The sequence below is a fragment of the Rutidosis leptorrhynchoides genome, chromosome 1, assembly GCF_046630445.1.
Source record: "Rutidosis leptorrhynchoides isolate AG116_Rl617_1_P2 chromosome 1, CSIRO_AGI_Rlap_v1, whole genome shotgun sequence".
Taxonomy (NCBI): Eukaryota; Viridiplantae; Streptophyta; class Magnoliopsida; order Asterales; family Asteraceae; genus Rutidosis; species Rutidosis leptorrhynchoides.
The window spans coordinates 234,011,244-234,083,332 of record NC_092333.1 but is presented as its reverse complement, the minus strand read 5'-3'; positions in this window follow the sequence as shown (position 1 = coordinate 234,083,332).

The window sequence follows — 72,089 nt, the reverse complement described above, 5'->3', positions numbered from 1 at the left end:
TTTAAACCTTCGAATAAGATAGTTTTATATATATGAAGCAAATGATGTTATGAACATCATTACTACCTCAAGTTTAGTAGGTAAACCTACTGGAAGTGACAAGAAATGATCTAGCTTCAAAGGATCTTGGATGGCTTGAAAGTTCTTGAAGTAGGATCATGACACAAAAACAAGTTCAAGTAAGATTTTTACTCGAATTAAGATAGTTTATAGTTATAGAAATTGAATCAAAGTTTGAATATGAATATTACCTTGAATAAGAAAGATAACCTACTATATATAACAAAGTTTTCTTGATCTTAGATGATTACTTGGAATGGATTAGAAAGCTTGGAAGTAAATTAGTAAACTTGAAGTGATTTTTGAAGTGTTCTTGAAGTGTTCTTCCTTTGATGATTATAGCTTGATTCTTGAAGTGAGTTTTGATGAAGATGATGATTAACTACTGGAAAAATACATTCATAATAGTGTGTGTGTGTGTTGAGAGAGAATTAGAAAGAGAATTGGAAGTGAAATGGAGTGAATGATGAGTGGTAATTGGTGAGTGGTGAGTGGGGTTAAAAGGAGTTCTAGTTAGTTGACTAGCTCATGGTAGAAGTTAAAATTGATTAGTCATACATGACATAATCAAGATTGGAATCCCATGCTAGTTCCTATTGGTATATACTCATAGTAAGTACGTTTTGAAGCTGTGTATAATACGGGTAAGAATACGACTAGAATTCTTGATGAAAGAAAAGAATGGAAAAGTAACTGTAACCATTTTCGTTAAGTATGAGTGTTTTGATATATGTCTTGAAGTCTTCCAAAAGTATTTTAATACATCTAAATACACTACATGTATATGCATTTTAACTGAGTCGTTAAGTCATCGTTAGTCGTTACATGTAAGTGTTGTTTTGAAACCTTTAAGTTAACGATCTCAATTAATGTTGTTAACCCATTGTTTATTATATCTAATGAGATGTTAAATTATTATATTATCATGATATTATGATATATTAATATATCTTAATATGATATATATACATTTAAATGTCGTTACAACGATAATCGTTACATATATGTCTCGTATCGAAATCCTTAAGTTAGTAGTCTTGTTTATATGTATATAACTCATTGTTAATATACTTATGGAGATACTTACTTATCATAATATTATGTTAACCATATGTATATCCATATATATATCGTCATGTCGTTTTTACAAGTTTTAACGTTCGTGAATCGCCGGTCAACTTGGGTGGTCAATTGTCTATATGAAACATATTTCAATTAATCAAGTCTTAACAAGTTTGATTGCTTAACATGTTGGAAACATTTAATCATGTAAATATCAATCTCAATTAATATATATAAACATGGAAAAGTTCGGGTCACTACACCAAGGGGAATTGAAACGGGGTAAAGAAAAAGTGAAGTGGAAAGATGTATGTTTGCCAAAGGATGAGGGGGGTCTTGGTTTGAAAAGGCTGGGTGACTGGAACATTGCTTTAATGATTACCGATATATGGCGGTTGCTTACTAATAAACACTCGTTATGGGTGTAATGGATTCATGCCTATAGGCTTCGTGGGAGGAACTTTTGGGATGCTCCGAATATTGCTGGTGTTAGTGTTAGTTGGCGAAAAATTATGGCCATTCGTGATGTTATTTGCTGCTACTTCTTTAAGAAAATTGGGGATGGTAGGACGACCTCTGCATGGTTTGAACCTTGGACTGATTTTGGCCCTCTTATTGATTTGTTGTCTAGAAGGGATATTCTTCATGCAGGGTTTGAGATGACTTACTCGGTTAATGACTTATTGTCTAAGTCTAGATGGAAATGGCCTACTTACTGGACTGATAAGTATCCTATGTTACTCGACATTCCTCTCCCTGCTAATTCTCATCCGGATAAATGGGTGTGGAGGGACAGTTTTGGGGAACACCACCAGTTTTATGTGCAAGTCGCTTGGAACACTATTCGCCCAAGGAACTCTCAGGTAGCTTGGTATTCTCTGGTATGGTATACGCACTGCATTCCCCGCCAATCTTTTTTGGTTTGGTTGTTGATTAAAGAATGAAATGTCCCATTCATATTAATTATAAACGTTCCATATTAATTGATTTCGTTGCGAGGTTTTGACCTCTATATGAGACGTTTTTCAAAGACTGCATTCATTTTTAAAACAACCATAACCTTTATTTTATCAATAAAGGTTTTAAAAACCTTACGTAGATTATCAAATAATGATAATCTAAAATATACTAATTACACACGACCATTACATAATGGTTTACAATAGAAATATATTACATCGACATATGTTTCTTGAATGCAGTTTTTACACAATATCATACAAACATGGATTTCAAATCTTGTCCTTATTTTAGTATGCAACAACGGAAGCTCTTAGTATTCACCTGAGAATAAACATGCTTTAAACGTCAACAAAAATGTTGGTGAGTTATAGGTTTAACCTATATATATCAAATCGTAACAATAGACCACAAGATTTCATATTTCAATACACATCCCATACATAGAGATAAAAATCATTCATATGGTGAACACCTGGTAACCGACATTAACAAGATGCATATATAAGAATATCCCCATCATTCCGGGACACCCTTCGGATATGATATAAATTTCGAAGTACTAAAGCATCCAGTACATTGGATGGGGTTTGTTAGGCCCAATAGATCTATCTTTAGGATTCGCGTCAATTAGGGTGTCTGTTCTCTAATTCTTAGATTACCAGACTTAATAAAAATGGGCATATTCGATTTCGATAATTCAACCATAGAATGTAGTTTCACGTACTTGTGTCTATTTTGTAAATCATTTATAAAACCTGCATGTATTCTCATCCCAAAAATATTAAATTTTAAAAGTGGACTATAACTCACTTTCACAGATATTTCCTTCCTCGAAAATAAGACTTGGCCATGGATCGATTCACGAACCTATACAAATATGTACATATATATCAAAGTATGATCAAAATATAATTACAACCATTCTTATTATGTTTTAAAGATTTGAGTGTATTAAGTCAGCTGTCCTCGTTAGTAACCTACAACTAGTTGTCCACAGTCAGATGTACAGAAATAAATAGATATACATTATCTTGAATCAATCTACGACCCAGTGTATACTCGTCTCAGGCTAGATCACAACTCAAAGTATATATATTTTTGGAATCAACCTCAACCCTGTATAGCTAAGTCCAACATTACTGCATATAGAGTGTCTATGGTTGTTCCAAATAATATATATACATGGGTCGATATGATATGTCAAAACATTTGCATACGTGTCTATGGTATCCCAAGATTACATAATATATTAGAATACATGTATAAAACAATATAAGTTAGCTAGGATATGATTTGTATAGATTTGTTAAACATTTCCCGTAGCTAAAAAGATCAAAAATATCCAATCTTGTTTTACCCATAACTTCTTCATTTTAAATCCGTTTTGAGTGAATCCAATTACTATGGTTTCATATTGAACTTAAGTTTATGAATCTATACATAAAAATTATAATTTTATAGTCTGAATTATAGGTTACAAGTCTTTTTTGTAAAGGTAGTCATTTCAGTCGAAAGAACGACGTCTAGATGACCATTTTGGAAAACATACTTCCACTTTGAGTTTAACCATGATTTTTGGATATAGTTTCATGTTCATAAGAAAAATCATTTTCCCAGAAGAACAACTTTTAAATCAAAGTTTATCATAGTTTTTAATTAACTAACCCAAAACAGCCCGCGGTGTTACTACAACGGCGTATATCCGGTTTTACGGTGTTTTTCGTGTTTCCAGATTTTAAATCCTTAAGTTAGCATATCATATAGATATAGAACATGTGTTTAGTTGATTTTAAAAGTCAAGTTAGAAGGATTAACTTTTGTTTGCGAACAAGTTTAGAATTAACTAAACTATGTTCTAGTGATTACAAGTTTAAACCTTCGAATAAGATAGCTTTATATGTATGAATCGAATGATGTTATGAACATCATTACTACCTCAAGTTCTCTGGATAAAGCTACTGGAAATAAGAAAAATGGATCTAGCTTTAAAGGATCCTTGGATGGCTTGAAAGTTCTTGAAACAGAATCATGACACGAAAACAGTTCAAGTAAGATTTTCACTCGAAATAAGATTGTTATAGTTATAGAAATTGAATCAAAGTTTGAATATGAATATTACCTTGAATTAGAAAGATAACCTACTATAAATAACAAAGGTTCCTTGATCTTAGATGATTACTTGGAATGGATTAGAAAGCTTGGAAGTAGACTTGCAAACTTGGAAGTATTCTTGATTTTTATGAAACTATACTTATGAAATTTATGAAGAACACTTAGAACTTGAAGATGGAACTTGAGAGAGATCAATTAGATGAAGAAAATTGAAGAATGAAAGTGTTGTAGGTGTTTTTGGTCGTTGGTATATGGATTAGATATAAAGGATATGTAATTTTGTTTTCATGTAAATAAGTCATGAATGATTACTAATATTTTTGTAATTTTATGAGATATTTCATGCTAGTTGCCAAATGATGGTTCCCACATGTGTTAGGTGACTCACATGGGCTGCTAAGAGCTGATCATTGGAGTGTATATACCAATAGTACATACATCTAAAAGCTGTGTATTGTACGAGTACGAATACGGGTGCATACGAGTAGAATTGTTGATGAAACTGAACGAGGATGTAATTGTAAGCATTTTTGTTAAGTAGAAGTATTTTGATAATTGTCTTGAAGTCTTTCAAAAGTGTATGAATACATATTAAAACACTACATGTATATACATTTTAACTGAGTCGTTAAGTCATCGTTAGTCGTTACATGTAAATGTTGTTTTGAAACCTTTAGGTTAACGATCTTGTTAAATGTTGTTAACCCATTGTTTATTATATCAAATGAGATGTTAAATTGTTACATTATCATGATATTATGATATATAATATATCTTAGTATGATATATATACAGTTAAATGTCGTTACAACGATAATTGTTACATATATGTCTCGTTTCGAAATCATTAAGTTAGTAGTCTTATTTTTACATATGTAGTTCATTGTTAATACACTTAATGATATATTTACTTATCATTTAATATAATTAACCAAGTGTATCAATATCTTAATATGACTCATATGTACCTAGTAAGACGTTGTTATAACGATAATCGTTATATATATCGTTTTCGAGTTTCTTAATTTAATAGTCTCATTTTTATGTATATAACTCATTGTTAAAATACCTAATGAGATACTTTCTTATAATAAAATCATGTTAACTATATATATAACCATATATATGTTACCGTATAGTTTTTACAAGTTTTAACGTTCGTTAATCACCGGTCAACTTGGGTGGTCAATTTTCTATATGAAACCTATTTCAATTAATCAAGTCTTAATAAGTTTGATTGCTTAACACGTTGGAAACATTTAGTCATGTAAATATCAATCTCAATTAATATATATAAACATGAAAAAGTTCGGGTCACTACAGTACCTACCCGTTAAATAAATTTCGTCCCGAAATTTTAAGCTGTTGAAGGTGTTGACGAATCTTCTAGAAATAGATGCGGGTATTTCTTTTTCATCTGATCTTCACACTCCCAGGTGAACTCGAGTCCTCTACGAGCATTCCATCGAACCTTAATAATCGGTATCTTGTTTTGCTTAAGTCTCTTAACCTCACGATCCATTATTTCGACGGGTTCTTCAATGAATTGAAGTTTTTCATTGATTTGGATTTCGTCCAACGGAATAGTGAGATCTTCTTTAGCAAAACATTTCTTCAAATTCGAGACGTGGAAAGTGTTATGTACAGCTGCGAGTTGTTGAGGTAGCTCCAGTTGGTAAGCTACTGGTCCGACACGATCTATAATCTTGAATGGTCCAATGTACCTTGGATTTAGTTTCCCCCGTTTACCAAATCGAACAACGCCTTTCCAAGGTGAAACCTTAAGCATGACCATTTCTCCAATTTCAAACTCTATATCTTTTCTTTTACTGTCCGCGTAGCTCTTTTGTCGACTCTGGGCGGTTTTCTATCGTTGTTGAATTTGGATGATTTTCTCGGTAGTTTCTTGTATTATCTCCGGACCCGTAATCTGTCTATCCCCCACTTCATTCCCACAAATCGGAGACCTGCACTTTCTACCATAAAGTGCCTCAAACGGCGCCATCTTAATACTAGAATGATAACTGTTGTTGTAGGAAAATTCTGCTAACGGTAGGTGTCGATCACAACTGTTTCTGAAATCAATAACACATGCTCATAGCATGTCTTCAAGCATTTGTATCGTCCTTTCACTCTGCCTATTAGTTTGTGGATGATAGGCAGTACTCATGTTTAGACGAGTCCCTAATGCTTGTTGCAATGTCTACCAGAACCTTGAAACAAATCTACCATCCCTATCAGAGATAATAGAGACGGGTATTCCATGTCTGGAGACAACCTCCTTCAAATACAATCGCGCCAACTTCTCCATTTTGTCATTTTCTCTCATTGGCAGGAAGTGTACTGACTTGGTGAGACGATCAACTATTACCCAAATAGTATCATAACCACTTGCAGTCCTTGACAATTTAGTAATGAAATCCATGGTAATGTTTTCCCATTTCCATTCCGGGATTTCAGGTTGTTGTAGTAGACCTGATGGTTTCTGATGTTCAGCTTTGACCTTAGAACACGTCAAACATTCTCCTATATATTTAGCAATATCGGCTTTCATACCCGGCCACCAAAAGTGTTTCTTGAGATCTTTATACATCTTCCCCGCTCCGGGATGTATTGAATATATGGTTTTATGTGCTTCTTTAAGTACCATTTCTCTCACATCTCCAAACCTTGGTACCCAAATTCTATCAGCCCTATATCGGGTTCCGTCTTCCCGAATATTAAGATGTTTCTCTGATCCTTTGGGTATCTCATTCTTCAACTTTCCTTCTTTTACAACCCCCTGTTGCGCCTCCTTTATTTGAGTAGTAAGGTTAGTACGAATAATTATATTCATAGCTTTTACCCGTATAGGCTCTCTGTCCTTTCTACTCAAAGCGTCGGCTACCACATTCGCCTTCCCCGGGTGGTATCGAATCTCAAAATCATAATCATTCAACACTTCAATCCACCTGCGTTGTCTCATATTCAGTTGCTTCTGATTAAATATATGTTGGAGACTTTTGTGGTCGGTATATATAATACTTTTGACCTCATATAAATAATGCCTCCAAGTCTTTAATGCAAAAACAACAGCACTCAATTCCAAATCGTGAGTCGTATAATTTTGCTCGTGAATCTTCAATTGTCTAGACACATAAGCAATCACCTTTGTTCGTTGCATTAATACACAACCGAGACCTTGCTTTGATGCGTCACAATAAATCACAAAATCATCATTCCCTTCAGGCAATGACAATATAGGTGCCGTAGTTAGCTTTTTCTTCAATAACTGAAACGCCTTCTCTTGTTCATCCTTCCATTCAAATTTCTTCCCTTTATGCGTTAATGCAGTCAAGGGTTTTGCTATTTTGGAGAAATCTTGGATGAATCTTCTGTAGTAACCAGCCAATCCTAAAAATTGACGTATACGCTTCGGATTTTTTGGGGTTTCCCACTTTTCAACGGTTTCGATCATTGCCGGGTCCACCTAGATACCTTCTTTGTTCACTATGTGACCGAGGAATTGAACTTCTTTCAACCAAAATGCACACTTTGAAAACTTAGCACACAGTTTTTCTTTCCTCAATACTTCTAGCACTTTTCTCAAATGTTCTTCGTGCTCTTGATCATTCTTTGAGTAAATAAATATGTCATCGATGAAACAATGAAAAACTTGTCAATATATGGCCCACACACTCGGTTCATAAGGTCCATGAACATAGCTGGCGTGTTAGTCAATCCAAACGGCATAACCATAAACTCGTAATGACCATAACGCGTCCTAAAAGTAGTTTTTGGAATATCATCCTCCTTTACTCGCATTTGATGATATCCAGAACATAAATCAATTTTCGAATAAACCGACGAGCCTTGTAGTTGATCAAATAAGTCGTCAATTCTCGGCAGTGGATAACGGTTTTTGATGGTAAGTTTATTCAAGTCTCTGTAGTCAATACACAACCTAAATGTACCATCCTTCTTCTTGACAAACAAAACAGGAGCTCCCCATGGTGATGTGCTTGGTCGAATGAAACCACGTTCTAATAGTTCTTGCAGTTGGCTTTGCAGTTCTTTCATCTCACTGGGTGCGAGTCTGTAAGGAGCACGAGCTATTGGTGCAGCTCCTGGTACAAGATCTATTTGAAATTCAACAGATCGATGTGGAGGTAGTCCCGGTAATTCTTTCGGAAATACATCGGGAAATTCTTTTGCGACGGGAACATCATTGATGCTCTTTTCTTCAGTTTGTACTTTCTCGACGTATGCTAGAACAGCATAGCAACCTTTTCTTATTAGTTTTTGTGCCTTCAAATTACTAATAAGATGTAGCTTCGTGTTGCCCTTTTCTCCATACACTATTAAGGGTTCTCCTTCTTCTCGTACAATGCGAATTGCATTTTTGTAACATACGATCTCTGCTTTCATCTCCTTCAGCCAGTCCATGCCAACTATTACATCAAAACTCCCTAAATCTACTGGTATCAAATCAATCTTAAATATTTCGCTACCCAGTTTAATTTCTCGATTTCGGCATATATAATATGCTGAAATTAATTTACCGTTTGCTAATTCGAGTAAAAATTTACTATCCAACGGCATCAATGGACAACTTAATTTAGCACAAAAATCTCTACTCATATAGCTTCTATCCGTACCCGAATCAAATAAAATGTAAGCAGATTTATTGTCAATAAGAAACGTACCCGTAACAAGCTCCGGGTCTTCCTGTGCCTCTGCCGCATTAATATTGAAAACTCTTTCGCGGCCTTGTCCATTCGTGTTCTCCTGGTTCGGGCAATTTCTAATAATGTGGCCCGGTTTTCCACATTTATAACAAACTACATTGGCATAACTTGCTCCGACACTACTTGCTCCCCATTACTCGTTCCGACACCATTTGTTCCTTTCGTTCTGTTAACCCCTGGTCCGTAGACCTCACACTTCGCCGCGCTATGACCATTTCTTTTACACTTGTTGCAAAATTTGGTGCAGAACCCTGAGTGATACTTTTCACACCTTTGGCATAGCTGCTTCTGATTGTTGTTGTTGTTGCGGTTGTTATTGTTGTTGGGATGATTGTTGTAGTTGTTGTTGTTGTTGTTGTTGTTGTTGTTGTTGTTATGCCGTTTGTTGTAGTTTCGATTGATGTTGCGATTGTTGGGATAGTTTTTGTTGTTTTGGTGACTCTTATCACCGTTTTCCTCCCACTTTCTTTTGACTAACTTCATGTTGGCCTCTTCAGCCGCCTGTTCTTTAATTCTTACCTCAATCCGGTTCATTAGTTTGTGAGCCATTCTACATGCCTTTTGTATGGAGGTAGTCTCGTGTGAAATTATATCTTCTTAGATTCTCTCCGGTAACCCTTTCACAAACGCGTCGATCTTCTCTTCCTCATCTTCGAACGCTCTCGGACACAATAGGCATAATTCTGTGAATCATCTTTCGTACGAAGTAATATCGAATCCCTGTGTTCGTAACCCTCTAAGTTCTGACTTGAGCTTATTGACCTCGGTTCTGGGACGGTACTTCTCGTTCATCAAGTGCTAGAATGCTGACCACGGTAGCGCGTAAGCAGCATCTTGTCCCAATTGCTCTAGATAGGTATTCCACCATGTTAACGCAATACCTATGAAGGTATGCGTAGCGTACTTCACTTTTTATCCTTCAGCACACTTACTTATGGCAAACATCGATTCAACTTTATCGGTCCACCGTTTTAATCTGATTGGTCCTTCGGTTCCATCAAATTCTGAAGGTTTGCAGGCAGTGAATTCCTTGTAGAAGCATCCTACACGATTTCTTGCGTCGTTAGCTGTATTGCTAGATTCAGAGTTATTATTGGTATGTAGCGCGGCCTGTACTGCGGCTATGTTTGAAGCAAGAAAGGCACGAAATTCCTCTTCGCTCATATTCAAGGTGTGTCGAGTAGTCGGTGCCATTTCCTTCAAAATAGTCAAATGAAACAATTTAATCATACAGAATATTAAGAGTAGTCAATAGTATCTCGTAGCATAATATGAACTCATTTATAAAAGCTTTTTCTTCATATTAGCGTTTTATAAGTTTAAATTCGGGTACTACCTACTCGTTAAGTTCATACTTAGTAGCTAATATACAATTCAACTACTACAATTCCATATGAAAAACTGATTATAATAATATATCACATACAAATATTCTTCAAACTTACAACTTCGCTATATTACATATAACATGAAATATAGTACACTATGATACATGACTGTTTTGAAGATAAATCTAGTTAATACGCAAGTTGTTCAGCAAAGGAAATAAAGACACGTAATTCATAAGTCCAGAAACAAGTCATGCATTCTGGTTTTACTAAGACGACTTCCCATCCTTGGTCTTGTGGAAAATAACCGTTATGACCATTAGCTAGGCAGCATGTTGTAATGTCGTCAAAAGGACGAGGGTTTCGTAATGTCCAACATCCCCGTAATAATCTAAAAACCTTGTTTCTCACCCCAACTACTGAATCCGTCACTTGTGGAGAAGTTTTATTTAAAAGCTGCAATCCGATGTTCTTTTTCTCACTTTGGTAAGAAGCGAACATCACTAACCCGTAAGAATAACATGCTTCTTTATGTTGCATGTTAGAAGCTCTTTCTAATTCATGAAATCCTATGTTGGGATATGTTGAGTCAAAATAGGTTCTTAACCCGTAGCGTAAAATTGCATTTGGGTTCCCCGCATTTAAAGTCTCCCCAATGTGATATACACCACCTATCAAAGGAAAGCCTTTTATAAACTAAGGCATTTCTGGAAAGTCTTTCAAATGTTTGACAAGTTAATTTCGCCATAACTAAATGTGCTGATGAATTCTGACCGACTCTAGACAAGATTTCCTCAATCATATCCTCTGGTAGGTCTTCTAAAATATTCGGTTGTCTACCCTTAACGTCTATTTTGTTTTTATACTATAAAATAGACAAGGATTAGATTCGTAAAAACAAACAATACAAGCAATTTTTACATAGAACATAAAAGTACAAGCACACTACAATACATTTATTACATAACATGCTCACACCCCTCTAATCTGAATCACTGATTTCTTCTTCTTCGGACTTGGTTCTTTTTCCTAATCTTCTATGGATATATGATGTTCCTCTAATACGAGTCGTCATTTTCCACATTGGTTTAGAAAAACCTGGTGGTTTAGAGGTTCTCGGGTTATTGTCACGATATTGAAAATATGGGTGTTGACGGTACATATAAAGTTCATCGGGGTCGGAATCAGATTTCTCAATTTTTATACCTTTTCCCTTATTATTTTCTTTCGCTTTATTAAATTGGGTCGAGGTAATTTCTATAACATCATCGAAATCCTCACCGGGATCCGATTCATCGGAAAATTAATAATCTTCCCAATATTTTGCTTCCTCGGCGGAAATACCATTGACCATTATTAACTTTGGTCCATTGGTTGAGGATTTTCTTTTATTTGACCGTTTTCTGTGGTTCCTAATATTTCCCCCTCTGGAACCTCTTCTTCTTCCGGTTCCTCTTCTTCTGGTTCCTCTTCTTCTGGTTCTTCTTCTCCCGGTTCTTGTTCTTCTTCTTCCGGTTCTTCGGGAATTTGTGAATCTTCCCAATATATATTCGACTCTTCATTATTATTAGGTGAGTCAATGGGATTCGTACTAGAGGTAGATATCTATCACACAATATCAAACATGTTAAGAGATTAATATATCACATAATATTTACATGTTAATAATATATAGTTTCCAACAAAAATGTTAAGCAATCATTTTTAAAGAAAACACGGTCGAAGTCCAGACTCACTAATGCATCCAAACAAACTCGATAAGACACACTAATGTAAATTTTCTAGTGCTCTAAGACCAACGCTCGGATACCAACTGAAATGTCCCGTTCATATTGATTATAAACGTTCCATATTAATTGATTTTGTTGCGAGGTTTTGACCTCTAAATGAGACGTTTTTCAAAGACTGCATTCATTTTTAAAACAACCATAACCTTTATTTTATCAATAAAGGTTTTAAAAATGTTACATAGATTATCAAATAATGATAATCTAAAATATACTGTTTACACACGACCATTACATAATGGTTTACAATAGAAATATATTACATCCACATATGTTTCTTGAATGCAGTTTTTACACAATATCATACAAACATGGACTCCAAATCTTGTCCTTATTTTAGTATGCAACAGCGGAAGCTCTTAGTATTCACCTGAGAATAAACATTCTTTAAACGTCAACAAAAATGTTGGTGAGTTATAGGTTTAACCTATATATATCAAATCGTAACAATAGACCACAAGATTTCATATTTCAATACACATCCCATACATAGAGATAAAAATCATTTATATGTTGAACACCTGGTAACCGACATTAACAAGATGCATATATAAGAATATCCCCATCATTCCGGCACACCCTTCGGATATGATATAAATTTCAAAGTACTAAAGCATCCGGTACTTTGGATGGGGTTTGTTCGGCCCAATAGATCTATCTTTAAGATTCGCGTCAATTAGGGTGTCTGTTCCCTAATTCTTAGATTACCAGACTTAATAAAAAGGGGCATATTCGATTTCGATAATTCAACCATAGAATGTAGTTTCACGTACTTGTTTCTATTTTATAAATCATTTATAAAACCTGCATGTATTCGCATCCCAAAAATATTAAATTTTAAAAGTGGACTATAACTCAATTTCACAGATATTTCCTTCCTCGAAAATAAGACTTGGCCACGGATCGATTCACGAACCTATACAAATATGTACATATATATCAAAGTATGATCAAAATATAATTACAACCATTCTTATTATGTTTTAAAGATTTGAGTGTATTAAGTCAGCTGTCCTCGTTAGTAACCTACAACTAGTTGTCCACAGTCAGATGTACAGAAATAAATAGATATACATTATCTTGAATCAATCTACGACCCAGTGTATACACGTCTCAGGCTAGATCACAACTCAAAGTATATATATTTTTGGAATCAACCTCAACCCTGTATAGCTAAGTCCAACATTACTGCATATAGAGTGTCTATGGTTGTTCCAAATAATATATATACATGGGTCGATATGATATGTCAAAACATTTGCCTACGTGTCTATGGTATCCCAAGATTACATAATATATTAGAATACATGTATAATACAATATAAGTTAGCTAGGATATGATTTGTATAGATTTGTTAAACATTTCCCGTAGCTAAAAAGATCAAAAATATCCAATCTTGTTTTACCCATAACTTCTTCATTTTAAATCCGATTTGAGTGAATCCAATTGCTATGGTTTCATATTGAACTTAAGTTTATGAATATATACAGAAAAATTATAAGTTTATAGTCAGAATTACAGGTTACAAGTCTTTTTTGTAAAGGTAGTCATTTCAGTCGAAAGAACGACGTCTAGATGACCATTTTGGAAAACATACTTCCACTTTGAGTTTAATCATGATTTTTGGATATAGTTTCATGTTCATAAGAAAAATCATTTTCCCAGAAGAACAACTTTTAAATCAAATTTTATCATAGTTTTTAATTAACTAACCCAAAATAGCCCGCGGTGTTACTACAACGGCGTATATTCGGTTTTACGGTGTTTTTCGTGTTTCCAGGTTTTAAATCCTTAAGTTAGCATATCATATAGATATAGAACATGTTTTTAGTTGATTTTAAAAGTCAAGTTAGAAGGATTAACTTTTGTTTGCGAACAAGTTTAGAATTAACTAAACTATGTGCTAGTGATTACAAGTTTAAACCTTCGAATAAGATAGCTTTATATGTATGAATCGAATGATGTTATGAACATCATTACTACCTCAAGTTTTCTGGATAAAGCTACTGGAAATAAAAAAAATGGATCTAGCTTCAAAGGATCCTTGGATGGCTTGAAAGTTCTTGAAACAGAATCATGACACGAAAACAGTTTAAGTAAGATTTTCACTCGAAATAAGATTGTTAGTAGAAATTGAATCAAAGTTTGAATATGAATATTACCTTGAATTAGAAAGATAACCTACTGTAAATAACAAAGGTTCCTTGATCTTAGATGATTACTTGGAATGGATTAGAAAGCTTGGAAGTAGACTTGCAAACTTGGAAGTATTCTTGATTTTTATGAAACTATACTTATGGAATTTATGAAGAACACTTAGAACTTGAAGATGGAACTTGAGAGAGATCAATTAGATGAATAAAATTGAAGAATGAAAGTGTTTGTAGGTGTTTTTGGTCGTTGGTATATGGATTAGATATAAAGGATATGTAATTTTGTTTTCATGTAAATAAGTCATGAATGATTACTAATATTTTTGTAATTTTATGAGATATTTCATGCTAGTTGCCAAATGATGGTTCCCACATGTGTTAGGTGACTCACATGGGCTGCTAAGAGCTGATCATTGGAGTGTATATATCAATAGTACATACATCTAAAAGCTGTGTATTGTACGAGTACGAATACGGGTGCATACGAGTAGAATTGTTGATGAAACTGAATAAGGATGTAATTGTAAGCATTTTTGTTAAGTAGAAGTATTTTGATAAGTGTCTTGAAGTCTTTCAAAAGTGTATGAATACATATTAAAACACTACATGTATATACATTTTAACTGAGTCGTTAAGTCATCGTTAGTCGTTACATGTAAATGTTGTTTTGAAACCTTTAGGTTAACGATCTTGTTAAATGTTGTTAACCCATTGTTTATTATATCAAATGAGATGTTAAATTGTTAGATTATCATTATATTATGATATATAATATATCTTAGTATGATATATATATAGTTAAATGTCGTTACAATGATAATCGTTACATATATGTCTCGTCTCGAAATCATTAAGTTAGTAGTCTTATTTTTACATATGTAGTTTATTGTTAATACACTTAATGATATATTTACTTATCATTTAACATAATTAACCAAGTGTATCAATATCTTAATATGATTCATATGTACCTAGTAAGACGTTGTTATAACGATAATCGTTATATATATCGTTTTCGAGTTTCTTAATTTAATAGTCTCATTTTTATGTATATAACTCAGTGTTAAAATACCTAATGAGATACTTACTTATAATAAAATTATGTTAACTATATATATAACCATATATATGTTATCGTATAGTTTTTACAAGTTTTAACGTTCGTGAATCACCGGTCAACTTGGGTGGTCAATTGTCTATATGAAACCTATTTCAATTAATCAAGTCTTAATAAGTTTGATTGCTTAACATGTTGGAAATATTTAGTCATGTAAATATCAATCTCAATTAATATATATAAACATGAAAAAGTTCGGGTCACTACAAAGAAAAGTTAAAAGCTCAAGACAAGCTAAAATCTTGGGAGATGAGGCCTGGTGAGCCTATATGTTGTCCGCTATGTAAGGTAACTCCTTATTCGCATGATCACATTTTTTTTTATTGTGACTATGCAAAACAGGTGTGGTGTAATGTTAAGTCGTGGATTCCGATGGCTATTTCAGACACATCATGGAAAAGTGTTGTGGATTCGTTATGCCCTATTGCGCATAAGAGGTCTTAAAATGTTATTATTGTAAAGCTTTTATTTGGAGCAGCTGTATATTATTTGTGGCATGAGCGCAACTTCAGGCTTTTCTCCAAGAAGAGTAGATCGTATGCCCAACTAGTAGAGGTGATCATCTCTAATGTTCGTCTCAAGCTCATGTCTATCAAGTGGAAGAAGACAAGGAAGACTCGTCTTATGAAATCCTCATGGAAGATTTCTTAATAGCTTTCTTTTGATAGGTGTTGGTGTCGTGTTGGCATGTGTCTGTGGTTGTAGTGCCTATGTGCTCGTGATTTGGCTTGGTTGTCCGTCTATGAGGCATGGCTCGCAGACACTTTGAACTAAACTGTTTTCATACTTTATTCTTTAATATTTTCGCCGGGTATAAACCCTTTACCCCAAAAAAAAAAAAATTTAACAGAAAAGATATACTCCGTTGTTGAATAATTGAAATATCAACGCTCGTCGTTTATGACTGGAAAACCAGCAACAAAGTGAGAATTCTTAGGGAAATACGGAGTATTATTTTTTAATGGTATTTAAAAAAATTATTAATAATGTACATTCTTTTTTTTTGAACAGCGATTGGGATCACCCGAGGGGGACTAAACTACCTGTTGCGATCATCTCCCGTTTCGACTATGCCGCTGCAGCGATAATAACCCCGCCCCCATCGCTGCCCGGGAGGAAACCTTGAAACCGATCCAAGGGCACGGCCAAGTAAAAAACGCCCCTCCCATTTACCCCCCCCAAACGATATGGGAAAGGTGTCATGGGTGGATACTTCATGGCAGGGATGAAATTGTGTTTTTAATTTGTAGCCAACGGGGGGTCGAACTCCTGACCTCCCCTAAAGGAGGCAGACCACCAACCGCTGGACCATATCACAACTTCAATAATAATGTACATTCTTTGTTTGTTGGAATTGAACAGTAAAAGCCTACACTTAATTGATACTCCGTACTCATACTATTAATATTAATAATATATCAAAAGAAACGGAGGTGATCACACACTACTTTCTAATACATGTACACTTTTCTTTCAAAAATTTACAGTTATACCTCTAGATTAATCTAGAGAGTTGAACGTATTTTATTATTCTAAGTATAATTAGGGTATAATGGTAATTAGGTGTACATGAATAAAAAAGTTATGTATGGGGATTACCTCCCCAATAGAAACCGTACATTCACTATTCACCCCATTTTTTGTTATTTAACACAATTAGATATTTTTATAATGAAACAACAATCGAAGTTATAAGATTGCGTTTTATTTTTCTTATTTTTAAAAAGTAAGTAAATAATATTTATGGGCGCTTTCTATTTTCAAGTTTTTCAATCAAACTTTCGTAAAAATCATATACTTATCTTATCCTCGGCTGAAGCTATACAAAATTATTATTATAACTTTCTAAACTACTGAGTAATTTTTTTTAGAACATCAAAAACATTTTTTCTTTTTTTAAAAAAACACTCTAGCAAGAAGCTAGAGAAAGCCAAACACGAATGCAATCGGATTACAAAGACATTAAAAGTCAAGCGTTCCAACTAATATTAAATCTGTCTCTATTACAAAATCAATTAAAGGATGTAAGACGACTATCAAACAACTGCTAGGGTCATTGGACCCAACAATAAGAGTGATTTATAGAAAATCACACTCCCACAATAGATAAACGAAGATAATAACAAATAAAATAATAACACGATAATTTAACGTGCTTATATGTAATCAACTGGTTGATTACTTTAATTCACGGACCAAACTAGAGAGATTTTATGGATAGAATTCGTGATACAATGTATGGGTTACAATAAGATGTTTATATAGGCAAACCTCAACAAGGAAACAACTTAACGAGCAAGAAAAACTCATTATGGAAACTTCTTCCCCGTTAGGTCAGCCTCACGATCGCGACATGTCCATCGCGGTTGTCTTGTCGTCCAAAATAGCTGCTTGTTCTGTTGTTTTGTCACGACCGCGACATCCATATTCAGGTCGCGATGTCACTTCCCAAATGCGAGTCTCGATTGTTTAAACCTCATTCACACTCCAACAATCTCCAACTTGAAAGAGTATTCAAACAAACCCAATCTTAATCAACCCAACACTTCAACAAACTAACCAAGATGGTTGAGCCACCATACATACCGCCAAAACGCCATTTGGGACACGCACGCTCATCACATACGTCGAATGAGTAGACTTTCAATACAAGGTCTTCAACTCCTCTTGTTAGTTCTCGAAACACCATATCTCTATCTCTCTAGTAGGTCATCATTTCTCATCAATTCATGAGAAGACTGGTTGAGGCAATGCAAAATCTCAACTTGTCCGTCGTCACCACCTTAGTAAGCATATATGCGGGATTCTTCGAACCAAGGACTTTCTTAAAAATTAAAGTAACATCTCTTATATGTTTTCGAATAAAATGATACCTCAACTTGGTGTGTTTCGTACGACTATGAAACACCAGATTCTTTTCAAGATGAACCACACTTTGATTATCACAATACAAGACACAATAGTCTTGTCTTTTACCCAACTCACCCAAGAAGTCTTTCAACCACACAATCTCTTTAGTAGCTTTCGCAATAGCCATGTATTCGGCTTCCGGTGTAGATAAAGCAACCATTCTTTGTAGTCGAGACATCCAACTAATCGCCATCTTCCCTAATGTGAAAACATAACCCGTAGTGTTTTTCCTTCAATCATCACATCCACCCAAATTAGCATCCGCATAACCTCTAAGTATGACATTGTTTTTAGTAAAACACAAACCCATATTAGAAGTACATTTAAAGTGAGGAAACAACCATTTGACAGCTTCTCAATGCTCTTTCCCCAGTTTAGACATATAACGGTTTACTACTCCCACTGAATGGGCAATATCCGGTCTCATACAAACCATGGCATACATAACACTACCCACGGTCGATGCATACAGAACCTTCTCCATCTCCGCCTTGTCTTCTTCCGTTTTAGGTGATTGACTTTTCTATAACCTTATTGAGCTACCCAAAGGCTAGAACGAGCCTCTGAATTCTCCATGTTGAACCTCTCTACTACTTTCTAAAAGTATTTAGTTTGAAACAAGTATAGAGTTCCTTTCACACAATCACGTACAATACTCATCTTAAGTATTTGCCTAGCTCCACCAAGGTCTTTCATCTCGAACTCGTGGGAAAGAATCTCCTCAACTTGTTGATTTCGGACATCACTACAAGAAAATTGTCATCTTAGGACCCCTATAAGTGTCCTAAAAAAACCCATTCTTAGGACCTTTAGCCTGATAGGACCCTCAAACAGCACGCTACAACAATAGCAATCGTATTAGATAAAAAGTGTCCTAAAAGCCATTCATGCTTATAGGACCTTTTTTTAGTCTTATAAACTACATCGAAAGGGTTCTATCAGGTGACATATTAGGACACTTTATAATATTTTGAGATGCTCAAAAGGGTCCTTATAATACTATGTGACGCCTAAATTTGTATTGTTAGAGCATATTAGGACCCCCAAAAAGGTGTTCTAATATAAAGATAAACTATGTTAGTACCAATAAAAGAGTCCTAAAATAATTATAAACTATTTAAGTACCCTAAAAAGGGTCCTATTATAAAAATATAGTAGGTTAGTACCAAAGAAAAAGAGTCTTAATATGAAAATAACTTACATTAGTACCAATATAAGGGTCCTAAGTTAATTTAGTACCACAAAAAAGGATCCTAATATAACTAGATGTTAATTTAGTACCACAAAAAGGGGTCCTAAGTACCACAAAAGGGTCCTAATATAAGTAGATGTTTGTTTAGTACCACAAAAAAGCGTCCTAACAAGTCATAGGAGATTCGAATATCAGGTTCAGATATTCGGGTCCATTTCGGGTTTTGGGTCGAGTTATGGTAATTAGGCCTTTCGAGCCCAGTTCAGACAATTGGGCCTTTTAGGTCGGGTTTTGCTAATTGGGCATGTCGCCACTTTTAAGCTTACTGGGCCTTTTGTGCCGGGTAATGCTATTTGGGCCTTACGGGCCTGATTCAGCTATTTGGACCTTTTGGGCCCGGTTCGGATTCAGTTTTCTTTTGATGCATCAATGTAATATTCATTAAAATTATAATAATTATAATATTTTAAATTACAAAACAAATATCAAATATAAAACATAATATCGATCACCACATTACAATTACAATAATATTATTTCAATCATTATAACATCACCAGAGGAACATGTTTAACATCAACCATATACATCAACAGATTGTCTCAAACACATAAACTCGTAAAACAATATTCATGTCCAAACATTCATAATCAAACCGGCCCACATTAACAAACACACAAAGTCTTTAACCCGCCACCATCCATCATGATCAATCATCACGTATCACCTACAACTAAACTATCCATGTATAAGCATAAAGGTGCACATTATAAAAATTAATCTTAATTATTACAAATTTAACAAGGACATACCTCAATTAAAGCAGTAGGCCAAGCAATAGGCGTACCAATGATGTCATGAATGCACACCAAATGATAATGTGGCCTAAACAAAGTTTCATCTTTATTTATGGCCACTTGAACCTCGACCTTACACCAACCAGGTAGAATTTCTATCCCCAAAACAACCGTTCTTGGATCCAGGCTCCTCAACCATCCTCTTGCCACCTTCTCATTGTTTGCAATGCCTTTTATAAAAACCTCAGCTCCCACCTAAAATTTAGTTTTAAAAAAACCATTCTTGAGCGCTAAAAGGGTAGAAAAACAGTAAGCTATTAAACTGAAACATACCTTTAAACGTTGAACACCCAAAGTATGAACAACTGAACCATCATTCTGCACACCCGAACCATTCTGCTTTTCTGCCAACTGGGCTTTTAACCTAGCATTTTCATCAACAAGTTCTGCTTTTTCGGACTTCAGCTGAGCATTCTCTTTGCGAATAGCTGATCGACCAGGTGCACCCTACAAATCTTTGTCGCGAACACCCAGTCCATACGTTTCGGCAGAACCATATTTATGTTGACCCATTATCTTGGCATATACATCATCTGGTCCAGGTGCATTTGTTGCACCATCACCCAGTTTCTTAGTAAATTCTTTCATTTGTTCCTGCATAAAAAACATAATATTTAAATAGGTATATAAATATATGTCATGCAACATATTTAAACAAGTGGTCACTATCAATTAAAGACTCTATTAATATTCACCTCAAATAAATTGGCTAGAAGATTATCAACACCCTTACATCTGTCACTTTTTTATCTTACCCTTAGAAGTGTCAACTACAACTAATTAACTTAAAGATAAAATAACTCAACTGAAGTGCAGGAATATATCACAAAGGTAAAAGTCACTAAAAGTCTACTTCAAAAGCAATAAAAACATCACAAGTGGTTTATGGTGATTAATTAACATATAAATATACATCTACTGATATTATGTGTAGGATATATTTGATCCACTTTTGATTATTTCATATATAACATAATTGTGTTTGTAAAATTACTTGCAATTACACGAGTAACTTCACCTTCACCACTTCTATTTGAAAAACACTTCTTAAACATATCCATCCTAGTTGGTTCTCTTCCCAAACTTGCCTTCAATGAGTAAAAATGAGGTAACTATTAACAATGTATATTCAAAAGCTATACTATATAAATAATTTCCCCATGATATTACCTTCAGTTCTTCACGAATTATTGCAAAGATTTTTTTCCCTGTCACTTGCAGCAACTTCTTGTTAGTCCTATTGGCTTTATTTTTTACGCTCATCTCCTGAAAAAGAAAACCTATTAAATATCCGAATATGAAAATAATACAATATAAAAAAAATATACACCATGTGTAAAAATATTTCATACCATCACATTTTCTCTACTCCAATATTCAAGAAATCATCTCCAATGTTTTTTGGTGAGTTCTAGAGGTGATGACTTTAATTGAACCTCCGTTGATACAGACGCATCATAGTAATAGTCCTTCAATCTCGCCCTCCAATTTTTCATTTTGCGTCCAAATGACAGGAGTATCCAAGAATCAGCAGTTAGTGGAATATCAAACTTTGACTACAAATTATAAAAAGAAAAAACATATCACATGAGAATAAAAAAAGGCTTATTATCACACAGATTTTAAAAATATGTACCCTTAACTCCTTCAGCAGCTTCTGTTTTTTTATTTAACTTTATTCCACGGTGTATTAACTGGACAATAATGGTAACTCCGTAATATGTGACCAATAAAATGGGTGAGTTGACTACTGTTAAGACCAATTGGCTGTCCATGTTCATTAACAACAATAGGAAGTCGAACAGATGGCTTATGTTTCCAAATTTTTCGCATAACTGTCGGTCCTCTAACTTTGTCGACTTGTTTAGCTAAAAAATATATGCACTTGATTTACAACTGATATACTAAGCAAGCAACAATACAAATTAAATAAACAAACCCAATTAGAAAAACAAAAAATAAACTGGTTCATCTTGTTCTTGTGTGGTTTGCTGCTCATCTCTCAAACTTGTATCATTCACATTTAATTCTTTACTCGCACAATTGGCATGCATATAACAGTATAAGAAAATGAAAGTTGGAATACATTATTTAACATAATAAAAAGAATCAAGCATCAAGCAATATAGAACAAATAAACCTTCTTCAATTTGTCGTCGTTGATGCTCTTCAAGATCTTCATAATAGCCATTGTCATATATGTTATCCTCGTATTCATCGTTCGCTTCATATTCGAGCTCCGTATCCATTTCCTCATCTCTAAGACTTTCAACTATAACTTCTTCATGTCTAGCTCGCTTGGGTCTGGACTCAAAATTTTCGTCTGTATTTTCATCTTCAAGATCCTCTGCAGTTGCAAAAAGTTACACAACAAAAGTATTCAACTGAATGTAGAATTAATGATGGCTGTTCTAATATGAACTCACCAAATCTGACCCTTATTCTATCTTGAACTTTACTTCTTTTTTTTTTTACCTTCGGCCTCGTATCATTTGCTTGGACCTTTTGCATCTGGGATTTTGAGGTTAATGCTTTGGAGACATTATGACTAACAATAACTCGTTTATTTGTTAAAGTCGCATGTCTCATGGTATTGGGAGCAACGAACTGTTTGGTTTTCTTTTTCTTGGTTGTTTGAATCATAGTAGCCTCAACCTGTTTAGAGGATCTAAGGAAAGTCTTTTTGTTTCCTTCCATTGCCATAATCTAAAAAGACTGTAAAGAACAATACTTAGCAATTATATGAATAACATTTATTTATTTAACATAGAACAATTAACAAAACAGAGTTATAGACAATTTTATATACGGAGTAGTTAGCAACAATATATGTTATAAACTATTATAATTACAGAAACGTTAAGAAAATCAAATATGAATAACCCAATATGGTGAAAAAGAGAGATACATGTGTACTTTGGTGAAAAAAGAGATACCTGAGTTCTTTGGTGAAAAAAGAATTACAAAGTTGTTCAGAAACCTTTTAGCTAACCCCAATTTGATTTGGCGCCTTTGAATTTGGGAGGTGATCTTTCCACACTAGCATTTGATCCATCGACACCAAAATAATACAAACTTCCTATTTTACCCTTAAACTACTATTAGGTTAAGATACTATTTTTAAAGGGTAAAATAGGTAATTAAATTATTTTGGTGTGGATGTATCAAAACTAGTGTGGCAGGATCAAGCCAAATTTTTTGAATTTATCATAATTTTTAAATAAAAAAATTTGGATCAGCTTCAAAATTTGGCTCCGTAATTCATGATATCGGCGGTACTGTTTGAGAGGGTAAGTTTTGGTGAAAATTAATTGAGGATAACTTCTTACATATTTACGTACATATGGAATACTAAATAAATACTAGTAATATTTTACTAAAAAATATATAAGTATAAGTTATAAGTAAAATAAATAATATAACTTATACCAAATGTATTTGATACTCTCAAGACTTAATAATTAATTTATAAACATTATAGAATAACTGTACACATCATTAATTTAGTTAGTCATAAATTGTATTTTTTTAAATTATATATAATTTCCGTCTCGAAAATCGGCAATATATATAAGTTCATGTTGGTTAACCTAATTGAACAACGTCTATCATAATTGATCATAATTGAACATCGTTTATCATATACTATATTAATTTGTTTACCGAACGTACAGTGCATTATCAATATATGAATCATCATTATTTAGATCATCGATCGCCCGATAAGTGTTTAATTAGACCGAGAGTTCGACATCCTTTAAGTTCATCATGATAATTAAGCTACCTCAGCTCATTCAAACAATGGTATATTATATTATAATTGAGATCGCCTGATTGAGTCCATATGACTTATGGTCTCCTTCAAATTCTAAATTAATGCTTGAATAACTTGTCTGATGATGCCATGCATGCATGCATTAAGTTCGTTCGATAAGCCTAATTAAAGCTCATCCTCGATCATCATTAAGATGGCCTTATACCCTATAAACCATAAACCCTATACCCAAAACCCTAAACAATATATAAACCATACACCCTAAACATTAAATTAACCATAAACCCTAACCTTAAACCCTAAACCATAAACCTTAATACCCTAAACCCGGCCTAAACCCTAAACCCTATACACCCTAAACCATATACCCTATACCCTATACCTTATACCCCTAAATCCTAGCTAAACCTTATACCCTAAACCATAAACCCTATACCCAGAACCATAAACCATATAAAACCCTTAAACCCGTACCCTAACCCTAAACCCTGAAAAATAAACCCTACACTAAACCCTAAACCATAAACCTTATACCCTAAACCCTACCAATGTATGTAGCAGTAGCTCACCTGATACCTTAGAAGCTGGGACCCACCGCCATGTGAAATCTTGACCAAATATGGCGTAGGTTCAATAATCCCCACTTGAGGCAATAATTTGCAACTCTAGATAGTGGGATGGCCTGTCACATGGTTGGGTACCCGGTGGAGGCCGATAATTTTCTGGCATCCGACCCTTTCAGGGTGGGTTTGGTGGTTCCATAGGAAACATAAGGTTATGGTTTCCCAGCCAAAGTAACACCTTAATTTTGACCAAACCCTAAAACCTAAACCCTATACCTTGAATATTAAACCATATATACCCAAAACATATATTACATTAAACCAAAGACCCTAAACCCTAAATCATTAATGTCGATCTATTCATAAGCTAGCTTTAAGCTAAGTTGATCTTATGATTATATGTCACTCTTAAGATCTTCCGATATACTTTAACATCTCGTCCGATAAGGTGTTGTATATATATACGATCATGATAAGATCTATTTGGATTAAGCTTAACCTACATTATTTATATTATTTTATATTTTATTAATTATTTGAATTGTTATCTTAAACTTATATTACATCTTATTAGATGTATCATAATCATCATAATTCATAATTATAATTATAATTATTATATTACTATTAACAATTTATACAATAACAACAACAAAACCCAATACCACATAAGTGGTGTATGGGAGAGGTGAGATGTAGACAATCCTTCCCCTATCCGAGAATAAAGACAAGTCATTTCTCCACCCAGAGTGAAAAACACTTTCAAAAGTAGAGAAAGTCACCCCTCTCTATATTTGACTGATAGAGAGATTGCTTCCAAGTGGACCTCCGGCTAATAAGTAGGAAAAAATATTTTTAAAAATAAGATAAAATTAAAAATAAAGTTGAGGCGTCATGAAAATGGTAACATCAAATTTCCATGGGTTTTAAATCCTGTCTAAAATTCAATTTAGGCTCTAAAAGTTACTCAAGTCGCCAATAAATCGACGCTTACTCAAGTCGCCAATAACAATTTATAATAACATCGTATTTAATTGCAATCATCATTTGTTATTGAAGATTGAATACGTGTTTGCAGATCTAAGTTAATTACAACCATCAGGTATGCATCATACGGAGTAATTTATAATCAGTTAACACATAATTGAAGATATAAGTTAATTGCAATCATCTAAAATTTGGGTCAGCTTGTTTCATAGGCTTTGTCGATACCCCTTTAATTCTTGTAATATTAGATTTTGAACCAGGTTAATTTCTTTCTCCTGCTTACTGTACACACGAATAATTTTTTTATAACAATAAAATGTGTTTGTAAAACACATGTCTATGATGGACTCGATGTCTTTATGTAGATCTTCCCCTGCATATGAAAAAGGACTTGTCAACTTTTTAGAACGTATTTTCTCTAAAAAGGAAATGGGGGTCATATGTATTGTCCGTGCATACATCGCGGTAATAAAAAATTGGTAGATTGGGTTGAGGCTAAATCACATCTGCTATGTGAAAGGTTTTTGGAAGGCTATCAAATTCCACCTGAAGATGATATACCAATGTGGGATGCTAAAGATGATATGCAAGGATTGGCCCAATGCACCTTCCATATGTTTAAAGATGAAGATGAAGATGATATCCAACAAACTAAAAATCATCAGACTGTACCAAACATAAATGCTGAAAGGTTTTATAGAGTATTGAGAGATGCAAAGAAAGAACTATATCCCAGCTGTAAGTTCTCTGTTCTTTCGTTAATTGTTAGACTCTTCCATTCAAAGTGTGTTGGAAAATGTAATGAAAAAGGATTCAGCATGATTCTTGACACATTAAGGGAAACCTTCCCTCATGCTTCCATATCGAAGTCATTGTATGAAGTAAGGAAGATAATAAGAGAGTTGGTTTTGGTAATGAGAAAATTGAGTCTCAAAAATTAAGGGTTTAGGTTTTAGGGTTTAGGTTTTAACCTTGACCAAATTGAGGGAAGCCTTCTAAATGATTTAATATTTCTGAGACGATAAGCAAAGTCTGTAAAGTTGAGTCTCAAAAATTTTGAACTATTTTCATATATCCATTTGACCTTCGACTGTTCTCAATGATTCACGAATAATTATTTGTAGATAGATACATATATATATATATATATATATATATATATATATATATATATATATATATATATATATATATATATGTATATATATATGTGTGTATATATATATGTGTATATATATGTGTGTGTATATATATATATATGTATATGTATATATATATATATATAGATATGTATATATTTGAAGTATAATTTAAAATATTATATGATTTAACTAAATATGTAAAATAAAAAAATATATGATATTATTATTAAAATGAATCAATATATATATATATATATATATATATATATATATATATATATATATATATAAAGTATATTGAATATATATTTATATGATTTTGAATTTATTTAGAAAACGATAGTAACACTTATTTGTCATTCGATCGTTAATAAACAAGTAACAAACAACCTCTTTACGACCCGTTTTATACAATAATGATTAGATTACATAAAAATTTGGGATTTTTATAAAGACTTTGAACCGCCACTGTTTAGCAACGGGCACAAAGTACTGTCTGTGATATATGATTAACATGTCGACATAAAATATCTGCTATTTTTTTTATTTCAACATGTTTTAATTGATTATTATTATTGTATTATAAATTCATCAAGTTGGTTTATATTTATGATATGAATATCAATTATTCTCCTACTTTTCTATTTCTTTGACAGCTTGCAAGTTTTCTTTTACGATCAAACCAAACACCTCAAGTTTTGTTTCCTTTTATTTAATAATAGATTAGACAACCTACTATTTGACTTGTGATTTCAATTCTTATCATTATAACTCACGATTTTTTTTTTATTTTGGACATGAGGTAGAGTGAGTGGCCACTTGTGTTTGTATTAGGTAAATAAATATAATATGTATGTTGCATGCCAGTACATCTCCATCTCCATCTCCATCTATATAATTTAACAAGCACTCCGTATAGTTTATTTTGCAAAAGATCCCACAACCCAAATAAACCTCCTTCTCTTTGTTGTGTTGAACGACCCAAACCCCAAAATAAAACCACCCTTCTCGGCTGTAACAATCACGAAACTACCACGACAACATCACTATAAAACCGTCACCATCACCAAACCCTCACCACTACCGTAGGCCTCTTATTTACTGTTAACCGTTTTCGAATTCAATTTGTTCAGCTGCTGTTTTGATCAGACCCAGATCATAAGTAAATCATCATCAAACAGTCACTGTTGTTGTTCTCATGAATCCAAAACCACTCACGAACCATCATGATTCACAACCGTTATTTATTTTTGCTCGTCACCTTAACCATCCTGCTATAAAGATTATTCCTACTGCTGCTATAAAGATTGTTCCTGCTGCTACTAAATCGTTCTATTTCATCACCCATAACTACCACCATCAACCGCCAATCTTCACCACAAACCTACAACAGCAAACGATGATTATTAACGATGAACTACAGCTGCTTTTTGCTTCTGTTTTTCCTGACCGAACACCATTCACCACCACCACTACAACTACTAGACCACCACCACCACTGCCACTATAAGCGTTGTTATTTTTCTTCTCTTCGAACTGTAGCTAACCTCTGCTTTTAATATTTATTTACTTTTCTTCTTCTTTCGTGTCCAAACATCACCACAAACTCGCCACACCTTTGTTTACTGCTGCTGCTCTGCTTGTGTTTGGTTCTGTGTGAAAACAGCCGGCAAATACCTCGAACCACCACCACGAACCATACCCACTGCTATTGCTATACGTTTGTCTTTGTTTCTATCAAAAGGCAGCAATATGGCTGCTACTGCTATGTCTTTCGTGACCTTACAAACGATGATGATTGCCGGTCGAAGATGATGATGATGTGATGTCACGAAGAGATGATGATTGTGGTAACGAGATGATGATGATGATGATGAAAATGCTCGAATTTATGATGATGATGATGATGGACCATGATAATGGTGATGATAGTGATGAATTGATTATGATGAAGATGAAAGTGGGTTTTGTATTAAGAAGGCAGTAGCAGTTAAGGTTAAAAGAATTTAATGGACGTATTAAAATAGAAAAGAATAAGCAGAGTAATGGTTTAGTAAGGTGTTCGATAGACGAGAGGTCCTGGGTTCGAGCCCGTGCTGTGACTATTATTATTTTTGAAGCTTGTTCTTTAAGGTAGTTTTATCATCATCATTATTATTATTATTATTATTATTATTATTATTATTATTATTATTATTATTATTATTATTATTATTATTATTATTATTATTATTATTATTATTATTATTATTATTATTATTAAAAGTATTATTAGTATTAAGATTATTATTAAGATTATTATTATTAAAATGAGTAATCATTATTAGTATTATCAATATTAAAATTTTTATCATTTTTATCATTAATAAAATTATTATTATTATTATTATTATTATTATTATTATTATTATTATTATTATTATTATTATTATTATTATTATTATTATTCTAGTTATTATTATCATTATCATTAAAATTATTATTATTATCATTATCATTATTACTAAAATTATATTTTTTAACAAAAATTATGATTATTATTAAAATTATTATTAATATCAAAATTATCATTTTTTTATTATTATCATTTTTATAAAGATTATCATAATTATTATTATTACTAATTTATCATTATTGTTATTATTATTAGGATTAATAAATCTAATTATTATTATTATTATTAACATTATTTTTTTTGGGTAAAGGGTTTTACCCGGTAAATATTATTAAAAAATAATAAAATATACAATGAAGAACAATGACCACAAGCGCACCTTGCAGCCACACAAAAACCAAAAAACATGCTAGACCTAAAAAAAGGTACTGGCCAACCTAGATACCTACCACCCTGTACATTGGGACATCAAACAAATAAGACTCCCAACTACAACCAGCCAGCTTTCATACCAAACGGGGACGTCTTTTTTTCTCTGCCATAAACATGGCAGTTTCATTATCATCAGATTCTACATCGCTCAGCTCATCCACTAGGTGAAAATCATTAACTGCTCCAAACGAATTATGAACCTTCACTTGTTTATCCTTACTCGTCCGTACTTCTGACCTACTTTTATTATCATTGTGAATCACCTTCGGTCGATACACCATTTTTTGTTTTGGTTTACCAACACCAAAACCACTTTTATTTCCCTTTTTCTGGACCACGGTTGTACCATTGTTTCTTTTCTTCTTTATAACATCTTGAAAACCGTCAACATCCACCTCCACAGTTTTCTGACCAATGACATTCTTAGGACACTCGGCGTCCCGATGTCCAAACACTTGACATTTCGAGCATCGTGGAGGATACCATTCATATTCAATAGTAAATGTATCCACCGACTTCTCATTACTCACCAAACTAGGAGTTGCCACTTTCAATGATGATTTCAATTCTTCCAAGGCTGAAACTTCCACCAAAGCTCGCGCACAATTTGGACGGACCCAAGATTCAACACACACTGTGCTTGTATATGAATCAAGCATCATAGGTTTTCCAATTTTCGAAGCAATGGCATTCAATCCATCTTCATTAAAACTCGCCAAAGGTACATCATGTAGTTTTACCCAAATCGAAATCTTTGTTAGATCCTCTTTAGAAAGATACACACTTAGATTCCATTTATTCAGTATTATAGATATACTTCTGATTATCCATGGCCCATTCTCAAGCACGTCCTGCATGCCTTTATCCGAATCAAATTTGAAGAAAAAGAATCCTTTCGAATTCATCATTGTCTTCTCCAATCCATATTTCTTCCAAACATTTGAAACATAATGTTGGACAAGAGGAAACGCCACACGTTTTCCAAGAAAATAACCATACAAAGATGACTATATCTTCTACTAGCCTCTTCAACAGATGATAATGGGATCATGACATCAATATCATCATCTAACGAAGCATTATTATCCAGGAATTGAAAATTAACCTTTCACTTTTCAGTATTCCCATTTAACATGCTCAAATATGTAGGACCCTCTTTATCCTCCTGTAACCCATCACCACTCTTAGGTGGGCTCATGCATCGAGGCACCTTATCTTTATCCACCATATCAGCTTGTTGTGGAGTTTTACGCTCCTCATCATCATACTTTTCACTCATAGATTGCACACTGATATGATCCAAATCAATGTTTTGATACTCATTATTCAAGACTCTGTCACAAGTATTCTACTGAGTACCCATATCCTTCCCAGAATCAATGGCTTTTGAGTCCCCAATATTCAAAGGATCAATAGCGTTAGGTTTCTATATAGACTCAACCGACTCAGTGTCACTTGACTCCTTTTTCCCATTACCTTCGATAGTTCTGCTTCTAAGAACCCTAGTTTGGGTTGCTGACATCGTAGGTTTTTTCTTGTTTCCATCCGAAGATTTACCCATGAGCACAGAATCGATGAAAAACAAACCAGTAGAGATGATTCAGCGGGAAAGATTACCTTGAATCGTAACGAGAGCGAACGAAAAAATCAGAATAGAGTGAGTCACCGTTTTCGCCAATACCTTCGGAGGAACTAGGGTTTTTTTTTAACAAAAGATAGTATATAAAAATATATTTAACACATATAACATCTATATTGATATTTTATAATAAATATTAGGTATTTGTTTAAAATATATAAAATAAATATAGTTAATTAATTAATGAAATATATAAATTATTAATATAAGAAGTATATTAATAATATTAAAATATAACTTATTAATTATTATTATATGTTTTAATATATATAATTGATATAGGTTCGTGAATCCGAGGCCAACCCTGCATTTGTTCACTTCCGTCGTATGCATATTCTTAGTACAAAATATCGTATCATATTAAAGAAATCTTCCGCTGTGCATTTGCTCATTTTAAAGATATTACTTGGAGTCGTTCATGACATATTTTAAAAGACGTTGTATTCAAGTCATTGAGTTCAAAAAGACTGTTATTAAGTCAATGGCAGATTAGTCATTCATATTATTGGAAAACATATATCATTTGGTTATTTTTAAATGAGTTGTCTTTTAATATGAATGCAATGTTTGTAAAACGTATCATATAGAGGTCAGTACCTCGCAAAGGGACCAGATGTTGAAGACTTTGTCCAAGTGGATTAGTACGGGCCTTCACAGTTGGTATTAGAGCGTTGGTCTTAGCGAATCAGGTCTTGCATTAATGTGTCTAACTAATAGTTGTTAAGATGCATTAGTGAGTCTGGACTTTGACCGTGTCTGCATGTCAAAATTTTTTCTTATCATTTCTTATCGGAAATTACTTACTTATCATTCCTAGTCTAGACACGCCTTACTGCATTTACTGCATAGATAGTGTATAGACAAAATTCATATCTTAGCATGTCTGTTACTGTAAACTTTGCCTAGCTGCTTCCGAAAGTTCCTCCGTAATCTGCGGGATCTCTTGTACTATATATAGGTATTTTATGTAATTAGAATACCATCTGATATCCGAAAATCATTTCATACAGAAAATCCTTTATCTAACCGTGAAAGATGAATTCTGCAACTAGGTCAAGTTCCTCAGATCCCGACAGCTATTTCGATATGGATATCCACCTGAGCTCCGAAAGAAGTGTAACCGAAATGGATCAACCAATCAGCCATCATCAATTCTGGATGAATTGGGGATGGGTTCGTAGTCGACTTAATCAATGGAGACGAGAAGAAAGTGATCCTTTCCATCCACCAAATTTCCCTCTTGGCGAAGAACCTGAAGCACTTACCGGTGAACCAGTCCGAAACACCATTTTCTCTCTCATTTCCAGGATATCTCGCCACGATTATATAATATCTCAGATTCTAAATCTTATTCATCCCCTTGTTCCAACCGCCAATCAACCTGGAGTAATTGAAGAAGTCAACGAGCTCCGCGCTCGAGTAGTGGCTCTGGAGAATATGATGCACAACTTGTAGGCATCACAGACAACACTAGTACCACCAACAACACAAGTCTCAACATCCGCACCGCAAGCCTCAACATCACAAACCGTACCTCGAGCATAATCTTCGTGCTACATATCGTTCTGCATCATTTATCTTCGTTCGACATGGCGATTATGTAATCTCTAAAGTTTTAGAGATTATTTATTCTAGTTCTAGCGGTAAATCAAATGATTTTAATACTATTATATTAACTCATTAAAATCCATGATTACATCTGAAGAAAATATATATGTAGGTATATTTTCGTAAAGAATGTAATTAAAAACTCTTCTGTACAAACTATTAATGATGAGAATATTTTAACGCGTAGGTAATACCCGAGAAATATTTAGATTTCACATTAATACGTTACACTGTACATTCTTCAATACCGATTCAACAGTCATTGACTGTACTACTTACATCCACCAATATACAACCATTTTCATTCAAATTCAATTACATATCCGGATTTTGACCGATCAGAATCCAAGTTGAGATTTAACAGGTGGCATAATGAAGAACTTATGGACAAAATCAAATTGATTAGAAACAAATTAATTAGCTATGTAAAAATTTTGTTAAGAATCCACGCTAACAATATCCTAGCTAACTGTTCCTATATCCATCATGCGTCATGACTATTTTCTTGTAATTTACTAGTCTTGGTTAATCCCGAGACAATATAATATAATCTTAATTAATTAAAACAATAGTTATATAATACGTTGGATAAATCGTAAGACACATGTACACAATACGTCGAGATTAATTCGAAGACAATAATTGTGCAATGGGTCGTGATTGAGTCTTAAGCAATACATATACAATACATCTTAATTAATTCAAAGATTATGTATTGAATAATATTGGACTATTGGACTATATTTGGACTACTAACATTGGACAATTAAAAGGTATTAAAATATTTATTATAACATATGAAACTAAACATTTTATCAAGTTTGCCACTTGATTTCATTTTAAACATCATTTATATCTTGACGATTACAATATGCGTTCAAACCCTTCAAATTCCTGAAAACACTTTGAATCGATAACCATTGATTCAGATATGGTAACATTGAATGCTGATGAAGCAGCAAAAGTTGTAGATGGTCTTAATGGCCAAAAGTTTGATAACAAAGAATGGTATGTTGGAAAAGCTTAGATTTGGAACTGAAAAACGAATTGAGCAAACCATGAAAGGGACTGTTGACAAATCACAAGGACTAAACCTGTATTTAAAGAATCCAGATGTTTCAGTATCTGATGAAATCTTTAGCGATTACCTTGTCCCTTATTTAATCTTAATTCTTGCGGAAAAATTTTCTTCATCATCTTTCAAGTTTAGAAATTCTAAGATATCATCGTATCTTTTGTTATAAATATCTTCGATATTTATGAAGATATCCTCCTAACTATTCTTGTTCGAAATTATTTATCTCTTCGTGCTATCCGTAATGGGAACTGTTTTAGTTTCTATATTCTGTAAAATTCAAATTTTAATAATGAATGTTTTCTTGGAGAAGTGTTGGGAATTGAAGCATGAGTTAGTATAATATAATGACGCCTGGCCAACGTGGTTATATTACAGTAAGTCTTGCTGAATTTCTAATGAAACGTTATGATGGTAATGATTGACAGACATTATCCTTATCATGTACCATGTTACATAACTTTTTCATTCTATTTAACCTCTAAACATATCAAGAACCTATTTTCTTGATAGTTCTAATTTTTTCGTGATTTCTGGTAATTTAACAAATCAGATCGTGCTATTACAATTCCTTTATGCTTAGAACGCTAGTTAGGTTCATTCAAAACTTCATACCTACGAAGTCTGGTCCATTACTTGCTTTACTTATAAGCGAGAAGAGAAAATAAAAGCATGGAGCTCCGAAATATAAGGGAAAATATAAAGCCCGATAACAACACAGAAATTACAAACTGTGTATATCAATACGTATATCAATATAAAGACATGGGAGATTTAATAACACTATAACCTCAAGGTAATAGTAGAAGTAAATAGATTCCTCCGGTGGTAGATGAAAAAGAAGAATGACATATGGAATAGTCAGAAACATATCAAGGATAAGAACAGGATTGAGCATATTAAAAGATCTTTTAAAAGTATAAATTGAGGAAGAAAGTATAGAGTGGTAAAAATAATAGAACGGAATAGGTTAATTTATAGTGGAAATATCTGGCATAGCAATCGAGGCAGATTACCGCATTTAATTAAATAGGATCATAATTTCCTCAGTTACTGAACAATCAAATCTTATATAGATTACGAAGATTTTCATCAAATCCCTTAAATTCTGGAAATCAAGTGTAACTACGTCAAAAGTTAAGGCGAACAGTTATTTTCCTCATTTCATTCTTTTGTGATAGCTTCACTTGTACTCTTCACGTAACTGAATTGATTTATCCATATTAATCGATGGTAATAAAACTCTATTTTTCAACTCATATTCGCCGTGAAAATATTCTTATTGTCAACCATGACGACCACTATCAAATTTCGGGACGAAATTTTTTTACGGGTAGGTACTGTGACGACCCGAAAAATTTTGACTTATTTTTAACTCGAATCTCTAAATGATTTAATATTTCTGAGACGATAAGCGAAGTCTGTTAAGTTGAGTCTCAAAAATTTTGAACTATTTTCATATATCCATTTGACCTTCGACTGTTCTCAACGATTCACGAACATTTATCTGTAAATAGATACATATATATATATATATATATATATATATATATATATATATATATATATATATATATATATATATATATATATATATATATATGATTTTGAATTTATTTAGAAAACGATTGTAACACTCATTTGTCATTCGATCGTTATTAAACAAGTAACAAACAACCTTTTTACGACCCGTTTTATACAATAATGATTAGAATAAATATTTATACTTTACGTAAAAATTTGGAATTTTTATAAAGACTTTGAACCGCGACTGTTTAGAAACGGGCACAAAGTATTGTCCGTGATATATGATTAATATGTCAACACAAAATATCAGCTATTTTTTTTTATTTCAACATGTTTTAATTGATTATTATTATTGTATTATAAATTCATCAACTAGGTTTATATTTATGATATGAACATCAATTATTCTCCTACTTTTCTATTTCTTTGACAGCTTGCAAGTTTTCTTTTACGATCAAACCAAATGAAATGCCTCGTTCATATACATTATAAATGATTCACAATAGTTGATTTCATCGCGAGGTACTTGACCTCTATATGATACATTTTACAAACATTGCATTCGTTTTTAAAAGACAAACTTTCATTACATCGAAAGTTGACGGCATGCATACCATTTCATAATATATTCAACTATAGATGACTTAGTAATAGTCTTGATGAACTCAACGACTCGAATGCAACGTCTTTTGAAATATACCGTGAATGATTCCAAGTAATATCTCTAAAATGAGCAAATGGCGAAAGATTTTTTTCATACCTGAGAATAAACATGCTTTAAAGTGTCAACCAAAAGGTTGGTGAGTTCATTAGTTTATCATAAATAATCATTTCATAATTTTAATAGACCACAAGATTTCATATTTCCATTTCTCATAAACATCACACATAAAAATAATTTATATGGATTGAACACCTGGTAATCGACCTTAACAAGATGCATATAGAATATCCTCATCATTCCGGGACAACTTCGGACATGATAAATTCGCCATCATTCCGAGATAACTTCGAACATGATAAATCCGCCATCATTCTGGGACAACTTCAGAGATGATAAATTCACCATCAATCCGGGACAACTTCGGACATGATAAATTCGCCATCATTCCGGGACAACTTCGTACATGATAAAAAGGGCATATTCGATTATGATAATTCAACCATAGAATGTAGTTTCGATTACTTGTGTCTATTTCATAAAACAGTTATAAAAGTAGCGCATGTATTCTCAGTCCCAAAAATATATATATTGCAAAAGCATTTAAAAAGGGAGCAAATGAAACTCACCATACTGTATTTTGTAGTAAAAATACATATGACAATATTGAACAATGCAGGGTTGGCCTCAGATTCACGAACTTATATCATCCATATATGTATTAAAACATATAACAAGTTCATATATTAATAATATTAATATACTTGTTATATTTAATGATTCATATGTCATGTTTAATAAGTAACTTAGATATATTTATTTTACATATCTTGAATAATTAATTAATGCTTATTAAAAATATAATAATAGAGTTAGGTTATCTGTTTTAAATATGGTTTTATATATCTAATAGTTATTTTAATAATAATAATGATACTAGTAATAATATTAAAAGTGATAATAATAATAATAATGATAATACTAATAATGATAATCATATTAATAATAATACTTTCGTTAATAATAACAATGATACTAAAAATGATACTAATGCTAATATTTATAATAATAATAAATTGTATTATTTTGATAATAGTTATAATAATAATAATCATATACATAAAAATGATAATAATACTAAAATGATAAATTAATAATAATAATAATAATAATAATAATAATAATAATAATAATAATAATAATAATAATAATAATAATAATAATAATACTTATAATAATAATAGTAATTGTTATAGTACTTATAACTATGATAATAATAATAAGTATTATAATTTTTATAATAACAATAATAATAACAATAACAATAATAATAATCATGGTAATAATAAAAATAATAATAATAATAATAATAATAATAATAATAATAATAATAATAATAATAATAATAATAATAATAATAATAATAATAATAATAATAATAATAATAATAATAATAATAATAAATGACTTTTGAAATTGAAGCTACCTCATTAAAAACGAATTCAAAAAAATAGGTCACTGCATGTCTCGAACCCATGACCTCCTGATAACACGTAACACCCATGACCATCCAGCTATGTTCGTTTTTATGATTTAATACACTTTCATTTATTTAAAAATCGTATTCTTTTCTATCCTTCTTTTTCTTCATGGAATTAAACAACCAGACTCTAATTTAATCTTAACAATAAATATGAAATTGGTTTTTAGGATTAATCCTTTGATACAGAAATAATTAGAGGTTGTTTAAATTAATCAGAATAGAAAACAAAATAAAATTAAAAGAAATAAAAGCTGAAACAGAAGGAGGAACACGCTTATGAACTCCAAGGTTGAATTCAAATTCTAAGATGTATCAGCATATGATTGTAACATGAAAAAGGCTCCAAATCAATAATAGAAACTATCTGGTTTATCAATTAAACCTAAATCAAAACATAAAATTCGAATTTCATCGCAGAACATTCGTTGACTTTCTGAAACGTAAACTTTGACTCGTAAATTCACACTCGATAATTAAAATTGAGACTTGAAATGTTCCAGATAGTTTAAGTAAAATATTCCTAGCAAGACCACATTAACACATTTTGAAATGGTTTACGAAATCATTTTGATTGAATAATGAAGGAGAAACGGGGCAGTCGACTGGTTTTAATCAGTTTTTGTTTTAATTGTTGACAATTTAAAAGCAGTTAAAGATAATTAAGATTGAGGATTGATAGTGTAGGTCGACAGGTACTGTTTACACTGAATTTGATCAAGCTTTAAAGCAAATAAACGTCGCCACTGATTTTTAAAGTATTCAGAATTAAATAATATAAAAAATAAAAAGTTGAGTTAGATTGCTGTAGTGACCCGAACTTTTCCATGTTTATATATATTAATTGAGATTGATATTTGAAATGTCCCGTTCTTATTGATTAAAAACGTTCCATATTAATTGATTTCGTTGCGAGGTTTTGACCTCTATATGAGACGTTTTTCAAAGACTGCATTCATTTTTAAACAAACCATAACCTTTATTTCATCAATAAAGGTTTAAAAAGCTTTACGTAGATTATCAAATAATGATAATCTAAAATATCCTGTTTACACACGACCATTACATAATGGTTTACAATACAAATATGTTACAACAAAATAAGTTTCTTGAATGCAGTTTTTACACAATATCATACAAGCATGGACTCCAAATCTTGTCCTTATTTAAGTATGCGACAGCGGAAGCTCTTAATAATCACCTGAGAATAAACATGCTTAAAACGTCAACAAAAATGTTGGTGAGTTATAGGTTTAACCTATATATATCAAATCGTAACAATAGACCACAAGATTTCATATTTCAATACACATCCCATACATAGAGATAAAAATCATTCATATGGTGAACACCTGGTAACCGACAATAACAAGATGCATATATAAGAATATCCCCATCATTCCGGGACACCCTTCGGATATGATATAAATTTCGAAGTACTAAAGCATCCGGTACTTTGGATGGGGTTTGTTAGGCCCAATAGATCTATCTTTAGGATTCGCGTCAATTAGGGTGTCTGTTCCCTAATTCTTAGATTACCAGACTTAATAAAAAGGGGCATATTCGATTTCGATAATTCAACCATAGAATGTAGTTTCACGTACTTGTGTCTATTTTGTAAATCATTTATAAAACCTGCATGTATTCTCATCCCAAAAATATTAGATTTTAAAAGTGGGACTATAACTCACCTTCACAGATTTTTACTTCGTCGGGAAGTAAGACTTGGCCACTGGTTGATTCACGAACCTATAACAATATATACATATATATCAAAGTATGTTCAAAATATATTTACAACACTTTTAATATATTTTGATGTTTTAAGTTTATTAAGTCAGCTGTCCTCGTTAGTAACCTACAACTAGTTGTCCACAGTTAGATGTACAGAAATAAATCGATAAATATTATCTTGAATCAATCCACGACCCAGTGTATACGTATCTCAATATTGATCACAACTCAAACTATATATATTTTGGAATCAACCTCAACCCTGTATAGCTAACTCCAACATTCACATATAGAGTGTCTATGGTTGTTCCGAAATATATATAGATGTGTCGACATGATAGATCGAAACATTGTATACATGTCTATGGTATCTCAAGATTACATAATATATAATACAAGTTGATTAAGTTATGGTTGGAATAGATTTGTTACCAATTTTCACGTAGCTAAAATGAGAAAAATTATCCAATCTTGTTTTACCCATAACTTCTTCATTTTAAATCCGTTTTGAGTGAATCAAATTGCTATGGTTTCATATTGAACTCTATTTTATGAATCTAAACAAAAAAAGTATAGGTTTCTAGTCGGAAAAATAAGTTACAAGTCGTTTTTGTAAAGGTAGTCATTTCAGTCGAAAGAACGACGTCTAGATGACCATTTTAGAAAACATACTTCCACTTTGAGTTTAACCATAATTTTTGGATATAGTTTCATGTTCATAATAAAAATCATTTTCTCAGAATAACAACTTTTAAATCAAAGTTTATCATAGTTTTTAATTAACTAACCCAAAACAGCCCGCGGTGTTACTACGACGGCGTAAATCCGGTTTTACGGTGTTTTTCGTGTTTCCAGGTTTTAAATCATTAAGTTAGCATATCATATAGATATAGAACATGTGTTTAGTTGATTTTAAAAGTCAAGTTAGAAGGATTAACTTTTGTTTGCGAACAAGTTTAGAATTAACTAAACTATGTTCTAGTGATTACAAGTTTAAACCTTCGAATAAGATAGCTTTATATGTATGAATCGAATGATGTTATGAACATCATTACTACCTTAAGTTCCTTGGATGAACCTACTGGAAAAGAGAAAAATGGATCTAGCTTCAATGGATCCTTGGATGGCTCAAAGTTCTTGAAGCAAAATCATGACACGAAAACAAGTTCAAGTAAGATCATCACTTGAAATAAGATTGTTATAGTTATAGAAATTGAACCAAAGTTTGAATATGATTATTACCTTGTATTAGAATGATAACCTACTGTAAGAAACAAAGATTTCTTGAGGTTGGATGATCACCTTACAATATTGGAAGTGAGCTAGCAAACTTGAAAGTATTCTTGATTTTATGAAACTAGAACTTTTGGAATTTATGAAGAACACTTAGAACTTGAAGATAGAACTTGAGAGAGTTCAATTAGATGAAGAAAATTGAAGAATGAAAGTGTTTGTAGGTGTTTTTGGTCGTTGGTGTATGGATTAGATATAAAGGATATGTAATTTTGTTTTCATGTAAATAAGTCATGAATGATTACTCATATTTTTGTAATCTTATGAGATATTTCATGCTAGTTGCCAAATGATGGTTCCCACATGTGTTAGGTGACTCACATGGGCTTCTAAGAGCTGATAATTGGAGTGTATATACCAATAGTACATACATCTAAAAGCTGTGTATTGTACGAGTACGAATACGGGTGCATACGAGTAGAATTGTTGATGAAACTGAACGAGAATGTAATTGTAAGCATTTTTGTTAAGTAGAAGTATTTTGATAAGTGTATTGAAGTCTTTCAAAAGTGTATAAATACATATTTAAACACTACATGTATATACATTTTAACTGAGTCGTTAAGTCATCGTTAGTCGTTACATGTAAGTGTTGTTTTGAAACCTTTAGGTTAACGATCTTGTTAAATGTTGTTAACCCAATGTTTATAATATCAAAAGAGATTTTAAATTATTATATTATCATGATATTATGATGTACGAATATCTCTTAATATGATATATATACATTAAATGTCGTTACAACGATAAACGTTACATATATGTCTCGTTTCAAAATCATTAAGTTAGTAGTCTTGTTTTTACATATGTAGTTCATTGTTAATATAATTAATGATATGTTTACTTATCATAATATCATGTTAACTATATATATAACCATATATATGTCATCATATAGTTTTTTTTTACAAGTTTTAACGTTCGTGAATCACCGGTCAACTTGGGTGGTCAATTGTCTATATGAAACCTATTTCAATTAATCAAGTCTTAACAAGTTTGATTGCTTAACATGTTGGAAACATTTAATCATGTAAACATCAATCTCAATTAATATATATAAACATGGAAAAGTTCGGGTCACTACAGTACCTACCCGTTAAATAAATTTCGTCCCGAAATTTTAAGCTGTTGAAGGTGTTGACGAATCTTCTGGAAATAGATGCGGGTATTTCTTCTTCATCTGATCTTCACGCTCCCAGGTGAACTCGGGTCCTCTACGAGCATTCCATCAAACCTTAACAATTGGTATCTTGTTTTGCTTAAGTCTTTTAACCTCACGATCCATTATTTCGACGGGTTCTTCGATGAATTGGAGTTTTTCGTTGATTTGGATTTCATCTAACGGAATAGTGAGATCTTCTTTAGCAAAACATTTCTTCAAATTCGAGACGTGGAAAGTGTTATGTACAGCCGCGAGTTGTTGAGGTAACTCAAGTCGGTAAGCTACTGGTCCGACACGATCAATAATCTTGAATGGTCCAATATACCTTGGATTTAATTTCCCTCGTTTACCAAATCGAACAACGCCTTTCCAAGGTGAAACTTTAAGCATGACCATCTCTCCAATTTCAAATTCTATATCTTTTCTTTTAATGTCAGCGTAGCTCTTTTGTCGACTTTGGGCGGTTTTCAACCGTTGTTGAATTTGGATGATCTTCTCGGTAGTTTCTTGTATAATCTCCGGACCCGTAATCTGTCTATCCCCCACCTCACTCCAACAAATCGGAGACCTGCACTTTCTACCATAAAGTGCTTCAAACAGCGCCATCTCAATGCTTGAATGGTAGCTGTTGTTGTAGGAAAATTCTGCTAACGGTAGATGTCGATCCCAACTGTTTCCGAAATCAATAACACATGCTCGTAGCATGTCTTCAAGCGTTTGTATCGTCCTTTCGCTCTGCCCATCAGTTTGTGGATGATAGGCAGTACTCATGTCTAGACGAGTTCCTAATGCTTGCTGTAATGTCTGCCAGAATCTTGAAATAAATCTGCCATCCCTATCAGAGATAATAGAGATTGGTATTCCATGTCTGGAGACGACTTCCTTCAAATACAGTCGTGCTAACTTCTCCATCTTGTCATCTTCTCTTATTGGTAGGAAGTGTGCTGATTTGGTGAGACGATCAACTATTACCCAAATAGTATCAAAACCACTTGCAGTCCTTGGCAATTTAGTGATGAAATCCATGGTAATGTTTTCCCATTTCCATTCCGGGATTTCGGGTTGTTGAAGTAGACCTGATGGTTTCTGATGCTCAGCTTTGACCTTAGAACACGTCAAACATTCTCCTACGTATTTAGCAACATCGGCTTTCATACCCGGCCACCAAAAATGTTTCTTGAGATCCTTGTACATCTTCCCCGTTCCAGGATGTATTGAGTATCTGGTTTTATGAGCTTCTCTAAGTACCATTTCTCTCATATCTCCAAATTTTGGTACCCAAATCCTTTCAGCCCTATACCGGGTTCCGTCTTCCCGAATATTAAGATGCTTCTCCGATCCTTTGGGTATTTCATCCTTTAAATTTCCCTCTTTTAAAACTCCTTGTTGCGCCTCCTTTATTTGAGTAGTAATGTTATTATGAATCATTATATTCATAGATTTTACTCGAATGGGTTCTCTATCCTTCCTGCTCAAGGCATCGGCTACCACATTTGCCTTCCCCGGGTGGTAACGAATCTCAAAATCGTAATCATTCAATAATTCAATCCACCTACGCTGCCTCATATTCAGTTGTTTCTGATTAAATATGTGTTGAAGACTTTTGTGGTCGGTATATATAATACTTTTGACCCCATATAAGTAGTGCCTCCAAGTCTTTAATGCAAAAACAACCGCGCCTAATTCCAAATCATGCGTCGTATAATTTTGTTCGTGAATCTTCAATTGTCTAGACGCATAAGCAATCACCTTCGTTCATTGCATTAATACACAACCGAGACCTTGCTTTGATGCGTCACAATAAATCACAAAATCATCATTCCCTTCAGGCAATGACAATATAGGTGCCGTAGTTAGCTTTTTCTTCAATAACTGAAACGCTTTCACTTGTTCATCATTCCATTCAAATTTCTTCCCTTTATGCGTTAATGCAGTCAAGGGTTTTGCTATTCTGGAAAAGTCTTGGATGAACCTTCTGTAGTAACCAGCTAGTCCTAAAAACTGGCGTATGTGTTTCGGAGTTTTCGGGGTTTCCCACTTTTCAACAGTTTCTATCTTTGCCGGATCCACCTTAATACCTTCTTTGTTCACTATGTGACCGAGGAATTGAACTTCTTCCAACCAAAATGCACACTTTGAAAACTTAGCGTACAATTCTTCCTTCCTTAATACTTCTAACACCTTTCTCAAATGTTCACCGTGTTCTTGGTCATTCTTTGAGTAAATAAGTATGTCATCAATGAAAACAATGACAAACTTGTCAAGGTATGGTCCACACACTCGGTTCATAAGGTCCATGAACACAGCTGGTGCATTAGTTAAACCAAACGGCATGACCATAAACTCGTAATGACCGTAACGTGTTCTGAAAGCAGTCTTTGGAATATCATCTTCTTTCACCCGCATTTGATGATACCCGGAACGTAAGTCAATCTTTGAATAAACAGACGAGCCTTGTAGTTGATCAAATAAGTCGTCGATTCTCGGTAGTGGGTAGCGGTTCTTGATGGTAAGTTTGTTCAACTCTCGGTAGTCGATACACAACCTGAATGTACCATCTTTCTTCTTGACAAACAAAACAGGAGCTCCCCACGGTGATGTGCTTGGTCGAATAAAACCACGCTCTAAAAGTTCTTGTAATTGGCTTTGCAGTTCTTTCATCTCGCTGGGTGCGAGTCTGTAAGGAGCACGAGCTATTGGTGCAGCTCCTGGTACAAGATCTATTTGAAATTCAACGGATCGATGTGGGGGTAATCCCGGTAATTCTTTCGGAAATACATCGGGAAATTCTTTTGCAATGGGAACATCATTGATGCTCTTTTCTTCAGTTTGTACTTTCTCGACGTGTGCTAGAACAGCATAGCAACCTTTTCTTATTAGTTTTTGTGCCTTCAAATTACTAATAAGATGTAGCTTCGTGTTGCCCTTTTCTCCGTACACCATTAAGGGTTTTCCTTTTTCTCGTATAATGCGAATTGCATTTTTGTAACAAACGATCTCCGCTTTCACTTCTTTCAACCAGTCCATACCGATTATCACATCAAAACTCCCTAACTCTACTGGTATCAAATCAATCTTAAATGTTTCGCTAACCAGTTTAATTTCTCGATTCCGACATATATTATCTGCTGAAATTAATTTACCATTTGCTAATTCGAGTAAAAATTTACTATCCAAAGGCGTCAATGGACAACTTAATTTAGCACAAAAATCTCTACTCATATAGCTTCTATCCGCACCCGAATCAAATAAAACGTAAGCAGATTTATTGTTAATAAGAAACGTACCCGTAACAAGCTCCGGGTCTTCCTGTGCCTCTACCGCATTAATATTGAAAACTCTTCCACGGCCTTGTCCATTCGTGTTCTCCTGGTTCGGGCAATTTCTAATAATGTGGCCTGGTTTTCCACATTTATAACAAACTACATTGGCATAACTTGCTCCGACACTACTTGCTCCGCCATTACTCGTTCCGACACCATTTGTTCCTTTCGTTCTATTAACCCCTGGTCCGTAGACCTCACACTTCACCGCGCTATGACCATTTCTTTTACACTTGTTGCAAAATTTGGTGCAGAACCCCGAGTGATTCTTTTCACACCTTTGGCATAGTTGCTTCTGATTGTTGTTGTTGTTGCGGTTATTATTGTTGTTGGGATGATTGTTGTAGTTGCTGTTGTTGTTGTTGTTGTTGTTGTTGTTGGGCCGTTTGTTGTAGTTGCGATTGATGTTGCGATTGTTGGGATAATTGTTGCGATTATTGTTGTAATTGCTGTTGTTGTTGTATTGGTGATTCTTATCACCGTTTTCCTCCCACTTTCTTTTGACTTGCTTCACATTGGCCTCTTCAGCAGTCTGTTCTTTAATTCTTTCTTCAATCTGGTTCACTAGTTTGTGAGCCATTCTACATGCCTGTTGTATGGAGGCGGGCTCGTGTGAACTTATATCTTCTTGGATTCTTTCCGGTAATCCTTTCACAAACGCGTCGATCTTCTCTTCCTCATCTTCGAATGCTCCCGGACACAATAGGCACAATTCTGTGAATCGTCTTTCGTACGTGGTAATATCAAATCCTTGGGTTCGTAACCCTCTAAGTTCTGTCTTGAGCTTATTGACCTCGGTTCTGGGACGGTACTTCTCGTTCATCAAGTTCTTGAATGCTGACCACGGTAGTGCGTACGCATCATCTTGTCCCACTTGCTCTAGATAGGTATTCCACCATGTTAACGCAGAACCTGTGAAGGTATGCGTAGCGTACTTCACTTTGTCCTCTTCAGTACACTTACTTATGGCAAACACCGATTCAACCTTCTCGGTCCACCGTTTCAATCCGATCGGTCCTTCGGTTCCATCAAATTCCAAAGGTTTGCAGGCAGTGAATTCTTTGTAGGTGCATCCTACACGATTTCCTGTACTGCTAGATCCAAGGTTATTGTTGGTATGTAGCGCAGCCTGTACTGCGGCTATGTTTGAAGCTAGAAAAGTACGGAATTCCTCTTCATTCATATTCACGGTGTGTCGAGTAGTCGGTGCCATTTCCTTCAAAATAGTTAAATGGAACAAGTTAATCATACAGAATATTAAGAGTAGTTAATAGTATTTCGTAGCATAATATGAACTCATTTATAAAAGCTTTTTCTTCATATTAGCGTTTTATAAGTTTAAATTCGGGTAGTACCTACCCGTTAAGTTCATACTTAGTAGCTAATATACAATTCAACTACTACAATTCTATATGAAAAACTGATTATAATAATATTTCGCGTTCAAACTTTTATACAATATTTTACAAACTTACAATACCGCTTATTTTACATAAAACATGAAATATAGCACACAATAACTTTGATACAAGATAGTTGTGAAGACAATTCTAGCTAGTACACAAGTCGTTCAGCAAAGGAAATAAAGACACGTAATTCATACGTCTAGAAACAAGTCATGCATTCTGGTTTTACTAGGACTACTTCCCATCCTTGGTCTTGTGCAACATAACCGTTATGGCCGTTGATAAGACAGCGTGTTGTAACGTCATCAAAGGGACGAGGGTTACGTAATGTCCAACAGTCCCGTAATAATCTAAAAACCTCATTTCTTACCCCAATTACCGACTCCGTCACTTGTGGAAACGTTTTGTTTAATAGTTGTAGCCCGATGTTCTTGTTCTCACTTTGGTGAGAAGCGAACATTACTAATCCGTAAGCATAACATGCTTCTTTATGTTGCATGTTAGCCGCTTTTTCTAAATCACGAAGTCCAATATTCGGATATATTGAGTCAAAATAATTTCTTAACCCGTTGCGTAAAATAGCATTTGGGTTCCCCGCAATATATGCGTCAAAGTAAACACATCGTAACTTATGGGTTTCCCAATGTGATATCCCCCATCTTTCAAACGAAAGTCTCTTATAAACCAAGACATTCTTGGAACGTTCTTCGAATGTCTTACAAACTGATCTCGCCTTAAATAGTTGTGCCGAAGAATTCTGGCCGACTCTAGACAAGATTTCATCAATCATGTCTCCGGGTAGGTCTCTTAAAATATTGGGTTGTCTATCCATTTTGTGTTTTTAAACTGTAAAATAGACAAGAGTTAGATTCATAAAAAAAATACTTATTAATACAAGCAATTTTTACATATATCATAAAGCATAAGAACACTATATTCCATATATTACACCACATGAATACAACTATCTTATTCCGACTCGCTCGTTTCTTCTTCTTCGGTTTTGGTTCGTTTTGCCAAGTTTTTAGGGATATATGATGTTCCCCTAATACGAGCCGTCGTTGTCCACATTGGTTTAGAAAAACCTGGTGGTTTAGAGGTTCCCGGGTCATTGTTACAAATTAAGGACTTCGGGGGTTGACGATACATATAAAGTTCATCGGGGTTGGAATTAGATTTCTCTATTTTTATGCCCTTTCCCTTATTATTTTCTTTTGCCTTTTTAAATTCAGTTGGGGTAATTTCTATAACATCATCGGAATTCTCGTCGGAATCCGATTCATCGGAGAATTGGTAATCCTCCCAATATTTTGCTTCCTTGGCGGAAACACCATTGACCATAATTAACTTTGGTCGGTTGGTTGAGGATTTTCTTTTACTTAACCGTTTTATTATTTCCCCCACCGGTTCTATTTCTTCATCCGGTTTCGATTCTTCTTCCGGTTCCGATTCTTCTTCCGGTTCCGACTCTTCTTCCGGTTCCTCTTCGGGAACTTGTGAATCAGTCCACAAATCATTCCAATTTACATTTGACTCTTCATTATTATTAGGTGAGTCAATGGGACTTGTTCTAGAGGTAGACATCTATCACATAATATCAAACACGTTAAGAGATTAATATATCACATAATATTCATATGTTAAAAATATATAGTTTCCAACAAAAATGTTAAGCAATCATTTTTAAAGAAAACACGGTCGAAGTCCAGACTCACTAATGCATCCTAACAAACTCGATAAGACACACTAATGCAAATTTTCTGGTTCTCTAAGACCAACGCTCGGATACCAACTGAAATGTCCCGTTCTTATTGATTAAAAACGTTCCATATTAATTGATTTCGTTGCGAGGTTTTGACCTCTATATGAGACGTTTTTCAAAGACTGCATTCATTTTTAAACAAACCATAACCTTTATTTCATCAATAAAGGTTTAAAAAGCTTTACGTAGATTATCAAATAATGATAATCTAAAATATCCTGTTTACACACGACCATTACATAATGGTTTACAATACAAATATGTTACAACAAAATAAGTTTCTTGAATGCAGTTTTTACACAATATCATACAAGCATGGACTCCAAATCTTGTCCTTATTTAAGTATGCGACAGCGGAAGCTCTTAATAATCACCTGAGAATAAACATGCTTAAAACGTCAACAAAAATGTTGGTGAGTTATAGGTTTAACCTATATATATCAAATCGTAACAATAGACCACAAGATTTCATATTTCAATACACATCCCATACATAGAGATAAAAATCATTCATATGGTGAACACCTGGTAACCGACAATAACAAGATGCATATATAAGAATATCCCCATCATTCCGGGACACCCTTCGGATATGATATAAATTTCGAAGTACTAAAGCATCCGGTACTTTGGATGGGGTTTGTTAGGCCCAATAGATCTATCTTTAGGATTCGCGTCAATTAGGGTGTCTGTTCCCTAATTCTTAGATTACCAGACTTAATAAAAAGGGGCATATTCGATTTCGATAATTCAACCATAGAATGTAGTTTCACGTACTTGTGTCTATTTTGTAAATCATTTATAAAACCTGCATGTATTCTCATCCCAAAAATATTAGATTTTAAAAGTGGGACTATAACTCACCTTCACAGATTTTTACTTCGTCGGGAAGTAAGACTTGGTTTCTGGTTGATTCACGAACCTATAACAATATATACATATATATCAAAGTATGTTCAAAATATATTTACAACACTTTTAATATATTTTGATGTTTTAAGTTTATTAAGTCAGCTGTCCTCGTTAGTAACCTACAACTAGTTGTCCACAGTTAGATGTACAGAAATAAATCGATAAATATTATCTTGAATCAATCCACGACCCAGTGTATACGTATCTCAGTATTGATCACAACTCAAACTATATATATTTTGGAATCAACCTCAACCCTGTATAGCTAACTCCAACATTCACATATAGAGTGTCTATGGTTGTTCCGAAATATATATAGATGTGTCGACATGATAGGTCGAAACATTGTATACGTGTCTATGGTATCTCAAGATTACATAATATATAATACAAGTTGATTAAGTTATGGTTGGAATAGATTTGTTACCAATTTTCACGTAGCTAAAATGAGAAAAATTATCCAATCTTGTTTTACCCATAACTTCTTCATTTTAAATCCGTTTTGAGTGAATCAAATTGCTATGGTTTCATATTGAACTCTATTTTATGAATCTAAACAAAAAAAGTATAGGTTTCTAGTCGGAAAAATAAGTTACAAGTCGTTTTTGTAAAGGTAGTCATTTCAGTCGAAAGAACGACGTCTAGATGACCATTTTAGAAAACATACTTCCACTTTGAGTTTAACCATAATTTTTGGATATAGTTTCATGTTCATAATAAAAATCATTTTCTCAGAATAACAACTTTTAAATCAAATTTTATCATAGTTTTTAATTAACTAACCCAAAACAGCCCGCGGTGTTACTACGACGGCGTAAATCCGGTTTTACGGTGTTTTTCGTGTTTCCAGGTTTTAAATCATTAAGTTAGCATATCATATAGATATAGAACATGTGTTTAGTTGATTTTAAAAGTCAAGTTAGAAGGATTAGCTTTTGTTTGCGAACAAGTTTAGAATTAACTAAACTATGTTCTAGTGATTACAAGTTTAAACCTTCGAATAAGATAGCTTTATATGTATGAATCGAATGATGTTATGAACATCATTACTACCTTAAGTTCCTTGGATGAACCTACTGGAAAAGAGAAAAATGGATCTAGCTTCAATGGATCCTTGGATGGCTCAAAGTTCTTGAAGCAAAATCATGACACGAAAACAAGTTCAAGTAAGATCATCACTTGAAATAAGATTGTTATAGTTATAGAAATTGAACCAAAGTTTGAATATGATTATTACCTTGTATTAGAATGATAACCTACTGTAAGAAACAAAGATTTCTTGAGGTTGGATGATCACCTTACAAGATTGGAAGTGAGCTAGCAAACTTGAAAGTATTCTTGATTTTATGAAACTAGAACTTTTGGAATTTATGAAGAACACTTAGAACTTGAAGATAGAACTTGAGAGAGTTCAATTAGATGAAGAAAATTGAAGAATGAAAGTGTTTGTAGGTGTTTTTGGTCGTTGGTGTATGGATTAGATATAAAGGATATGTAATTTTGTTTTCATGTAAATAAGTCATGAATGATTACTCATATTTTTGTAATCTTATGAGATATTTCATGCTAGTTGCCAAATGATGGTTCCCACATGTGTTAGGTGACTCACATGGGCTTCTAAGAGCTGATAATTGGAGTGTATATACCAATAGTACATACATCTAAAAGCTGTGTATTGTACGAGTACGAATACGGGTGCATACGAGTAGAATTGTTGATGAAACTGAACGAGAATGTAATTGTAAGCATTTTTGTTAAGTAGAAGTATTTTGATAAGTGTATTGAAGTCTTTCAAAAGTGTATAAATACATATTTAAACACTACATGTATATACATTTTAACCGAGTCGTTAAGTCATCGTTAGTCGTTACATGTAAGTGTTGTTTTGAAACCTTTAGGTTAACGATCTTGTTAAATGTTGTTAACCCAATGTTTATAATATCAAAAGAGATTTTAAATTATTATATTATCATGATATTATGATGTACGAATATCTCTTAATATGATATATATACATTAAATGTCGTTACAACGATAAACGTTACATATATGTCTCGTTTCAAAATCATTAAGTTAGTAGTCTTGTTTTTACATATGTAGTTCATTGTTAATATAATTAATGATATGTTTACTTATCATAATATCATGTTAACTATATATATAACCATATATATGTCATCATATAGTTTTTTTTTACAAGTTTTAACGTTCGTGAATCACCGGTCAAATTGGGTGGTCAATTGTCTATATGAAACCTATTTCAATTAATCAAGTCTTAACAAGTTTGATTGCTTAACATGTTGGAAACATTTAATCATGTAAACATCAATCTCAATTAATATATATAAACATGGAAAAGTTCGGGTCACTACAATATTTACATGATTAAATGTTTCCAACATGTTAAGCAATCAAACTTGTTAAGACTTGATTAATTGAAATATGTTTCATATAGACAATTGACCACCCAAGTTGACCGGCGTTTCACGAATGTGAAAACTTGTAAAAATGACATGACGATATATATATATATATATATGGATATACATATGGTTAACATGAGATTATGATAAGTAAGTATCTCCATAAGTATATTAACAATGAGTTATATACATATAAACAAGACTACTAACTTAAGGATTTCGAAACGAGACATATATGTAACGATTATCATTGTAACGACATTTAAATGTATATATATCATATTAAGATATATTAATATATCATAATATCATGATAATATAATAATTTAACATCTCGTTAGATATAATAAACAATGGGTTAACAACATTAATTGAGATCGTTAACTTAAAGGTTTCAAAATAACACTTACATGTAACGACTAACGATGACTTAACGACTCAGTTAAAATGTATATACATGTAGTGTATTTAGATGTATTAAAATACTTTTGGAAGACTTCAAGACATATATCAAAACACTCATACTTAACGAAAATGGTTACAGTTACTTTTCCATTCTTTTCTTTCATCAAGAATTCTAGTCGTATTCTTACCCGTATTATACACAGCTTCAAAACGTACTTACTATGAGTATATACCAATAGGAACTAGCATGGGATTCCACTCTTGATTATGTCATGTATGACTAATCAATTTTAACTTCTACCATGAGCTAGTCAACTAACTAGAACTCCTTTAAATCCCACTCACCACTCACCAATTACCACTCATCATTCACTCCATTTCACTTCCAATTCTCTTTCTAATTCTCTCTCAACACACACACACACACTATTATGAACGTATTTTTCCAGTAGTTAATCATCATCTTCATCAAAAATCACTTCAAGAATCGAGCTATAATCATCATAGGAAGAACACTTCAAGAACACTTCAAAAATCCCTTCAAGTTTACTAATTTACTTCCAAGCTTTCTAATCCATTCCAAGTAATCATCTAAGATCAAGAAACCTTTGTTATATACAGTAGGTTATCTTTCTTATTCAAGGTAATATTCATATTCAAACTTTGATTCAATTTCTATAACTATAAACTATCTTAATTCGAGTAAAAATCTTACTTGAACTTGTTTTTGTGTCATGATCCTACTTCAAGAACTTTCAAGCCATCCAAGATCCTTTGAAGCTTGATCATTTCTTGTCACTTCCAGTAGGTTTACCTACTAAACTTGAGGTAGTAATGATGTTCATAACATCATTCGATTCATATATATAAAACTACCTTTACAAAAATGACTTGTAACTTATTTTTCCGACTATAAACCTATACTTTTTCTGACTATAAACCTATACCTTTACACACATATTCTATATCTATATGATATGCTAACTTAATGATTTAAAACCTGGAAACACGAAAAACACCGTAAAACCGGATTTATGCCGTCGTAGTAACACCGCGGGCTGTTTTGGGTTAGTTAATTAAAAACTATGATAAACTTTGATTTAAAAGTTGTTATTCTGAGAAAATGATTTTTATTATGAACATGAAACTATATCCAAAAATTATGGTTAAACTCAAAGTGGAAGTATGTTTTCTAAAATGGTCATCTAGACGTCGTTTTCTTTCGACTGAAATGACTACCTTTACAAAAATGACTTGTAACTTATTTTTCCGACTATAAACCTATACTTTTTCTGTTTAGATTCATAAAATAGAGTTCAATATAAAACCATAGCAATTTGATTCACTCAAAACGGATTTAAAATGAAGAAGTTATGGGTAAAACAAGATTGGATAATTTTTCTCATTTTAGCTACGTGAAAATTGGTAACAAATCTATTCCAACCATAACTTAATCAACTTGTATTGTATATTATGTAATCTTGAGATACCATAGACACGTATACAATGTTTCGACCTATCATGTCGACACATCTATATATATTTCGGAACAACCATAGACACTCTATATGTGAATGTTGGAGTTAGCTATACAGGGTTGAGGTTGATTCCAAAATATATATAGTTTGAGTTGTGATAAATACTAAGATACGTATACACTAGGTCATGGATTGATTCAAGATAATATTTATCGATTTATTTCTGTACATCTAACTGTGGACAACTAGTTGTAGGTTACTAACGAGGACAGCTGACTTAATAAACTTAAAAATCAAAATATATTAAAAGTGTTGTAAATATATTTTAAATATACTTTGATATATATGTATATATTGTTATAGGTTCGTGAATCAACCAGTGGCCAAGTCTTACTTCCCGACGAAGTAAAAATCTGTGAAAGTGAGTTATAGTCCCACTTTTAAAATCTAATATTTTTGGGATGAGAATACATGCAGGTTTTATAAATGATTTACAAAATAGACACAAGTACGTGAAACTACATTCTATGGTTGAATTATCGAAATCGAATATGCCCCTTTTTATTAAAGTCTGGTAATCTAAGAATTAGGGAACAGACACCCTAATTGATGCGAATCCTAAAGATAGATCTATTGGGCCTAACAAACCCCATCCAAAGTACCGGATGCTTTAGTACTTCGAAATTTATATCATATTCGAAGGGTGTCCCGGAATGATGAGGATATTCTTATATATGCATCTTGTTAATGTCGGTTACCAGGTGTTCACCATATGAATGATTTTTATCTCTATGTATGGGATGTGTATTGAAATATGAAATCTTGTGGTCTATTGTTACGATTTGATACATATAGGTTAAACCTATAACTCACCAACATTTTTGTTGACTTTTAAAGCATGTTTGTTCTCGGGTGAATACTAAGAGCTTTCGCTGTTGCATACTAAAATAAGGACAAGATTTGAAGTCCATGTTTGTATGATATTGTGTAAAAACTGCATTCCAGAAACTGATTTTGATGTAACATATTTGTATTGTAAACCATTATGTAATGGTCGTGTGTAAACAGGATATTTTAGATTATCATTATTTGATAATCTACGTAAAGCTTTTAAACCTTTATTTATGAAATAAAGGTTATGGTTTGTTTTAAAAATGAATGCAGTCTTTGAAAAACGTCTCATATAGAGGTCAAAACCTCGCAACGAAATCAATTAATATGGAACGTTTTTAATCAATAAGAACGGGACATTTCAATTGCTAACTGAATTTGGATTTTACTGTGATATTATTCAATTTGTAAACCAATTTGAAGACAGAAACAAGAATAAGCTACAGTTTGATCGAGATGTTAACTAATTTTGATAAAGATAATCGTACGTATGAATTTTATCCTATTAACATTTATAATTATCTTATTAATAATCTAAATAATAATATCAATAATAGAATTTGTAGTAATACTATTAATGTTATCATATTTTACTAAAAATGATATTAATAATATTATTAATGATAATAATAATAAATCTTATCCTTTTTCTAATAATTATAATGATAAATGATAATGATAATAATTTATAATAATAATAATTCTTAATAATAATATCTAATAACAATTAATAATAATACTGATAAATATAATAATAATAATAATAATAATAATAATAATAATAATAATAATAATAATAATAATAATAATAATAATAATAATAATAATAATCATTAATAATAGTTAAAATTTAAATTGAAACTACTAAATATGATATGAATAATGATAATAATATTATTAATAATAATAACAATATAACAAAACAATTGTATCAAATTTCATATTTATGTATTAACTTTCATATCTATATAATATATATTGAAAACAATAATTTAACAAATAGTGGTATTAATATTAACATTAATAATAATCATGGAAGTATTAGTATAACAATTATATTTTAAACTTGTAATTAATTTGATGTAATATTTAATAGGTATGTGAAATATATATTACGTACTATCTTTTATCATATATTGACTATTTATAAATTATATATATATATATATATATATATATATATATATATATATATATATATATATATATATATATATATATATATATATATATTACTATATATATACCATTACTTATATATAGATTTCATAAATATATATATATTCATAGCAACTTAATTATTCTATTCATTAGTTTACATATTTAATTTCAATTGATTAAATTGTATTTTATTATTTCAAACTACTATATATATATTTTTTTGTTTATATTTATATATATATAGATATATATATACTTATATATATATACTTACTTATTTATGTATCTATATATATTTATTTGTAACTTAATTATTCGTGAATCATCGGTAATGGTCGAATGGTAATTGAATACATGAACATAGTTTCAAAGTTTTCGAGACTCGACATTATAGACTTTGCTTATTGTGTCGGAAACATATAAAGATCAAGTTTAAATTTGGTCAGAAATTTCCGGGTCGTCACAGTACCTACCCGTTAAAGAAATTTCGTCTCGAAATTTGTGTGAGGTCGTCATGGCTAACAATAAGAATATTTTCATGACGGATATGAGTTGATAAATAGAGTTGTATCATTATTGACTAATATAGATAAAACAATTTGATTATTCGAAGAGCACGAATGAAGGTATCACAAAAGAGTGAAATGACTGAATAAAGTTTCGTCTTAACTTTTGACGTTGTCTTTGTTGAATTCCGTAATTCAAGGGATTTAAAGAAAATCTTCGAAATCTAAAAGATTTAATTCTTCGACGAGTAAGGAAATTGAGATCTCTATAATTAAATACGGTGATCTGCCTCGATTACTCTGTCTGATATTTCCATTATAAATTAAACTCTTCCGTACCATTATTCTCACCATTCCTATACTTTCTTTCTTAGTTCATACATCCAAAAGATTGTGTAAATGCTTAATCCCGTTCTAATCCTTGATATTTTTCCAATTATTAATTCTGTCATCCTTCTTTTCAATCTTCCACCAGAAAAATCTGTTTACTTCTACTATTATCTTGGGGTGATACTATTCTTAATTATACCGTGTCTTTATATTGCTATTCGTATTAATGTCCACGGTTTGTAACCTCTGTGTTGTTATTGAGCTTTATATTTTATCTTATATTTTGGAGCTCTTTGCCTTTTTATTATCTTCTCGATCTCTAGTAAAGCGAGTAACGGTCCAGAATTCGTAAGTATGGAGTTTCGAATGAAATTAATGTTCTAAACAAGAAAGAACGTAATAGCACGATTTGATTTGTCAAATTACCAGAATCACTGAGAATAGAACTATAAAGAATATACTTTCTTGATATGTTCAGAAGTTAAGCAGAATGAAAGAGTTATGTAACATGGCACATGATATATATATATATCATGTGCCATATTATCATCTGTGAATCATCATGTCCCATTAGAAACTCAGCATGACTTACTATAATATAATCACGTTAATCAAGTGTCATTATATTATACTAACTCATGCATCAATTTCCAACATTACTTCAAAACATTCATAATTCAAACTTAAATTTTTCTGAATTTTAGAAACTAAAACAGTTTCTTTTATGATATAACACAGATAGCGCGGAGAGATAATTAATATCGGACAAGAATATTTATGAAGATATCTTCAGAAATATTGAGGATATTTATAATTAAAGATACGATAGTATCTTATAATTCTTTAATCAAAATATGATGAAGAAATTCATTCACAATGATTTAGAACAATTACAGAGCAAGGTATTCGCTAAAGATTTCATCAGAAACAGAATCATCTGGATTCTTTATGTACAAGTTTAGTCCTTGTGATTTTTCCACAGTCTCCTTCATAATTTCGCATAATCCGCTTTTTGGTACTAAATTTTCTATTGAGCGTTTCCAACACTCCATTCTTTATCATCACACCTTCGACTGTTATGGTCGTTTAAAGTTTTTGCTGCTTCATCAACAATTTTCAAAATTTAGAGTATTGATTCGTAGATTGAGTGCTTTTCAGAACTTCAGAATGGAAGGTCATAATTCTAAGAGATAAATGTTATATTTATACATATAACTGTTGATGTAGAAACGTTGCGAGATTCAAAATACTGATTGCTAATTTCTGGTAATTGGTATGGCCATTCTCGTTACAAGATGCGTATGAGTATATGATAGGGTTTTAATGAACATATATAATGGTTCTTCAGAGAGACTTAAGCCGATGAGTAATGAAGTTGCTGGTAAGTTTACTGCTAATGTGGTGAGGTATAAACGGTTCCCCGGTATCGATGACGAAAGGCAACTTATATATCAAAGTTATAATAAGGTTTATTTGAATGAAAAGTCGAATTTGACTTGCTGGAGCTGTGACAAAATTGGCTATTCTGAAAAAGAATTGCAATGTTATTTTCGGTAATAACAATGCCAAAGAAGCTAGCACAGATACGTGTTAAATGTTTACTCAGGTTCCGAGTGTTTTCAGGTGCATAACTATATGCATCAATCTTTTCTTTCGTTGATGAAGTGCGGTTGGTTCATACTCTCGGTTGAGGTGTTTTCAAGAATCATGAAAGGTTTGAACGCGGATTGTAATCGTTAAGATACAAATGAGGTTTAAGATGAAATTAAGTGGCAAACTTGAAGAAATGTTTAGTTTCATATGTTATAATCAATATTTTAATTCATTTTAATTGTCCAATGTCATTAGTCCATAGTTAGGAGTCCACAATTAGTAGTTCAACAATTCATATATAGTTTAATATACAATATTTGAATTAATTATTACGTGTCGTGACCCGTTATATACATGTCTTAGACTCGATCACAACTCAAAGTATATATATTATTTAGAATCAACCTCAACCCTGTATAGCTAACTCAAGCATTACTGCATATAGAGTGTCTATGGTTATTCCAAATAATATATATAGATGCGTCGACAGGATATGTCAAAACCTTGTATACATATCCCGATATTTAAAGTGCGTAAAATAAATAACAGAAATTAAATGACGATAAATAAAATTGCTAGAATTTAAATTGTGATAAATAAATTGCGATAATTAAATTGCGATAAATAAAATTTAATACGGAATTAATCAGTTAGCTAGGAACAGTTAGCGTGGATTCTTATTAAAATTCTTCTCATAGCTAAATTGTTTGTTTCTAACGAATTTTATTTTTGTCCAATGTTTTCTTCATTATGCCACTTGTTAGATTCTGATAGGTCAAAATCCAAATATGAAATTGAATGAAAATGGTTATTCTGCGGTGAACGGATACATATATCTGTGGGTGTAAGTAGGATAGTAAATGACTGTTGAATCAGATTCGAAAAATGTATAGTGTAACTTATTAATGTGAAATCTAAATATTCCTCGGGTATTACCTACCCGTTAAAATATTTTCACCATTAATCGTTTGTACAAAAGAATTTTTATTTACAATCTTTATGAAAATATACTTACATATATATTCTCTTCAGATGTAATCATGGATTTAATGAGTCAATATGATATTAAACTCATTTGATTTAACGTTAGAACAAGAATATATAATCTCTAGAACATTAAAGATTACATAATCTTCATGTCCTACGAAGATAAATGATGTAGAACGTCATATAGAACGATGATTATGCTCGAGGTACAGATTGTGATGTTGCGGCGTGTGTTATTGTGGTTTGTGTTGTTGCTGGTGGTACTGTTGATGTTGTTGATGTTGTTGAAGCTGGTACGTTTTGCACCATATTTTCCAAGGTTACAACTCGGGCACGAAGCTTGTGGACTTTATTACTCCGGGATGATTGTCGGTAGGAACGAACGAATGAATAAGGTTTAGAATCTGGCTTGTGATATAGTCGTAGCGAGATACTCTGAAAATGAGAGAGAAAATGGTAATACGAATAGGTTCGCCGGTAAGTGCTTCAGGTTCTTCGCCAAGAGGTATTACAAACGATGATGATGCCGGTCGAAGATGATGATGATGTGATGTCACGAAGAGATGATGATCGTAGTAACGAGATGATGATGAAAATGCTCGAATATATGATGATGATGATGGACCGTGATAATGGTGATGATAGTGATGAATTGACGATGATGAAGATGAAAGTGGGTTTTGTATTAAGAAGGCAGTAGCAGTTAAGGTTAAAAGAATTTAATGGATGTATTAAAACAGAAAAGAATAAGCAGAGTAATGGTTTAGTAAGGTGTTCGATAGACGAGAGGTCCTGGGTTCGAGCCCGTGATGTGACTGTTATTAATTTTGAAGCTTGTTCTTTAAGGTAGTTTTATCATAATAATAATAATAATAATAATAATAATAATAATAATAATAATAATAATAATAATAATAATAATAATAATAATAATAATAATAATTATTATTATTATTATTATTATTATTATTATTATTATTATTATTATTATTATTATTATTATTCTTATTATTATTATTATTATTATTATTATTATTATTATTATTATTAAAAGTATTATTAGTATTATGATTATTATTAAGATTATTATTATTAAAATGAGTAATCATTATTAGTATTATCAATATTAAAAACTTTATTTTTTATCATTAATAAAATTATTATTATTATTATTATTATTATTATTATTATTATTATTATTATTATTATTATTATTATTATTATTATTATTATTATTATTATTATTATTATTATTATTATTATTATTATAGTTATTATTATCATTTTCATTAAAATTATTATTATTATCATTATTATTATCATTATCATTATTACTAAAATTATCTTTTTTATCAAAAATTATCATTATTATTAAAATTATTATTAATATTAAAATTAGCATTTTTTTTATTATTATCATTTTTATAAAGATTATCATTATTATTATTACTAATTTATCATTATTGTTATTATTATTAGGATTAATAAATCTAATTATTATTATTATTAACATTATTTTAATATTACTACAATTATTATCTTAACAAAAGATATTTATATAAAAATATATTTGACACATATAACATCTATATTGATATTTTATAATAAATATTAGGTAGTTATTTAAAATATATAAAATAAATATAGTTAACTAATTAATGAAACATATAAATTATTAATATAAGAAGTATATTAATAATATTAAATATAACTTGTTAATTGTTATTATATATTTTAATATATATAAATGATAAAGGTTTGTGAATCTGAGGCCAACCCTGCATTTGTTCACTTCCGTCGTATGCATATTCTTACTACAAAATATCGTATCGTATTAAAGAAATCTTCCGATGTGCATTTGCTCATTTTAAAGATATTACTTGGAGTCGTTCATGACATATTTCAAAAGACGTTGCATTCAAGTCGTTGAGTTCAAAAAGTCTGTAATTAAGTCAATGGCAGATTAGTCATTTATATTATTTGAAAACATATATCATTTGGTTATTTTGAAATGAGTTGTCTTTTAAAATGAATGCAATGTTTGTAAAACGTATCATATAGAGGTCAGTACCTCGCAAAGGGACTAGTTGTTGAAGACTTCGTCCAGGTGGATTAGGACGAGCCTTTACAACAATGATTCTGATGAGTCAACCAAACAATCTGGTCATAATGATGGTGATTATAAAGTAAAGAAGGTTGGAGCAAAAGTGTTACGCTATTTTCCACTCATACCATGCTTGCAAAGATTGTTTATGTACCCAAAAATGACTTAGTCCATGAGATGGCATGAAGACAGTCGTACGAAAGATGGTCTATTGAGACATCCCACAGATTCACCAGCCTAGAAAAATTCGATTATCAGAATCACGAATTTGCTAAAGAAACTCGTAATGTGAGGCTTGGTTTGGTAAGTGATGGGTTTAACCCTTTTGGATGCATGAGTATTTCACATAGTACATGGCCCGTTATTTTGATACCGTATAATCTACCTCCACGGTTGTGCATGAAAAAACCTTTTATATTCCTTACTTTACTTATACCTGGTCCATCTGCTCCAGGTAATAATATAGACATCTATATGCAATCTCTAGTTGATGAGTTGAAGGAGTTGTAGGATACTGGAGTTAATACTTATGACGCATCAACAAAGAGTAACTTCCAACTGCGTGCTGGTTTGATATGGACGGTAAGTGACTTTCTTGCTTATGCGAATTTATCGGGTTGGAGTACAAAAGGTAAATTAGCTTGTCCTTCTTGCCATAAGGAAACCAAATCAATACGGTTACCAAACTCCCAAAAAGAAAGCTTCATGGCATATCGTTGCTAGTTGGAATTATTGCATGCTTTCCGTTTGTTAAAAGATGCTTTTGATGGCACGGAAGAACATGAAGAGCCACCGCGTTGCTTAACAGGGGAAGAAGTGCTTGTGGAGATGAAAGGTTTTAAAATAAAATTTGGAAAACTAGTGAAGGATAATCCATCCTTACCATAAAACTGTAACACCCCGAATTTTTAATGCATCAGAAAATGTTCCTGAAAGTGTCAGTAAATGTGTGCACCAGAAAGCGCCACTAAAAGTCAACCTAACACATATGCATTTTCAGAATTTACATCAGAATCAGAATCTATCAATTAGAGTCCCCGAACTTCCAAGAACTGGTAACATCGCGTTTTGAGTGGGTTTATCGCGTTCCAGCACATCGCGGAACGCGACAGGTGTGTTTGAAACGCGATGCCTTGAAAACCCTCAACCTGATCACTTTATTGCATCTTAGTTAGATGTGTCGCGTTTAGATGTGTCGCAAAACGCGACAGGGTGTCACGAAACGCGACAGAGTCGCTGAACTGACTAATTTGACCTGTTTTTAAGGGGTATTTTGAGGGTGTTTTGGTAATTACGCATTGTGGACGGGTTTTATAACCCAAATTAGTTCCAAACTTTATCTTATCTCCATTTTCACACACAAACACTCTCATCCTCAAACCATAGAGAGAGAGATTGAGTTTTAAAGAGAGAGCTCCATTTGGAGAAGAAGGAGGTTGATTCGGGTCAAGTCTCAAGTATTAAAGTTGTTCTACTCATTAACGGCATCATTTTGGTGGTATTGATAAGTCTCAAACTCCGAATTTCATCTTTATGATTTGATATTCAAGTTAGAGTTTTGAGCTTGTTAGTTGTAAAACCCATTTAGATGATGATGTGGGTTTATGGAAGCTAGTTATTTTGATACATGGCAGGTTTTGGGTTGGTTGATAATTTAACCATGTTTAACGCTTGTAAGTGGTGTATAATCACTAGTGTTAGTGATTATGGAAGTGTTGGAACCCATTTGGGTGTATTTGGGTTGACTAATTTTGAAATGGGTCAAAATTAGGGTTTATGTGTCAAATTGGGCAAGATAAGTGTTTAACACTTATGATTTGGTTTAATTGGAGCATTAGGATCATTCTCACTTATGTTAATGATTATTGGTTAGTTTGGGTGCGGTTTGTGCTTGGAAGTGCATTTGGGTCGAAAATTGCACTAAGTGTCAATTTGGGTTGATTTGTAAATCCACTCTAATTGTGTTGTTTGTTATGTGATTAATGGAATAGGTACATTCCATTGGCGATTATGGATTATTTGGTTGCATTAATCAAGGCGATAAGGTGAGTGTAAATATATTATATTCGTATGTATGCATAGGATGGGTGCGGGTTGGTAGAGTGATCCTTGCTCGGATCTACATGTAATGGGAGAATGGATTCTTGGAGTTTGAGTCCATGTTGTACGCTTATGCGTTTTGGGTTACTACCCTTGGGGTAGTGAATCTTTGGCGTATATGGATTCACGTTGGCATATCAGGCCAACCCGTCGTTGTTGATGATGTTGAGGAGAGGAATCTCGGGTAGTACGGATTCATGATGACTCGGGTATTTCGGTCATCTTAGTGATGAGGTGGAGAATCTTGGGTAGTGCGAATTCATTAAGGCATGGGTAGTTAGGCCCACCTCGGTTGTTGAACCGGTGAAGGAAGTGAATCTCGGGTAGTGCGAATTCACTAAGGTCCAGGTAGTTCAGCCAACCTTTATATGTATGAGGTTAAGGGGTTAACCTTTGTGTCTTGGTTATCTATTGTATATGCGTATATATATTTATTATATGTTGTAGCTAATCTTGTGGATTTGGCTCGGTGGTACGTTAGGTATAGCTTCCTAGTTATACTTGGATTGCAGTATGTGTGTACTTTATGTGTTCGGTTGTACGTATTCATTTTATGCATATGTATGTATATAGTATGTTTATACTCACTAAGCTTTCATAGCTTACCCTCTCGTTGTTTACATTTTTATAGGTTCGCGAGGTGACGGCTTGGGTAAGCATGGGGACTAGTGCTTGTGGGTTACTTTAGAAGATTGTTCTCTAGACTTTTGATTAGGATTGGGTAGCGTTCCCAATCACCATGCTCGGTCTTTTTGTTGGAAAACTTATTAGTATCTTTTGGTTATGTCAAACGGGTCTCGAGTTGTACGCCCGTTTGTCTTTCAACTTATGTAATAAATGTTTTAAAGTTAATTAAACTTACTATTGTATTAAAGATGTTTTTGGAAACATAATTGGGACCTAAACGTTTACGAGATTAATGTATTATAAAAAAAATTATGGGCCGGTTTAAATACGGGTTGGGTTGTTTCAATAACTATAAGAAGAGAAGTATTTTTTTTTTGAGTTACCATACTGGAAAAATAACTAATTACATCGTAATATAGACGTAATGCATACTGAAAAGAATGTATGTGACAATGTCATTTGAACGATAATGAATATAGATGGAAAAACCAAGGATCATTTAAAGGGACGTCGTGATTTGGAAGAAATGGGTATTAGACATGAACTTCATCAAGAACCTTTACCAAATGGAAATGTGTTTTTGCCTCCTCCATGTTTCTTAATCGATAAAAAAGAGAAATAAATGTTTTGTAATGTGCTTAAATCGGTAAAAGTGCTAGATGGTTATGCAGCTAATATTTCTAGGTGCATTCAGGTAAAACCTCCAAAAATTTCAGGCCTAAAAAGTTACGATAATCATATTTTGATGCAGCAGTTGCTTCCTGTGGCCATACGAACTATATTACCTAAGCATGTGCGTTCTGTTATCATGAAGTTACGTTGGTAGTACAGAAAGTTATGCTCAAAAGTTCTTAATCCTACTGATTCAGTTAAGATGGAAAAAGATATTGGAAAAATACTTAGTGAATTTGATAGGATTTTTCCACCATCATTTTTTGATGTCATGATTCATCTATCGGTTCATCTAGCTTCAGAGGCCAGATTAGGGGGACGTGTTCATTACCGTTGGATGTATCTAATCGAGAGGTGACCATTTATGATGTAGTAAATTATATACTTATTTAAATATAACTGTTTTGAATTAATCTGATATAAACTTTTTTGACCACTCAGGTATTTAGGTACATTAAAATTTTATGTGCGAAACTATAGTAAACCCGAGGGTTTAATCGCAGAAGGATATTTAGCAGAAGAGTGTTTGTCATTTTGTTCTTTGTATTTAGCCAATGATGTCGAGACTATACATAATAAGACTAGTCGAAATCATGATGATTGTGGTGATGAGACTGTATTACCAATATTCTGTATGTTTGGTTGACCCATTGGTGCAACAAACGTAGAATGACTCGGCTATGACACTTTAGCTATTGCACACTCATATGTGTTGTTCATTGTAGTGAAATAGATTTCTTACGAACGTAAGTTATTTAAATTTACTATGTTATGAGATTTATTTTTTAGATGGCATTGTGTAATATTGACGATAATGTACATTATTCTCTTTTTGTTACTTTGATTGCAGAGAGCATCTGAATATTCTTACTTGTGGAAATCAGCATAAACGTAAGCATGACAATCAACGTTTACATAGTCTAGAGTTTCAGGAGTGGCCGTCTAATTATGTAAGTTATTTTACTATCTTTATTATGATAATGTACGTAGTGATGATATAACTGAGCGAAACTTATAAACAAATTGCCTCAAATCAGCTTGATGAGGATATGGCTAGTTGTAGGGATAACGGAATCACAAGTGATATAAACACGTTGGCAATCGGTCCAAATGAGGTTGTAAAGAAATACAAGAGATATATCATAAATGGTTTGCGATTTCACATTAAAGATGTAGAGAAGAATAGGACAACACAAAATAGCGGAGTTATGCTTGAGGCTATAACAAGTAGCTTCTCGAGTGTTAGAGATGACAACCCTGTTACGAGACATATAACTTACTACGGTGTTTTATATGACATAATCGAGTTGCAATATGCTGATGACAAGAAAGTAGTTTTGTTCCATTGTGATTGGATATCAGGTGGTTCCAGGATAAAAGTTGATTAGAATGGGTTTACGACACTCGATTTTTGATGTCTGAAGTAAAATAATGAAGCGACCCATCCTAATCCAGAAGGACGAATACAATAACATATGGTTACATTGCGAGGTATTTGACCTCTATATGATACATTTTACAAACATTGCATTCGTTTTTAAAAGACAAACTTTCATTACATCGAAAGTTGACAGGCATGCATACCATTTCATAATATCCAAACTATAAATGACCTAATTTGTCATTTACTTAATAATAATCCTGATTGAACTCAACGACTTGAATGCAACATCTTTTGAAATATGCCATGAATGACTCCAAGTAATATCTTTAAAATGAGTAATTGCACAGCGGAAGATTTCTTTCAATCCTGAGAATAAACATGCTTAAAAGTGTCAACTAAAAAGTTGGTGAGTTCATTAGTTTATCGTAATCAATCATTTCCATAATCTTAATAGACCACAAGATTTCATTTTTCATAAATAATTCTACACTCGCAAGTGTATAAAAATCATTCATATGATGGACACCTGGTAACCGAACTAACAAGGATGCATATAGAATATCCCCGCATACTCGCAAGTATGCTATATAACGGCAATCGCAATCACCTTTTTAAATCGAAGTACTAAAGCATTTCAAATTCCAGAATGGGGTTTGTTAGGCCCATAGATCTATCTTTAGGATTCGTGTCAATTAGGGGGCATTTCCCTAATTCTTAGGTTACCAGACTTGAAGGGGCGATATTCGATTTCGATAATCCAACCATATAATGTAGTTTTAAGTACTTGTGTCTATTTCGTCAAACATTTATAAAAGCATTGCATGTATTCTCAGTCCAAAAATATATTTTGCAAAAGCATTTAAAAAGGGAACAAATGAAACTCACGATATTGTATTTTGTAGTAAAAATACATATGACGACATTGAACAATGCAAGGTTGGCCTTGGATTCACGAACCTATATTAATTATATATATTTATATGTTGGTCAATATGTGTCTAACAATTTAGGTTAAACTGTAGTGTATCACAATCCTAATGCTCGAGTCTAATATGCAAAATTCAACAAAAGTCAGCTTGACCCAAAATGACTTCCAAAATCTATACATGATTATTATATAACTTAAATATAGTCATTTTATATATATTTAAATATATTTATCAGATTTTATTAAAGTAAATAATAAAAGTCATTTGTTAATAAAAATTTATATTTAAAATTTATATATGATAAAAATATACTTTTTATATATTTTAAATAATAAGATTCATAAAGTTCACTTAATATCATAAAAATATAGTGGTATGTAACTTTAATGTAATTATATTACGTGTGGTAAAAATATCCTTGTATCACATATTTATTTGATAAAATAATATTGATAATAATAATAATAATAAGTAAAAGTTGTATTATTTTGTAATAATAATAATAATTATTATTCTACTAATCAAAATACCAATATTTATATTTACTAAAAATGATATTAATTATGATAAAATGATAATTTATAATAACAAATATATTTCTATTAAAAATAATAATTTTAGTAAAAATGATAGTTTTAATATTAATAATACTTTTAATAATAATAATAATGATAAAAATAATAAGAACAATAATTTTATCTAAATCCATATATTACAATATTTTAATTTCATCATGATACTCATACTCATTATTTCCTAATCGATTTGTTTAATATCTTTTAGTCGTCTTTTATATCGCATTCATAATAATGATAATAATATTAGTTATAATAGTTAGATGATACTAATATCAATGTTTAATGATAATAATACTAATAATAATAAATATTATAATAACATTAATGATAATAGTAATAACTATTTTAATGATAATAATAATATATTAATAATAATAATAATATTAATAATGATAATATTAATAATAATAATAATAATAACTTAGTTATAATTACGATAGTATTAATAACAATAACGATTTTTTATGATAATATTTATATTGATAATGATCATAATGATAATTTTTAGATAATAATTATAACGACGATAATAACGACGATAGTAATAATAATCATTATAACAATAAATCTACTAAAATTAATAATAATTCAGTTGACTATATCTTTTAATCCGTTCATCAAAATTACACGAGTTCTAAATGAAAAGTTCTTAATTTTTCGCTAGCTTTCCAACTATATCCATATCATATACCTTATCTCAGTAGCATATATATGTAATTCAGGATTCAACATAACCTATCTAACGACAATATCAAACGTATGAGCATGCATAATCCTATATACTCGAGCACTAGTCAGGGATACACTAATGATATATAAAAGTTAAGTTATGAGTGCTCACGTATCAATATTGTGATTCAATATTGCAGGAAAGTACGTAGACGCAACGGAGATGATAAACACTAGGTTGACCTCACGAGCATACCCCCGAACCATACCCATAACCTCCATAGCTATAACCCATAATTTCCTTAGCTCTATCCCTTTCGAAAAAATCAGTTTTGAAATCGCTCGCGCATACCCTCGTCGTAGTATTTTATGTATAATACTAATAATAACACTCTTACATAATACTAGTACTATTGTTAATAATATTAGGATTTATGTTAGTAATATTATTATTAATAATAAATATAAGTATATATAAATATAAGAGAGATCGATAGAGAAAGAGATATGTGAACTCAGTGAACCAGAAATTGATCGATTTATAGGATGTGAGCCACCAAACCACCCCATGTGATTGCATGGGATTTGTAAGTGCAATCCATGCGATCGCATGGTCACCACATCCAGCTGACATTCATTACTTCCTTGTGCCGACACTCGTATAATATTATTAAATATAATTAATTAATTAATAATCTATATAAATAATTATATATTATATAATATTTACGTTCATAGTTAACTTATAAAATTAGTTCCATTAACTTGGACGTTGTCACTCAACTAATGTCCCGGTTTCAGTTTCTTGAACGCATTTTCGTACGCTTAGAAAACTAGCTCTTTATGTTACGCGACGTCTACCTATTATCAATAATTAGACTTAATCATTTATAATCTATATTACCCAAAGTACAATCTCTTCATTTGAGTGTTGTGGTCATTTGCTTCTATAAATCAATGTCTCGTTGTTTATTAAAATACGTTTAATAATATCGAAGCTTTTTATATTTAAATTATACATTAACGCATTGTAAAAGATATATATATATATATATATATATATATATATATATATATATATATATATATATATATATATATATATATATATATATATATATATATATATATATATATATATTTTCTTATTAAAAAATATAATTTTATACATCTTATATATAATTGAAATATCTATTTAATAATATAATGTTTAGTTTTTCAAAACTAATTATATTTCAAAGTTCATTTTAAAATCGTTTAAGTAATAGAAACTATTATGTCGTATCATGTTTACGTTTTTGAAACAATATATATATATGTGTAATTTATAATACAAAGCTTTAATTAAGTTCTTTAAAACTTATGAACAAATTATCTTATAAAACATTTTAATAATAAAGTTATTTTTAAACCAAAAATGTTTTTGTACGTTTGAAACAATATTAAATAAATATGAAAATTTTGTTTTCCAAAACTAAATATATTTAAGAATCATTTTATTAAAAAGGTTATAATAGTAGAAGTTGTTATATCGTAAAACGTTTTAGAAAAGTAAAATTAAATATACTCTTAATAGGTTTCAAGTTTTTAAATTAACGTTTGTTGGTGAAACATGAGATAAAGTCCAAAGGTTAGATAAACGTATGAAATCATCTTAATATAAAATGTCGATATCCAACGTCTAAGTTATTTAACAATTCACGTTCCAACTTTAAGATGAAAGTTAAAATAGTTTTCTTATTAAAATCACGAGGAAAATGTTGTAAAGCATGAATTGAAAATCAAATAGGAATGTCCACTAATATTTGTCTAGTACTCAATAATTTGGCATTTTGTTCTTACTTGTAAATTACTTTACCATTTATTCCGAATACCGTTAAAATGGAAAGGTTTCCTAAATCAAAGTGGACCTATCAACAGAGACTCGTAATCATACAATGTATTTGATAAATCAATCATTTGATATTATCTTCTAATTCCATCGATAAACATAATGAAACAAATACGTTCATGTAAAGTATTATATGTTTAATACTTTGTTAATATTCTCAAGTTATAATATATATATACATATATATATAATCCTATCCATTTATATAGTGGTTCGTGAATCGTCGGAATTTGGTCGAGGTTAAATGAATGTATGAACACAGTTTAAAATTATTGAGATTTATCTTAACAAATTTTGCTTATCGTGTCGGAATAATATAAAGATAAAGTTTAAATTTGGTCGGAAATTTCCGGGTTGTCACAAATAAAGAGCCTTATATCCTAGCTTCGCAAGCACAACAAGTATTTTATGTTAAAGATCGTGTTCGTAAAGGTTGGAAAGTTGTGATCAAGACAACACCTAGACATAATTTTCACATGGATGAAAAAACGTGCATCGATGATGTAGAAACACATTTGCAGAGTGACACACCGATGGGTCCTCAACTTGTAGAAAATGCGACTATTGAATTAGTTAGAGATGATTTGGATGGGGCTATTGTTGACGATGATACTTTAGTTGCTGCTACAGATAAAAATCAAATTAAAGACGCTTCCTGATGAAATATTAAGGATAATTATGAAGTTTTGTATCGTGTAGTTTATCGTGTAGTTTTTGATTTTTGTTCCTTTTTCTTTCGTTAAGTTGCAACCTTTGCAACATCATTTGACATTTGTTTGTATAGTCCAGATCATTTGTAACTAGCTATACTCGTGATGTATTATTTCGTGTTAATAATATTTGCTTTTCGGGAAAAAAAAAATATTAAGGATAATTAGCGGAAGAGTGTTTGTCATTTTGTTCTTTTTGTATTTATCAAAAATATCCCAAAACTATAGTTTTTAAAGATGTTGACGGATTTTATATTTCTTATGATACATATATAATCTCAAATTTCAAATACAGAGAATGGTTAGTGTGGTAACTTGTAATTTACTTTATCGGTAACAGTACTAAGTTACATGCATCCCTATTATGTAGGTAATAATACTCTAGGTCATGATTAAAAGTGTGCATGTGACTCCCATATTAATTCTATTGTTTGGCAAATGAGGTTTAAAAAGTAATTAAGTACGTTTTTGTAACACCAAAATGTGGTTTTGAAACAACACCACATGCACAACCGTTTGATTACTTTATTATATAAATCATTTTACTTTTCTTTATTCACCTTTATAGGGTAAAAATGAGATTTCAAAAATTAATAAGGATAGTATCTGATAAAAAAACATATCTCGTAATATTGGCAAATATTGAATTATGTATTTTGTTTTGAAATATTAACACATTGATTTTTTATTTTTTAGTTAGAATATATTATCGTAAAAGGCAGTTAATGGATGATAACAAATTTTGAGCTAATTTCGAAATAGATTGCTCAAATGACTCAAATATATTGTCGATTTTTATCTTAATCATAAATTAATATTATTATGTTATAATTTATTATATTTTCGTAATATATAATTGAACGTGGATATCAGTGACTTTGATCTAATGGTCCTCATCCAAAGTTACTTTTAATCTAAGGGTTAAATATTTGCCATGTAATCCTTTAGTTAATATGATTTGCAAATAAATTTAGAAGTATATACTGTATATTTTATTTATACTCTAAATCATCATTAAGTGCACACGTGGAACCATGACGTCGGTTGAGTATACCAAAAATCAACTTTAAAAGGACGTGAGCAGACGCAAATTACATTTTCTATCTTGTTATTTCTCATTATCTTCTTCTACAAACCTAAGTACAATTTTCATCTCTTTTACATTATCTTTTAAACAAAATACAAAAAATGGATGTTAGACATCTCGCAAAAAACAAAAAATTGATGTTATAGTTAGACAATCGAACCTTCTAGAAGATCTTTCACAAGATATGCTTGTGGAAATCTTGTCTAGAGTTGGTCAGAATTCATCCGCTTAATCGTTCATGGTAAAGTCGGTTTACAAAGCATTTGAGAAGCATTCCGAGGATGATTTGGTTTACAAAAGGCTTTCCTCTGATAGGTGGTGTATCTCACCTTGGGGAAACCCTAAGTTAGCCCATATTT